We start from the raw sequence: 72,089 nt of genomic DNA, 5'->3' as shown, positions 1-72,089 counted from the left end.
AACTCACGAATTAAAAATATCGCAGACTGATTTTTCTAATTCAAAAGAATGCCTAGATCCCTGAAACTATGGCAAAGGGCAGAACTGCAAAATTGCTGGGACGTAATAAGATTACCTAAATTAAGCAAATAATACATTTGAGCATTTGAAGCTTATAGGTTTTCTTCGGAATTCAAGGATTGTTGGAGAACGTATATATTTAAATGATTTAATCTACTAATGGAAACTTCCCGAATTCAATCAACTAAAGGAAACTCATTCGTTATCGAGCACTCAGTCGAGATAGAAGTCTTTTGTTGTCGGTCCGTACACTCTATAGCGACAAATAGTGTTAATCCGCGTTCAAGGTTGTTCGCACACTCTACGCCTAGTCGAGGTTTCAGTATTTTTCCCTTCTTTTGTGTTTCTGTTTCTGAATACCGTTAACCAGTTAGTGACCAGTGAAGCAGCGTTCTTCTAGTAAGCCGTCTGGATACCGTTACATACACAAGCTAAGTATTAGTTTACGTTTCCCCTTCTTGGTTCTCTTACCAACGTGCACCGGGCAATAGGCCCGTGCAAAAATGACTTCCCCTGACGACGGTTCATCTCAAGGTGAGATGGACGTCGAAACAAAATCGGCTCCCCGGCTCAAAGTATATCCAAGCTCGGCCACCGGGCCATTCGTGATCTTCTTTCGGACCAAAGAAAAAAAGTGCTTGAATCTGTTACAGATTTCTCGAGTTCTGACGGATCGGTATTCGGCCGTGACAGAAATATCGAAAATTCGCCCTGATAAGCTTCGGGTGGTTGTTAACAGTTCAACTCAGGCAAACGATATTGCTGGCTACGAGCCCTTTACGAAGGAGTACAGGGTGTATATTCCAGCTAGCAGGGTTGAAGTCAGTGGGGTCATTTTCGATTCGAGTCTGAATTGCGAGGACCTGCTAAAATATGGGACTGGCTGTTTCAAAGACCCCATGCTTAAGCCAGTGAAGATCCTGGAGTGCAAACGTTTGCATTTAGCATCAGTCGCAGGTGACGGCAAGAAAATATACGTCAACTCAGACTCTTATCGGGTGACCTTCGCCGGCTCTGCCCTACCCAACTACCTTCTCTTTGACAATGTTCGTCTACCTGTTCGCCTGTTTGTGCTGCGGGTCATGAACTGTACTAATTGCAAACAATTGGGACACACAGCCTCCCATTGTAGTAATAAAGCCCGCTGTGGGAAATGCGGTGGGAATCATGCGGATGATTCCTGTGGTAGAGATGTCGAAAAGTGTCTCTACTGTGGGGGAAACCCACATGATCTCCCTTCATGTCCCGCGTACAAACAGCGCGAGGAAAATCTTAAGCGTTCCCTTCAGGGACGCTCTAAGCAATCTTTTGCAGAAATGCTTAAGATAGCTACGCCACCTGTCTCTACGAACATCTTTACCAACTTGTCTACTGACGAAGGCGACTGTGATGAACCCCAGGAGGGAACATCTTCTGCTGTGCCTAGAAGTAGTAGAAAAAGGAAGAACATTTCCTCTTCCAAGCTTCGTCGTAAAGGCCAGAAGGTGTCTCTTCATGGTCCCCCTAAAATAACTACTCAAGGAAGTACTGGTGCAATACCGAAGCAAGTCGCTCCCGGTCTCAGTAACCTGAGCTCAGAAAAGGAGTTCCCAGCACTTCCAGGAACATCAAAAACCCCAAGTGTTCCCATATCTCAGCCAGAGAAAGAAAACAGTGCTGGCTTAATATATTTCTCTGACATTGTGGACCGTATTCTTACAGCGTTAAACATTTCTGACCCCCTTAAAAGTATCTTGATAAGCTTTCTCCCCGCAGTAAAAACATTCTTGATGCAGTTCACTACGAAACGGCCCCTCCTTTCAGTGATTGTATCCTTCGATGGCTAATTCATCGAACGAGGTCAAGGATTTAATCACTGTTCTGCAGTGGAATTGCAGAAGCATTATCCCGAAAATCGATTCGTTTAAAATCTTACTAAATAATTTGAAATGCGATGCATTTGCCCTATGCGAGACATGGCTCACTTCAGAAATAACCCTACACTTCCACGATTTTAATATTATTCGCTTGGATCGAGATGACTCTTACGGAGGAGTACTTTTGGGGATCAAAAAGTGCTATTCTTTCAATCGGATCGACCTCCCCTCGACACCAGGCATTGAAGTTGTCGCTTGCCAAACCAGAATTAAAGGCAAAGACCTTTGCATTGCTTCCACCTACATCCCCCCTAGTTAGCCACCGACGGCTTTGCGATATTGCGGAACTCCTCCCCGCACCGAGGCTAGTTTTAGGTGACTTCAACTCCCACGGCACGTCATGGGGTTGCCTTCATGACGATAATCGATCTAGCCTACTCCATGAGCTTTGCGACAACTTCAATATAATTGAATACGGGTGAAATGACACGGATTCCTGCCCCTCCAGCGCGACCGAGCGCCTTAGATCTGTCCCTCTGGTCGACATCGCTGCGGTTAGATTGCATGTGGAAGGTAATCTCTGATCCCCACGGCAGGGACCATCTGCCAATCGTAATTAATATTGCTAACGGTTCAGGGCCACCGAATACAATCAATGTTTCGTATGACCTCACACGAAATATGGATTGGATGAGCTACGCGTCCCCGATATCCGAAAAAGAAGAATCGACACAAGAGCTTCCTCCGGAGGAAGAGTACGGGTTCCTGGCTGGCTTGATTCTCGATACCTCAGACTAAACGCGTACCAGACGCGAACTCACGCGGGCGTCCTCCCAATCCATGGTGGGACAAAGAGTGCTCAGACGTGTACGCGGAGAAGGCCGCTGAGTGTAAGACCTTCCGGGACGACGGGTTGCCAGCTAGCTTCCGACAGTATGCGATGGCGGAAACGCGCATGAAGAGTTTGATAAAAGCCAAAAAACGTAGCTACTAGCGCCGGTTCGTCGACGGACTAACGAGAGAAACATCGATTAGCACTCTTTGGAGTACGGCCCGGCGCTTACGAAACCGAAACAGTACTAATGAGAGCGTGGAATATTCACACCGTTGGATATTCGATTTTGCCAAGAAGGTTTGTCCGGATTCCGCCCCGGCACAGAAGATCTACCGCGCCGCGTCCTCTCACAATAACGCGAACGAAACACCGTTTTCGATGGTGGAGTTCTCACTTGCTCTCTTATCATGTAACAATAAAGCCCCAGGGCCAGACAGAATCAAATTTAACTTGTTAAAGAATCTGCCAGACTCTGCCAAGAGACGCTTTTGAATTTATTTAATAAGTTTCTTGAGGGTAATATTGTCCCTCATGACTGGAGGCAAGTGAAGGTCATCGCCATTCAAAAACCAGGAAAACCAGCCTCCGACCACAATTCGTATCGACCGATTGCGATGCTATCCTGTATCCGAAAGTTGTTCGAGAAAATGATCTTGTTTCGCCTCGACAATTGGGTTGAAGCAAATGGCTTACTGTCAGATACACAATATGGTTTCCGCAAAGGCAAAGGCACGAACGATTGTCTTGCGTTGCTCTCAACAGAAATTCAAATGGCATATGCTAGCAAAGAGCAGATGGCATCAGTGTTCCTAGATATAAAGGGGGTTTCAGTTTCTATCACAATTCTTTCTGAGAAGCTGCACCAGCATGGTCTTTCACCGACTCTAAACAACTTTCCGCTAAACTTGCTGCCCGAAAAACATATGCATTTTTCGCATGGTGATTTATCGACATCAAGAATTACCTACATGGGTCTTCCCCAGGGCTCATATCTAAGCCCCCTTCTCAATAACTTTTACGTGAATGACATTGACGAATGTCTTGTCAATTCCTGCACGCTAAGGCAGCTTGCAGATGACGGCGTGGTCTCTATTACAGGACCCAAAGCCGTCGATCTGCAAGGACCATTGCAAGATACCTTGGACAATTTGTCTGCTTGGGCCCTCCAGCTGGGTATCGAGTTCTCCACGGAGAAAACTGAGCTAGTCGTATTTTCAAGGAAGCGTGAACCAGCGCAATTACAGCTTCAATTAATGGGTCAAACTATTGCTCAGGTTTCAACTTTCAAATATCTCGGGGTCTGGTTCGACTCTAAAGGAACCTGGGGATGTCACATTAGGTATCTGAAACAGAAGTGCCAACAAAGGATCAACTTTCTCCGTACAATAACCGGAACATGGTTGGGTGCCCACCCAGGAGACCTGATCAGGCTGTACCAAACAACAATATTGTCGGTGATGGAGTACGGGAGTTTCTGTTTCCGCTCCGCTGCGAACATACATTTCATCAAACTAGAGCGAATCCAATATTGTTGTTTGCGTATTGCTTTGGGTTGCAGGCACTCGACACATACGATGAGTTTAGAAGTGCTGGCGGGCGTTCTTCCGCTGAAAAATCGATTTTGGGACCTCCCATATCGATTGCTCATCCGATGCGATATCTTGAACCCGTTAGAAATTGCAAATTTCGAAAGGCTTGTCGAGCTCAATTCTTAAACCCGTTTTATGTCCTTGTACTTCGATTACATGGCACAAAATATCAATCCTTCTTCATATTATCCCAACCGTGTCAATCTCTTTCATGCTTCTGATTCAACTGTATTCTTCGACACATCCACGAAAGACGAGATTCGTGGAATCCCGGATCACATACGTCCGCAAGTGATCCCACGCATCTTTCATAGTAAATTTCGAGAAGTCGACTGCAACAAGATGTTTTACACCGACGGGTCAAACCTCGACGGCTCCACTGGCTTCGGTATATTCAATCAAAACCTCACCGCCTCATTCAAACTCAATGATCCTGCTTCAGTTTACGTCGCAGAACTTGCTGCTATTCAGTATACCCTTGGGATCATTGATACTTTGCCCACCGATCATTACTTTATTGTCTCGGATAGCCTCAGCTCAATCGAGGCTCTCCGTTCAATGAAACCGAAAAAGCACATTCCATATTTTCTGGGGAAAATCTGGGAGCGCCTGCGTGCTTTGTCTGTAAGATCGTACAAGATTACCTTAGTTTGGGTTCCCTCGCATTGCTCCATTCCAGGTAATGAAGAAGCGGACTCTTTAGCTAAGGCGGGCGCTTTACAAGGTGACATATATGAAAGACCAATTAGCTTCAGCGAATTTTTCAGTATTACTCATCAGAGAACCCTCGAAAGTTGGCAAACTTCATGGATCAATGATGAACTGGGAAGGTGGCTACTTTCGATAATCCCTAAGGTATCGACGAAACCTTGGTTCAGGGGGATGGATGTTGGTTGGGATTTCGTTCGCGTGATGTCTCGGCTCATGTCCAATCACTACACGCTGGACGCACATCTCCGGCGTATTGGGCTCGTGGATAGCGGTATCTGCGCTTGTGGCAACGGTTATCACGAAATCGAACATGTTTTCTGGGCATGCGCCGAGTACTGTTCTGCCAGATCTCATTTATTCGATTCCCTTCGGGCCCGTGGAAGATCTCCCAATGTCCCGGTTCGAGATGTACTAGCAAGCCGCGATATTCTCTACATGTCCCTTATATACACGTTCCTCAAAGCCATCAATATCCAAATTTAACTGCTCCTATCTTTTCTCTTATCATTCCCAGAAGTGCCCTCTTCCGCCTACCGTCCCCAATGATGGTTTGATACGACTCCAAGACGAGACAAAACATCTGTCGAATGAACCAACAACACGAGATCTACAGTACAACATCACACGCGCAACGCGGTGTGTTTCCGATCCGTATCTGAGCCGTACTACGAAATCGTCTGGAGGAACCCCTTCCGGCTTTAGGAAGACCGCCCGGTGTCCCAATACATGATGCATCCGTCCGAATCTGTAATCCTGGCGGTTGATTTAAGATGCCGGAAACTGAAAGTTTATATCTCCCCCCCCCCCGTTCAGCCTTGTCCACCGTCTCTCCCATGTCTCTGATACACAGATGTATGACTTCACCCCCTTCTCCGCTTGAATATCTTCCCAACACTTATGTGCCCCCCTATCTTCTAGTTTTAGTTGATCAATATTTAATCTCGTTAAAAATGCCCAACAGTACCACTACTTTAAAATAGCCCTAATTAATTCCCCCTAACCTTGAACCACTCTCTCTAGTTATTTCTAATTAATAAGCTTGTAGCACTGATTATTGATATCCCCTAATTTACGTTAAATGTATTAAATGTAACATTGATGATACCACCAAAATAACTAGAAACTATAAATATTGGTGAGTTCAATAATTTCAGCATCACTTGCTTCCGACGCATGGAAGAGAACACACGCGCTTCCTTTCTCCTTTACCGAAGAGGCTTTGTTTTAAAATTATCTCTTTTAAACTTACTGCAATTTATCCGTCTCATGTGAAAATTTTGCAAAACTTTTGTCAGCGGCAATGTAGATCATACTGTCTAGTTCCTTGGGATTTGCTATGATGCTTGCAGTTACACGTTGTAAGTCAATTCTTCAATCCGTTAAAAAATATGTTGACATTAATCTACTCAGTAATTGGTTTCTTTTTTAATCAAAATAAATGGGTCTTGATTTTTTACGACCATAATCAGGATTGGAAGAAAAAAAAACACTTTTTGATGATTTTTTCAGAATTTTGGATAAAGCGAATTGATCAAAACATATGTTCATTATAAGGTACTATTTCAGTAATATTCTGTAATTCTTCTATTCAAAAATATCTACAAGCGACTCGAAGATGAAGCTTTTTGTAGAACGTCTCTGGAAAAACACGATTTTCGATGGTGGAAAGGGGTATTGTATATCTACAGAAAGTGCTAGAAATCTGATCATCATTGAATAAATGATGGATCAGTTTATTTGTTATCTGTTTATTTGAATATATCCTAGAAACAATTAAAACGATGTTCCAGAAAAATTGTCTTTATTAAATGGTGGATATTAAAGTTGCCGTCAGTAGAATAACCGAAAGTAACAGAATTTTAATCAAACAACAAACACACACAAATTAGTTTACCGCACACGAAACCGATTGAAAACTGTAACTGTCTATAAAGCATAAAACTAAAATAAAATATAAAAGTTGTCACACTAAGTATTTTATAAAGAAATTTCATTCGATTTTAAGAATATGCGAATTGTGATATTTGGCTTTTGAGCCCTAATCAAATGTTTGTCGAGATATTTGGCTATCTTCGGAATTGTGTCATTTTTGAGAAAATTAACATTTGTAGTACAACGATGATGATTGTAGCTTCCGGAAAGATAAGTATTTTCTAGATAGTATACGGAAGATTCTTTCCTATGCTGCCTATAAACATTTTCCCACATAAGTAAAATATCTCGAAAACGACAAAAACTTATTTTTAAATTTCTTGCAAAAGAAATGTATTGGATTCGCTCAAACTTTGAAAACTTTTTCCGAAGCCTAGAGGGCCGGGTCCCATGTACCAATCGACTCAGCTCGACAAATTGTGACAATATCTGTGTTTTTATAGTAACCACTAAAAACACTCCCTACTCTTATTCCGCTCTTCTTCCTCATGGAACCACATCTCGGGGACGGGGGGAGTTCGTTGTGCTTTCGTCGCATTTCTTTCATCTGCTCTATCTCGGAGCCTCAATTTGTTCATGAAGTGGCTAGACCTTTGAGCTTTGATTTAACTCTCGACTCTTCTCATGCTTCCCCAAGCAACCAGAGGTTCAGATAAAACTTAAAAAGCACACTTTAAAGTGCACATAAAGTTCTTAGCGAACTTTCAAGCTGCTTAAGCTTTACTGGAACTTCAAAGCTGCTTAAGCCTCTATTAGAACATAAAACGTATTGCAAAATTACTTAAAACGGGAAGCTTATGCAGCTCCCTTATACGAACTTTTGGTTGCTTGGGTCGTATCTCCAGCTATTACGTCACCATTTGGTCGGTATTAAGTCAGACCGGACTAAGTGACAAAATCTTGATTTCGAGAAAAACGAGTTTAAAGTTTGAATCGCAGCATCCTTTACATTATAATTGGAAATAATTTTTTGCCATAATTCTTGTTTATTGTTACATGTTTAAAATCTGACAAAAGTCGGATGTAGCTGACGAAATGCTTTATCCATTGTTATCATTTTCTCATTTTTTGATGTTTTGCGACTTAGTCCGGTCTGACTTAACACCGACCATTTAGCTCTCGTCCCCGTGGACCGGTTAGATGCTGATTCCATGAACCATTTAGCTTCTGTTTCCGGGAGTCATTCAGGTCCCGGCCTTATCACGATTTACTCAGACAGTCCCCTAAGGCGAACTCACCCCACTCCGACCGATAGTTCCCCTACGGAGGAATTTCTCCCGACACCGATATCCGCTTCCTTGAGCCATTTAGCTCCCAGCTTTATTGAGATCTGCTTGGATATTATCCGGCGGTAAACTACCTTACTCCGACTGAGAGTTCCCCGGCAGCGGAATTACTCTCGGTATCGTTACTTCGTGAGCCAATTAGCTCCCATTTTCGTCACGATATAGTCGTATAGTCCACGGCGGTGAATCTACCCTACTATGAATTCTCCGGCGGTAGATTCCTACCGATCGATATCGTTTCCGTGAGCCATTTAGCTCCCCGCTTCGTCCCGATCTACTCGATCTAGTCCCCGGCGGTGGACCTAGCCTACTAAACGGGCATGTCAGTATATGCTGAGGTCCATCCAGCGCTTCCGGGTGGAGCGTAGCTACCGGTTCACTAGTGCCTCAACGACCCACTGCTAGCTATTCGACGCGGTCTACTCGCTCCCCAGATGTGGATCTAGCCTACCCACGAGCTATACGGTAGGGTGTCGAGGTCGCTCAGGCGATTCCGGTGAAATCTGACGTCCGGTTCGCTGGCGCCCCGAGGACCCCGAACCCGGTGCTACGCCGCGTATCACTCAATCGGTTCCCGGCGGTGGACCCAGTCTACACCATCGGAGAGTTCCCCGGCGACGGAATTTCTCCCGAAACCCGATTTGTGGTTGTTCGGAGGCATTTTCGCGTTTGATGGTCCCTTCGCCACTCCCTCTCCAGCTCGGAGAGTATAGTCGCTACCACTCTGTTGACAGCGTCCCAGATATGCTCGCGGTGGCATATCTCTTCGATGATATTGTCCGCTGTTATACCAGGCATACCCCATCGGATTTCTTAGAACCTTCGAAGACCACGTATTCCGGTGTCTCTTGCACATTCACACACTACGGGCAAAGGGGTGACGAAACGTGTCCAAACAAATGCAGGTACTTTTGGAAGCATCCATGCCCTGACAAAAACTGTTTCAAATGGAAGTTCACCTCTCCATGCTTCATATGTACCCAAGCAGACACATTTGGGATGTGTCGATGGGTCCACTTTGCTTTCTTCGCATTGTCTCCTTCTGTCTGCCACTTAACCAACGAGTCCGCTCGGACCAGTCTCCTCATATTTCGTGCATTTCTCCGTTGGTAGTATTCTACTTCCTCATTCAGAGTGATGCAGATGGGAATCGTACCGGCAATTACGTATACTGCTTCCGACGATATCGTTCTGTACCCACTCGTGACACGAACATGCATTAGGCGAAACATGCTTGTCAATTCGGTTCTGCTTTGAGTTTAGCGGAGCAGCCCAGGCCGGTACACCATACCTCAGTATTGGGGATGAAACGCGCTCCAGGAGACGACTCATGCTGGGTCTTGCTCCTCCGTTATTCGGCATGATCCTTGCCAATACGCTAGTTGTCCTCGCGGCTTTCTCGCATACATAGTCGACATGGCTGTTGTAATTTAACCGATCGTCGACAATCACACCCAGGCGCTTCAGCGCACGCATCGATTGGATGGCTGATCTCGACACGCTGATTTGTTTACGGTTGTTGACCAGCACTACCTCAGTCTTGTGGTGAGCTAGCTGCAACTTGACATCGGCCATCCAAGTTTCCATGAAGCCTATTTTCTCTGCCGTAAACATCTCCAGTTCCTCGTGGGTCTCGCCGGTTATCATCAGGATAATGTCATCTGCAAAACCGACGTTCTCGATTCCCCTGAGCAGTTCTAGTGTTGACACTCCGTTGTACATTATATTCCAGAGCGTTGGGCCGAGTATGGAGCCCTGAGGTACTCTCGTCGTAACCCAAATCGACCTCTGCTCCATGTTCGTTTCGTAGACCAGTATTCAGTTCTGAAAGTAACGTATCAGAACCTTACACAAATAGTCCGGATCCCGCATTTTGTGCAGCTCTACGGCTATAGCCACCTAGCTGGTGCTATTAAACGCGTTCTTCACGTCGATCGTAAGCACGGCGCGGTAGCAATTACCCCTTCTCTTTTGCTTCTATGCTTTCTCCGCGCTCGCGATGACTGTGTGGTTAACGTCCACAGTGGAGATAGTCCGTTTCAGCGTAGTTCGTCAGACTGTTGACACCCTTTCCAGAAGTTTGCCAAGAGTATCCTGAGCTGACATATAGGCCGATAGGATGCTGAATCTCCTGGTTACTTCCCTAGTTTTGGCTACAACGCCAGCTTATGGATCTTCCATCTGTCCGAGAAGTAGGTTTCGTTCAGGCATTTCTATAGAACTATCCTGAACATGTCCGAAAGTGCCACGGGGATACCGTTCGGACCGGAAGATTTCTTCGGTTCTATCCCTTTTGCCACTTTTGCCAACCACCCTTATGGAACTCGTCGTTGGAGACTCGATTATCACCAGCATTTTCACCGTCTGCATCAACGTACGGTGTATGCGGGCATGCGGTTGAGTTGTGCTCCAGGAAAAAACCCTCCACTCCCAGGTATCTGAAACACCTCTCCGTTTGTTTAGTAGCTCTAGCGATCAATCGTAATGAGCACACCGACCATTCGGCTTTGATATTACCGGTCGACATAAACTGGTTGGCTGCGGTTAGCGATAAGCGTATCACTGCTGCCTGTGTGCCACTGTACGCCTAATTGACATCTGATCTTTCAATAGGTTACATTGCTCTATTAACGCGCTCCTCACTTCATCTTCCGTTGTGATCTCGTCCAGATTCCAGCACTTGACCACTGCTTCCTGAACTGAAGCTCTCAAGTTCACTTCTCCTCCCACCCCTTCTGCTACCAGTTCCCGGTAGGTCGAACTCTTGATCAATGCTTCTTTCTTCAGCTCGAACAGCATCTCGCCTTTCTGAGTGCGCTTGGTTTTTACTACGTTATCCCCCAGCTCCTTCCGCTTGGGATGCTCTCTCAGCTTTTTGAGGATAGCAGCGTACGTCACGCCGTCGTTTGCTTTGACGACTTGATGTTTACTTTCGTATTGATTTACATGTCGTTTAAATTTCATTATTTTTTTGGTGTATTTTTATGCAATGTTTAGGAAAAGTGTTTCCTTTATACAGGGAAATATAATTATTCATTCGTCTAATCGTTAAGGTATGAAGAATATTGCTACACTAATGAAGTTTTTGACTTTATGGAGTTTTAGTTGATGGACATACCACCGCAAGCCACCTAATTAAAAGGCGGGGGGGGGGGTCTGGGAAAAGACCATAACTACACAAACTATTAATGCTTTTTATAAGCTAATATTTGTTATTTTCACTCAAAAATGTATTATCAAAAAACTATAACTTGGATGTATTAAAATCATTGTTACATACCTTCAAAAAATTCAAGCTTTCCTCAATTTGTTCTTGCAAAAAGATATGTAATCCCTTAACAAAATTTCCTTCCAGTACAAGTCAATTGAAATTTATTAAATATGCAATATTTTATGAGTTCTTTTAATCTCCGTGTTCACCACGGAGATTAAAAGAACTCATAACGAAAAATGTATGTATTTTGCTAGCATCTGTTTCGTAACCCATTCCCTGTACAGACAATTCTCGATAAACATATGATAAGAGCTTATAAACCAACTGTCAAAATGCACTTTGAGTGAAAATTCCAGATAAACGGTTACTCATCAAACACAGATTATGGAAGTAAACAAAAGAGAATTTTTTTTCCATTCGTAAGTGGTGTGAACTGTGTTCGGTAAGTAACGGTTTGTCCGCAATTTCCTTTCAAAGAGAATTTTGACAGTTGGTTTTTACACCGAAATCATATGTTTGTCGAGAATCTATGTGCCTAGTGTAGTTTTCATAGTCCATCCAACGGTTTCGTAAACCCTGCCGTCTCTAAATAAATTCTAATATGAATGCATCTAATTGTTTTATATCAGGGTCTGACCTGCTTCTATTTCGTTAGCATTTTCTTCTGCTTCTTAAATTTTATTCGACATCAAAGAAAAGATAAAAACAAAATAGAACGTCAACCCCTAACTTTTTCGGTGATCCTAAAGCAGGTACCGACCTAAAAATGGAATTTTGGTTCGCTCACGTTCAGCGCACTGCACTCTGATACTGGTTGGATTATGCTCACGTATGTAGGTACATAGAACTGGCGATGCATTCGAAAGGCGCCAAAATGCACGATTAAGCTCTTTAAAAGCGGTGGGATTTTAATACAGAAAATGTGTATCTCGACTATTTGAGACTGAGTGGCATTGGAAAATGTGGAGATCAGTTCGCGTAACAGTACATAATTTTAAGCGATTATCCAGGATAATTCACATCTGTGCCCTAATGGCGGCCTACAGCAATGTGATTGTAATACGTTAATAGCCCTTATTTTGACAATAGTTGTTTATACGGCGATTTGACTGAAACGCTCCGTTAGGAATGTAGGGCGTTTATCAGATGTCCGATTACTTCCGAATGGCGTAAACAACTATTGCACTATTGACATATTACGAACAGAACAGTGTTGACCGCCATTATAGTACGTAAAAAGCTGGGTAGTGTTATCAATTCTAGACAAAAATGTCAAAAGATCTTAAGTGCAAATGATAACCTCTTTGTTTACGACCCCGATCAGAAAGAATTTTCAGTGTCAGTAGAAATGCTTCTACATTAACTTCCAAAAGGGCTAATGGGATTTGTGAGAAAACTTTTGTTTTGCTGATGTGACTAAATTTGTTATAAATTGAACATATGAAAAACATATGAAATTACTTCTTCAAAAGGTGAAGTGGTGGAGTATCGTGTATTTTTTATGGAATTCCATTCTACAGTGGAATAATGTGCGAAAATGATTTGTTTACAAAAATTTCTTTAGCCATATCAGAGTGGTTCGATCTCACTGTTAGGTGAATAAAATTGTGTTTGAACATCCCAACTACACTGATGTGTTGACAGCGCCTGTTTTTGTGAGCGTGACCGCTTCGCTCTGTAGTGGGTTCAAGGCCAGCCGAGGTGATTGAGATTTTCTGACGTGTGTCCATTTGTTGATTTGTTGATCGTATAAATTTGTACAATACGAACGGTAAAACCTACAGACACTTTATATAACAGACTAGCGAAGAGAAAAACAGTAAAACTAGCCACCATGAATGTAAACTGACATCACGGAAGCTCCCATAAGCTTTGCATGGGCTTCCTCTTGTACTTCCACTCTCAAAACTATCATGCTCGATTGGCTGCAATTTTTGACACTTCGCTAGTCTGTGTATAAAGTGTCTGTAGTTAAACCTATCTCTGAATATGGTAAAAAAATAATCAGCGGACATTTGGATTTTGAAAATTTCTAAACAGTCTGTGGCTAGTACATATTGTAATTCTTTGTACTTTGTCAGAGAGTGCTGCAACCCGGACGTTGATACAGTATTATCACCCACGCTACAACAATAGAACGTCCCATAAAGACGAAACAATAAATCAGTCATATTGAGTAGCCGTAAAAACGGTACCTACCAAAGGTGAAAATATCGACACTTTAAACGAGATGAGCCTCGTTTCGCTTCCCAGTCATAATCGATCTCATCCAAATCAGAAATATCGAGGAACCAAATTGCACCGTTTTCATCGACAAGAAAAGGATTTATAGCTCCGCGTGGTGCAGCTTGTTATTAAACCAATGGTGAACTCACAAAAGAAACCCTAATTCAGTACTAATTGGTATCCCGCGAACCAGTAGACTGGTACACTGCGTTTATAAACTATACATTGTTGCTGCCAGTGGCCACCGAATTCTACGAAACGAAGCCAGCCAAGCAAATCAGACATTCGTTCCCGCTGGACAGACATCAATCAAAGCCGCCGGATTCACCTGACTGCCGGGCGAGAGAAGAAGGATTCCAGGATCTGATCAGCGAGCAATTGTCCATTAATCATAAACGCGATGTGTACGCAGCAAGGGATGCGCTTTCACGATTTGATTAGCATGAAGGATTCAGCGATTTTCAACGCGGGGTGCTTTGATCCTAGTTGACCTGATTAGGCTAAAATGATGTCTTGATTACACTATCGGGCGTGGATCAAAGCCTCGAATGTGCGTCTGAAGAAGCGCTTAGGAAGCCGCCTTATATCAATCAAAGAATACCTGACGGAAGGTGGTCGATCATTTAGCCGCAAGGTAACCTTGCTGAATGCCACAATCAAGGGCAAGATTTTTTTTACGACTTGAGGTTTGCGCGTGTGTCCGACTTGTGGTTTACTGCGCAAAAATCCTGTCTCGAGAAAAACGTGGCTGACATGAAATCGTCTCCTTGGTACCTCTTCAGCAAAATCACAAATCATCAGGACCCATTGTTACTTTGTTGACAAAGACTATCCTTACGGTAGATCTATACACATTTGATATGCATTCAAAGTGGGACAAACCAGCAAAGGCGGTAAAATTTCTTGATTCACGCTTGATTTGCGTTTTTCGTTCCATCATTTCACTTTCGGTATTGTCGTCTCGTACTCGGACCACACTCATCAGTACACGATCGGTCATATGTCCATTCTGATCCAGATGTCCACCAGCTCACTCTCATCGTCACGGTGATCATCACTGGTCCTCGGTGGGTGGCTAAAGCTTCTTGCCGAAAAAAAACCAGAGGAAGCGTGAAAACAACATTAGCAAAACAATCGTCTCGGACAATGGTCACAAAAGTAATTAGCAGGATCTTTCTCTGGATTTCGGGGCTCTGTACATTTCTTTGATGGTGCTGCTTGTGGTCCTAAGGTGATCATACGATCAAGAATTTTGCGACCTGTTTCGCTTTCTTTAGGACAAGGGAGTGAGGGTCAGTAAATTAGTTCAAACAATAGCGCTACAAGCAAATTCCCATTTTGTGAGGTGTCTTAAGAAGCAATGGATCCTTTTGTTAGTGTTGAACCGACGTCTTACAAACCAGTATCAACGAGCGGATCGAAGAAATTAGCCTGGATTAAGACATTTCTTTCGAGCAAAAAAAAACAGAAACGGGACGGTACAATGCATTCCGTAGGCCGCAATTCGACGGTATGCAAAAATGTTCTTACATCTGTGATAGGAGTACGTAGCACGATAAAGAGGATGCCGCTCCACTGACCAGAACGAGCTGACGCATGGAAGTAATTGAAATTTGTGTAATCCGGCTCAGCACAGAAAAGGTCTAAATTGGCTGACCGCACTTTGGAGTATGTTTGTAAGAGATCAAATCCCGTAGCATATAATGATGCAACCCGGGCGGATGGTTCAAAGCTGCAGAAGGTGGAACAACATGCGTTGTTCTGAGGATTGACCGCTGATTGTGGTTAATTGATAGGCTGTTGTGGTCTGGTCGAACCGAAGCTCTCGGAAAGATGTGCAACGTCTTTATCGGTTGGAATAATTTTGCTATCTTTGGACGCTAAATCGTAGTAGCTGAACATTTCGATTTTCATTCCAAAGGTTGTTACATGCAAATGTAATGTTCGCGTGTCTACCAATTACATACACGAATATCTGGCTCTTACCAATTTGTTATTGCAAATACTAGATTTTATTATATGGCCAAGCCCTCTAATTGACAATAGTTGAAGTCAATCTACAGAAAGAAGTAGAGCAACAATGAATTTATTCCACTTCTTGCAGGAAGATTCATAATGAAAATGAAATGTCATATTTCGTGGATAAACTGTATGTCTCCTTTGGCGAGCCTGGTCTTCCTCATCACAATCCTCAATATGGAGCTACTCGTTTTGAATATATTTTCTAGGTAGACCAGCATATTTTTGCTAGATGGATCAGCTAAATATTGTCAATCAGCTATCGAAACAATTAATGAATTGAAATAAAAGATTGGTTTTATGAGTATAGCAGAGAACTTGGTGTTGTACTTGGTTTTAGAATTTTGTTACTGCTAAATAATTTTCAATAAATTTTGTTTTAATGGGTAGGGTGTATAATAAATTATTACATATAGAACAAGAAGAGTAAGCTAGATCATGAGTAGCTAGTTGTGATAGATTAAAGCTCATTCGCGAATTATAATGCACTCTCCTGAAACAAGCAGCATTTTTAGTGTCACTGTGGCCGTGTCCTGTACACAACCCTTAATTTTTTCAGTATTTCTTATCAGAAGACGTTCGAAAGTTGGCTAATTTCCGTGGAACAATGAATGTTTAGGAATCCCAAAGGTATCAGAAAACCTTGGTTCAAGGGGATGGATGAAAGTCGTGAATTTATTCGGGTGATATCTCGGTTCATGTCCAATCTTTATACGTTGATTGCGTATCTCCGGCGTATTGAGGTCATGGAGAGTGGTCTCTGAGCTTGTGGTGACGATTATCGCGACATTAAACATGTTGTCTGGTCATGCGCCTAGTGTTCTAGCGCCAGATCTCCGTTAAACCAATATTTTTGATATCGTTCCAGCTGGCTATCATCGATCTCCCCTATATGACTATCATATACATATTTTTAAACACGATCAATATCCAAATTTAGTTATCTCTTCTCTTTTGGTTGATATGCTAAAAGCTAGAATAGCTAGAAGTTTAATTTCTTCTACTCTGATGGAATGAATCCTTCTTATCTATGTCTTTTGTGCACGAGACACATACGTGGTTAAACTAAGATTTGTATGATTTGTTCGTGTTTTGAGTTTTGAGTGGGTAATTCGCCCCTCAATTATTTTTGAGTGAGTAGCACTACTCACGTGATTCACCGGCCCTGCGTATGAGCCATACAGGCAAGGTTCCATTCGTTTCATAGGCAACTCGACCCGAATCACAAGACATATCCAGCAGCAAACCGTCCCTAATGGAAAAAAGAGCTGAATTAGAAAAATCCTGCCATTAACCTGTTTCATCTTTTCACTTGTTAATGATTGATTCTGTGCCTTTACCAGCGAATAACATTAAATGCAAATATTCTATAAATTACTCAAATTCGCGAAAGTCTGGAACAAATTCCGAAAATGTCGAAGAAAATCAGTGGTTTTGGCAACCATGTAACTAAACGAAAGCCACACAAAAACGAATCAAAAAAATATTATCGTTTATTGTACCAAAGGTATCTGTAAAGTTGACAAAAGAGTTTGACGTGTTTCAAAACGTCCCCTTTTGACATAAACTTTGTTGACACGCTTGTCGATTCGTGCGGAGAGTATTTCATCGCTCCTAGGCCCAAGCGACGATAGCATAACGGACAGCGCTACGCCGAATGGTTGGTTTATGCCATGCCGTTTAAGCAGGGTTTCATAATGAAAAAATACGCTTTTTTGTGATTTTTTTTTACAAATTTCGGTGAAGCGAATTGAATTAATTTTTTGTGCATCATAATGTATCATTTCAGTAACATTCTGTAATTTTTTCAAGCAAAAATATCGACAAGCGAGTCGGCGACGAAGCTTTTTGTAGAACATCTCTAGAAAAAACACGATTTGCGATGTTAACTGCCATTCAAAAACGACTTAGCCTATTTATCTCAAGTTTTGCGTACACATTCTATGTAAAAAATACCAAATCCCTACGTTGAGTTTTCGAGATAATTTTTCGATCTTGGAATGAACCGCAAGGTGTCTGCCATTCTGAAATGGGTCATTGAAAAATCGGCAGAGCTAACACCTTCTACATCCTGAAATCAAGTTGTTTGCATGAGAAGCCAGACTATATGCAGAAAACTTTTTTTTTATAATACCGCTATCGGCCTGTAGGATTATCAAAGGTAACACACACATCATTTGCAAACCCCTTAAGTACATTTTTGATAAAAAAAAAATTCAGTTTTCAAAAAATTCTAGCCCCTAATGATGAAAAATGGATAGAAATCTTCTTGAACTAGGAGCCTTTCATAGGTCTAAGTTGATTGAAGAAAGAATCAATAAAAACTATGGATATCTCGGAAACGTTCAAAGGTGAATCAGATGTCAAATGTCGCATCTGTCGGGTTCCTGGCACTCCAGGATAGGCCTAAATTTTAAACTGTTCGTGTTATATTGTCATATAATAAATTTGAATTTAATGACTTTGTTTTGACTTTTATCGACAACCTGTTGAAAAAATGAAAGCAGAATGTGTAGAGAAAATCATAGTCAAATAACAGTAATTTTATCACATACGAATGAATTCTCTGTTTTTGAAATATAGTTGGTAAGGTGCTTGTCTCATAAAACGTTATATGTTCGAGTTTTGCCTAGGAAATATTTTAACTCTCAGAGAGCTCGAAGTACTACTTCAGCAGCTATCGCTACGAATAGCAACCAAATTTGTTGCAGCAGAAAGTTAAAATTAAACAAAAATTCGCGGTGCCAAGGCTATACTTTGCTTGAAATTGTTGTACAAATAATTCCAAAGTATGTGTCATCTATTAGTCAGAGAAAAAGAAAATTACTGTTATCAATCAGAGACATAGAACTCAAATCAGATGTCGCTACTTTATTAGAAAGCCTTTCTCATTTCCTCATCAATGTGTACCGCATTTTCTACCTAACTGGGAGACCTAAGCAAAATAGTACCTAGATAGGAATAGGACACAATCCTTTCACCATTCACATTCACAATCGATTGTTTCATTTGTCGCATTGTCCTGCCCGAGGATCACCCCCCGCTATTATCCGTCCATTGTTCGGATCGGATTGATTGCTTTTGTGTTCGTTGTGCACTGCCTGCCCGGATTGGTCGACAATGGCGAACGAACGGGGTGAAACTGAATTTTGTTTTCTCATATCTATCTAGAATTAAAATTAATAACATTTCTCCCCACGCGCATTGAAAGAGCTCTGAGTGTGGGTTAGAGAAAGTAAGATTTTAATTTCTTTACCTTTACCTTTATCAATTGATATTCGAACCGATGAATAATATTTCCAGGAATGGTTGTAAGCTGGATGCGGTATTATTTCGATGCAAATTAAGGAGGATCGCCATTTTTCAAATTAGTGAGATGCAGGCTAAAGTAGGATTGATTATATTCCAACTCCAAAATCAAACCTCATCGGATCCTCGCTGGGATAGCTCTATATTTTTAAGGCAACTTCGATATTGCAACTTCTGACCACCACAAAAGAGTCGATCAGCCTACTGTCTAGAGAATCGGGCAGGATATATCTTAAATTTCGACACAAATAAAATCTGCGGAGGATTCTGGAATTACTTCAAATTTTCTGTCCTGCGTAATGAGGCTTTCCTTTAATTACGACCAATATCATTTAAAGGGCTCAATCAAAAAATTTAGCGTGCATGAATATTATTATATACAGAAATCAGGCTATTAAGTACAATGGAGTGTTCAATCTTAGAGGTCGACGGGGTTATAACCGAGGCGAGTTTGACATGCGAGGACGTGCTGAAGTATGGGGCTGGCTGTTTTAAAACCCCCTACTAAAGCCGGTGAAAATATTAGACTACAAGAAATTGCACACGCTCGCTGGAGATAGAGAATCCTATATACCATCAGCCTCGCTTCGGGTGACTTTCGCCGGATCGTCTTTTCCAAATTACGTTCTTCTGGATAGGGTTCGCCTGCCTGTACGCCTATTTGTACCGCGAGTAATGAACTGCAGCAACTGCAAACAGTTGGGCCACACAGCCACCTATTGTGGCAAATGGGGTGGAGAGCATGAGGATGACTCTTGTGACAAAGACACTGAAAAGTGTGTTTACTGCGGGGGCCCTTCGTATGCTCTTAAATCATGCCCTGTATACGCGGGGATAAAATTAAGCGCTCCCTCAAGGAACGCTCGAAGCGCTCTTATATATAAATGTTAAAGAATGCATCGCCATCTGTCCTTTCCGAAAACTCCTTTGCTCTTTTGGCTCCTGTTGAGCAAGAATCTGATAATCCACAAGAGGGAACATCTTTTGTTAACCCGGGGGAGTCCAGGAAGCGGAGAAATCTTGCCTCCCCTAGACTACCTCGTAAGGGTCCCAAGGTGTCCTCCTCTGAGAGTGCGCCAACCACATCTAATAAATCGCATGGAAGTGATACCTTAAAGCCGAAGCAATTTGCTCCCGGACTTAGAAATTTGAATTCTAAGAAGGAGTACCCTCCACTTCCAGGGACACCAAAAACCCCAAGTGTCCCCTTTCTCCAAACAGACACTCAGTCCTGTAACGGACTAATGAAATTTTCTGACCTTGTGGACTTAATTTTAACAGCTTTCAAAATTACTGATCCACTTAAAAGTCTTCTGGTACGTTTCCTTCCGATAGTGCAAACATTTTTGAAGCAGTTGACTGTCAAATGGCCCCTCCTTACAGCGATCGAATACTTCGATGGCTAATTCATCGAACGTGGTCACCGATTCGATCATTGTTCTACAGTGGAACGGCAGAAGTATCCTCCCGAAAATCGATTCCTTTAAATTTTTACTAAATAGTTTAAAATGTGATGCTTTCGCATTGTGTGAAACTTGGTTAACTTCCGATTTAAATCTCAACTTCCACGACTTAAATATAATCCGTCTGGATCGAGAAAACCCCTACGGAGGAGTACTTTTGGGGATCAAAAAGTGCTATTCTTTCAACCGAATTAACCTCCCTTCGACACCCTTCCATCTACATTCCTCCTAGAGCCTCGGTAGGGCACCGAACGCTTTGTAATATCACGGAATCCTTATCGGAACCGCGGCTAGTTCTAGGAGACTTTAACTCGCACGGTACGGTATGGGGTTGTCTTCACGATGATAATAGATCAACATTAATCCAAGATCTTTGCGACAATTTCAACATGACCGTCTTAAACACGGGAGAAATGACGCGGATTCCTGCACCACCAGTACGCGCAAGCGCGTTGGATTTATCTCTATGCTCGACTTCGCTACAGTTAGATTGCACGTGGAAGGTGATCCCTGATCCCCACGGTAGCGACCATTTGCCTATAGTAATTTCAATTGCCAACGGTTCAAGGCCATCAGAAACAATCAATGTCTCATATGACCTCACACGGAACATTGATTGAAAGAGTTACGCGACCGCGATATCCGCTAAAATCGAATCCATTCAAGAATTTCCTCCGGAGGAAGAGTACAGGTTGTTGGCTGGCTTGATTCTCGACAGTGTGAATTAAGCTCAGACTAAACCAGTACCGGGCGCGAACACCCACGGACGATCTCCCACTCCGTGGTGGGACAAAGAGTGCTCAGAACTGTACGCAGAAAAGTCCACTGCGTATAAAGCCTTCCGGGACGACGGGTTACCCGATAGCTATCGACAACACGCGTCGCTAGAAAAGCGAATGAAGTGTTTGATGAAAGCCAAGAAACGCAGCCGGTTCGTCCACGGGTTAACGAGAGAAACAGCGATGAGCACTCTTTGGGGTACGGCTCGACGTATGCGTAACCGAAACAGTATCAACGAGAACGTGGAATATTCAAACCGATGGATATTCGCCTTCGCCAAGAAGATCTGTCCGGACTCTGTCCCGGTACAGAAAACATATCACGCCGCGTCTTCTCACGATACCGCGAACGAAACACCGTTTTCGATGGTAGAGTTCTCACTTGCCCTCTTATCATGCAACAATAACGCCCTGGGGTTAGACAGAATCAAATTCAACTTGTTGAAGAATCTGCCTGATTCTGCTAAAAGGCATTTGCTGAATTTATTTAACAAGTTCCTTGAGGGTAACATTGTTCCTCATGATCGGAGGCAAGTGAAGGTCATCGCCATCGCAAAACCTGGAAAACCAGCCTCCGACCACAACTCGTACCGACCGATTGCAATTGGGTCGAAGCAAATAGCTTACTGTCAGATACACAATTAGGCTTCCGCAAAGTCAAAGGGACGAACGATTGCTTTGCGTTGCTCTCAACAGAAATTCAAATGGCCTATGCTAGTAAAGAGCAGATGGCATCAGTTTTCCTGGATATTAAGGGGGCTTTTGACTCAGTGTCTATCAATGTTCTTTCAGAGAAACTGCATCAGCATGGTCTTTTGCCGATTTTCAATAACTTTTTGCTAACCTGTTGTCTGAGAAGCATATGCATTTTTCGCATGGTGACTTAACAACATCGCGATTTAGCTACATGGGTCTTCCCCAGGGCTCATGTCTAAGTCCCCTACTATACAATTTTTACGTGAATGTCATTGACGATTGTCTTGCCAATTCATGCACGCTAAGGCAACTTGCAGACGACGGGGTGGTCTCTGTTACAGGACCCAAAGCTGCCGATTTGCAAGGACCATTACAAGATACTTTGGACAATTTGTCTGCTTGGGCTCTTCAGCTGGGTATCGAGTTCTCCACGGAGAAAACTGACCTGGTCGTCTTTTCTAGGAAGCGTGAGCCGGCGCAACTCCAGCTTCTGCTCATGGGTGTAACGATCAATCAGGTCTTCACATTTAAATATCTCGGGGTCTGGCTCGACTCTAAAGGTACGTGGGGATGTCACATTAGGTATCTGAAACAAAAATGCCAACAAAGGATCAATTTTCTCCGGACAATAATTGGAAAACTTCGAAAGGCTCGTCGAGCTTAATTCTCAAACCCGTTTTATGTCCTTGTACTTCGACTACATGGCACAGGGCATCAATCCTTCTTCGTATAGCCCCAACCATGTCCGTTTTCTAGATACTTCTGATTCTACTGTATTCTTCGACACAACCAAGAAGGAAGAGATTCGTGGAATACCGGATCACATACTCCCACAAGTGATCCCCAATATATTTTATAATAAATTCCGAGAAGTCGACTGTGACAAAATATTCTACACTGACGGATCAAATCTCGATGGGTCCACTGGCTTCGGTATCTTCAATAATACTATTATCGCTTCATTCAAGCTCAATGATCCCCCTTCAGTTTACGTCGCAGAAATAGCTGCTATTGAGTACACCCTTGGGATCATCGACACTCTGCCCACAGATCACTACTTCATCATCTCGGACAGCCTCAGCTCTATCGAGGCTCATCGTGCGATGAAGCCCAAAAAACAATTCCCTACTATGTATTCCCTAAACTATGTAACCGCCGTCGCCCTTACCACTACGCCTGCATAGAAGGAAACTGAAGCGAGAGCGACTCGATGTCCGATGACTTTTGAAGGATTCCACGCGGGTCTGAAGAATACCATCCGCCAATTCGGTACTTGACGACTTACTAGACTGAGGCGCAAATTTGTTTCGCCGATCTCCCGTTTGAGCGAAAGTTGCAAGTTTTGCTCTTCTTCTCTGTCACCATACGCCTTCTCTCTCCTGTCCTTGATACAACTGCTGATACGCTACGCTGATGTGGAAATAAGCCCCCCTCTGAATATCTTGACCAAGCATAAGTCTTCGTTAAAAAATCAAATTTGAAATTTTTACTCTTTATTGTATCTCTTTTGCTCCATCTTGTAAATAGAATTGTATCCCTAGTTTTAAGATATCTGTGAAATTTCTCATAAATATTTGTTCCCCCTTTTGTGTACTGAACTATATAGTTAGTTTTAAGATAACTGTAAAATATTTCGTAAAATACTATTACTCCCCCTCTTGTTTATCAAACTGAATCCGTTGTTTTAAAATTTTTCATAAAAAAAAATCTTTTGGCCCTCTCTTGTATATTGAATCTTATTTCTAGTCTGAAGATAGCTGTAAACTTTTTTTCTTGCGTAAAAAAATATTTCAGCATTGTAAACTCCTAGTTTTAAGATATCCAAAATGTAAAAACAAAAGAATTTGGCACCGCCAAGCTAACGCATTTGTGCCTCTCAGATAAACGAAATGAATAAAAAAATACCTGAAGAATAATTAAATTAAAAGTTTTACTATTAATTGCTGCGGAAGAACGTTTTTGTATGTATAACGTATGCGGAATGAAATTCGGACAACGCGTCCAGCATTAAAACAAAAATGCAATCGGTTGCAAGGCATCATACTAAACGTCATATTCTAGGCACACTTATTTTAAACATCCAGTATTAATTTCGACCCGCTAGGAGATACCATGTGAACGAAATGGCAGCGAAAGCCCAATCTGGCACCTAGCTATAATGCAAAAAAAAGTTTTGGCGCATTGGAGGATTACGGCATACCTTTTGTACCAAAGGCTGATAAACCTCCAAATGTATCACAACTTCGCCCAAATGAGGATTTCTGGAATAATTTGAAGCAGAGAGTTTATGCCAATAATTTTCGACCTAAAACAAACAAACGTGATAATCAAAATTAAGAAAGAAATTAAGAATATGCCAACATCAATTTTTTTGACTCCTTTGCAAAAAGTTCCTGTAAACTATCATAAAGCTTCTCGAATGGGCTCAATTTTTTTTCTACATTAAGTTAATAGGCTGACAAATGTTTTCATACAGAGAGAACATTTAATAAATGGTTTTCTACAAAAAAATTGCCTTTTGAATTTTGTCCAAATTTTATTCCGCATACGTTAATAATGAAATACAGCTACATTTCATAAGACTTCAATGCTATACTAATATTTAGAGGAATGACAATGTTTTACCTTGTTTCGAAAGTATTTGTCTAAAAATGTACGGCATTTTCTTAATAAAACTTACAAGGTTTAATTTTTTCATAAATGTTACATTCTGAGAAGTCCGTCAAAATTTTCGTGTAAATAAGAATAAGATTTTATTATATATGGTTATACAAAATAAACGAATAATTTTTCAACACAATTTTTAAGAATACATTAATTTTACCGCATTTACCGCGCGGTGCGGTGCGGTTGCGGTAAGTGGAGCGGTTTTATTATTTTTTGCGGTTGTGGTGCGGACTATCCATTTACAGCCCACATCCGCACCGCGACGAACCCTAACATTCGAGCACAAGTGTCAATTGACCGTTTCCGTTGTTTCTTTTTCTTCTGGGAAATGCAAATCCAGTGCACGACACAATTGATCTTGAGCTTGAGTTTGTGCGACCATCCCTGGCTGCAGCTCCGTTATCGATCAGGGAATAAGTAGATAATTATGCTTGGAAGTAGTGAAATATCTTTCAATGTGCAACTCGTGGTAATCCTAAAGTGTTTATTGTTCAAAATCCACGCCGGCCAAGCTCCAACGTAGATCGCCGAAGGAAAGGGAAGGAAGGAATGGTTAGTCCGATACTTGCTTTTGTTAGAGGCCGTATTACACTAGGGTGGATGTAACAATAGTCGCATACCTAAGGAAAACTTTTGCTAAAAAATCGATGAATAGACCTGTGGGCAATGATAATACATTAAACGAAAGCTTTCAATCCCTACTTCATAGGAAAAATATAAATAAGGTTTAATAACGAATGTATGTATTCGAAACCGCTTGTACCACTATAGGCACACATGTACCAATAGTGGTGCAATCGCTAATTTCGGTTCCTATTGTTGCAAATCCCATTGATTTCTTATGGGACTTGCAACTATAGGTACACTATATCAACTATAGGTGCAAGGGAGCTCAAAATTCAAAGAAAATCATTTTTTTCAATAGTTATTTGAGCAAATTTCAAGGATAACAGTTTTATTGTCGCATAATTTCAGTGCGATGAATCGATCAAAAAATATTTGTTGATGGTTGGTACCTTAGTTAGGCGTATAAACCCACTACTGCAACTATTGGTACACCTCAGCTATAGCAGAACCCACCCTACTACGCCACTCCCACAAGTATCACGGGAGGAGGATATTTGTGTTAGTAAGTATAGAAGTTAGATTCTACTTCTTCTTTACTGACGCCAGAGAGGTGACTCCACTATCTGGACTAGATATCGATCCATCAAACTCATGGGAAGACGTGACGACCATTGATTTTTTCACCTCAGAAAAATCTCAACACGACCTCGGCTGGAATTTAACCCAGGCCAACTGGAATGAGTTGCGGTCACGCTCACCACCAAATCCAGTGCACTACACCATTGTAACATAAACCATTTATTGACACTCCTTGCTGTATCGATAACTGAACGAGCGAAAATTTTATAGCATTTCGCTACGTGAGAAAGTACGTATTCTTGTAAACAAGTGTAATGTATACCTCCATATAGTGTGTTTAAAACTGAGTTGTTTGAAGACAAAATAGCGTCACTGTGTGTGGAAACAGAAGTTCGTAGATACAAACACCAATGAAGTATTATTGTGTACTGTGCGCTTTGTTGGGCAAATGAATAGCAAACAAAATTAACTAATACTTTTATAATACTTTTATAATTCTAATTCAATTTGTTTCGTTGTGGATTAAGTTTTGTTAGTATAATGGATTCACCAAATTTGGTCTATGATGCAGTAATGATTCTAATTAGGAATATGAAGCAATGTGTTGTTTGCATTAGGAACATGTATTGGATGTATATTTGCAATCCAACGAATTGTATCCTAGCTATTGTTTCTTCAAATTTCGTTTCAAATATTTGAAATTTTGCTGCATTTTGCAGCATAAAAATATGTCACTAAAGAGATTGATTCGGGATTGATCTTGATTTTCTGCTGCATGCTTCAAAGATATATACAGATAAAATCAAAACATTGCTGAAATAATCAACGAGCTACCAATTTCGTTTTTCAGAAACAACTCTTATTACTTTTTGTACAACAATAGTTGCAAACCTCAAAAAGTAGTTCTAAAGGTTTCTTTTCTCGTCTTTTGTTATTTTTCAATCATGAATCATCGCCCAGAGCTGTCACATAAGATCTTGTTGGTTTCTTTCATAAAAGTTGCTCGCAAACTTGCGATCCAAGTGCTGGGATACGATCAATTGTTTCTTTTTCTTTTTCCCACGTCTTTGTTGCACAATTCGAACCGAACCTTGCGAAGATTTTCGGCATTCGGAAAAAGCAGAAGAATCCAAAAACTTGCGTACTCTTCTACAATTTCAGGTACCATTTCCCATTCTCTAGGACCCTCCTAGCACTGCCTGCTATCTTACTAGGTAATCGTCAAAGACCTGACCTTACCGAACTGGGCGAAGAGAAAGAATGAAACGATCGACGATCGGGCGAACAAGAGGATTACGCGACAGATCATACTTCTTTGCCGTTTCGCACCACTGGACAGTGACAATGCAAAAAGCAAATACTTTTTTGACACCTTCGAATTTGGCGCGAATCGAATGGGAAATTGTCACGCTCTCAGCGCGAGGTCCTACTTGTATTTGCCATAAGTTTGATGGTTGTAAAGAAAAGTCCGCACTCTGTGGTAGGTATCGAAGCGGAACTGGTAGGGATGCAGGAAGCAATTTTCTTAGGAGGCAAACTTCCGGAACGATTTAGTTCCATTTGCAGTTAGATGTTCGGACATTTAACTTGGCTGCATTGTCCAGTAGTTTAAGAAACAATTTTCCGGTGATCGAAAAGCACTATTTATTGGTATTTCGATCCAGTGATTAGTTGTGGGGTAGATTATAATGAAGATGATAATTAGTGTGCCGGTGATTGAATGGCTAAAACTGATGTTAAAAAATAGTTCGCTATAGTCAAATGCTCATACACGGATTATACGCATATTTGAAAGTAAATTTTGAAGGGCTCGTCGATTCATATTGATAAAACGTACTGCAAGCCGGTTGGATGAGCCAGCAACTAACGGACGGAAATACTTCATTTGGAAATCGCTTAGTTCTCCTAATCCAAAACAGTTGGAATCAATCAACCCGTCGCATATATCATCTAAGGAGAAGAACCAGCCCAGCCTATTATGCAATATTTGGAACGTGCCCATTAAGAATGACATTTAACACTTATGCGTCCAAACCGAATGTGAAGATTATCTCGCAACTTAGCTCATCTTATGGGGAACAATCCGAGAGAAAGGTTCAATGTACATTTTCGAGACACATGATCCTGCTAGAGCCCCGAATCCAAACTTTCTTCTACCGTGCGGCCTGCTACCAGGATAATGAAATGCGATATCTCAGTCCTTTGTGACTTCACACCCTTGGATTAGTGAAGGATTTCAACCAAGCTGTTTCGTGGAATTGAAAGGAGTCTGCTGATGACCATCGCTTCCATATAATAGTAGAATCAGCCAAAAATTTATTTCAGGCGTTGGAAGTAATTCATCAATATTGGGTCCGTGCTAATCAATTTAAATAAACTAATTTAGGATTTTTGGTTTTTGGATCGCGCCACTGATGGTGCCAAAAGTAACCGGACCAATTTGATATGCAAAACCAACTAATCAAATTTTTCATTATTATGCAAACTAAACTCATCGTATACTGTGCGTGTGCAAGGTTTGTCTGAAACTTTGTTGCAGGAAACGCCCGTCTGATGTGATGATTAGTCATTTGATAATTTTTCTACACTGCTGTTGTTCTTCGCTTCGCTGATTCGCCTGCGTTTTCTCATGTGTCTTTAACTTCTAAAAAATATAAGAATTTAGTGACGGGTGCCAAAATGGAACGACTAAGGTGTAGAGCGACACATGTAAGATTTATGAATTATTAATTTTAGGTGCCACGCATCTTTATTAGATTGGAACAAAAACGTCAACTGGAACCACTATAGATTATTTTTACTGTCCTGGTCAGAGTGATGAGCGACAGCTATTGGAAATGTTAATCAATTTAATGAACATTTGTACTGACAACAAGTTTAGGTTATGTTAGGAATGACTAGAAAAGTTCATCAATCGCATCTAATAATTTCTGTGAAAGTGTTCATATGTGTTACATATATTGCTTCTTCAGAGGGACGGGCATAGCGTAGTTGGTAAATCGATTACCTTGTACGCAGCTCGCCTGGGTTCGATTCCCTACCCCTCACATAGGGTTAGAGAATTTTCCAAAAGATAGTTCTCTAACCCGAAAAAGAGGCGAATAACTCTAAGGTTAAAACATCTGTAATTAAAAAAAATTGCATCTACAGTTCAATCGGACATGATAAAGCAACAAAGCAGTGAAAGTTCATATATTTTCAGTCGTGAAAACCCACGTACGTCCGCCTGAACCACTAAGATAATTTCGTTTAAATATCAAAATGCTGTGTAATTAGTGCACTACGAAACATCCGGAGAGTATATTGTTTCATTGGCATAAATATAACATTATATCCGGATGCGCTATACGTAGATCGGAACAAGTGTACCTACAAATCCGGATGCAATATTTCTAAAAATTCCGCAGAAACTACGTTCAACGTTAAACTCATTCTCGTTCGGTTATAAAGTTTTGCACCGAAATTATGATGACGGAAGAATCGGAATTGCAATAAACGCACATAACTCATGTCTCGCTCAATACAGCAGATGAACCCTTTCTTCCGGATGCGGAAAGCTGGAGTTTGTTGTGCAATTATCGCGTACCTACTTTGACTCGCCCTCAGATCTAGAGCAGCCAGCCGAAAAGGTGCACCTTGAGCAGCAATCGTCTGGGTTGGTAGCGAAAAACCGATTGGTTGATCCCGATTTTTGTTTTCGGGATCGAGACACACACGCATCTGGACTTCCCGTTTCCCGTTTTCCTTTTTCCCGGTGCGGTTCGCGAAGTCTGCACAGGCATAGTAGAATAAGGACAGGGAAAAAAAACTGTTGTTTGTGTATTCTTCCTGCAACTGGCGGCGCGTAGGCAATGCAATGGGTGCGCGCGTGCGTTCCAACTCCGGAATAGGGAGACGAAAGGATCAGGTTGCGGACTGTGTGTGTGCAAAGCTGCCGGTGCATATTCTGACGCAGGCGAGAAAGATTTCAGCAAAAAGGACCTTCCTACTATAGCGTAAGGGCATCAATGCCAATTCTTCCATTCTTTCAAGTTTTCTTGTGGGTTCGCGAAGCAAATTTTCGTTCATTTTGGATATTTTTGTTTTTTTGTTGTTGCTTTCGTTTCTGATGCTAATGTACCTACAGTGCTGGTGGTGCTGCCAGGTGTAGACATTTTCGATAGGCCTTTTGGCAGTCGACCGACAGTACGATATACGATTTCTGCTCGTGCTGTAGCCAGCCAGTTCCAGCTGGCAGAAGCTTTCCAATTTGAATCCAGAATGAGAATAGTTTTAAATCGCATTGGATCTATCCCGGCTTTGGAAAGAGTGACAAAATTGCTTTTTTCAGTTTCGTGTTCGGTTTTTCCAACTTGAATAAATGATAGATATTCAAATGTCTTGGTATTCAAAATTTAGGCCGTAAAAGCCACACATTGGTACTACAAACTTTTCATAAGAGATAGAGAAGATGCTCCTGTTTTTGTCACCTCATAAGACAATAATCAAGCCATAATATTATTATCCATTTGATAAACACAGCAATTAATAATATACAAATTGCTATGTTGCTTAGCATATGAGATAACAATGAAATCCAATAATATGTATATTGAATGTGGTTTAAAAGTAAACAATTTGATATGACAATAAAACATATGATCTTGGTGTTGATATTACTGTCGTAAAATGTATACGATACTTCTCGTGAATTATCAATTCATGATTCAACATCCGCCATTCGACTTAGACAAAACCATGCGTACTTCGAACGCACACTAAGTACCCTATGGATTAGTACCCTAATACATTGTTATATATAGCGAATTAGTGTTTTTTGCACGTTGTACTAAAATCTGCATAGCTGAAATCTCGCATTTTTTTCCTGTAATCTCGGTAAAAGTGACGTTTGATTGCTGTAGACTGGAAAACAGTTTGCTGAGAGTCACTTAAAATCGACTCACTGAGATATGATTTTCTAAAGTTACTGATAGCAATAATGTGCGGGCAATTGTCGAACAGAACTAAACGGATAGCTCGCTAAATATACACGAAATAAGCAAAGAAATCAGCTTATTCAAACCAAATAAAATGGCGTCCCACGATTGAAGAGTATTCCCTTAGGTGGCTATCAAATTAACAAACATTTTGAATTACAAATCACAAAAATGTGCAATTTGCAATGTAATAAAATGTTGGTTATCAATAAAATAGGATCGATAAAAAATTAGTCATATAACCAAGGTCATTACTGTTTGAGGTTGTTATTATTAGCTATTCTGAAGTACCAAATAAGCTGTTACCACACAATTTTAATAGATTTGGAGCTAGACGGAATCTTAATGTCAATAGCATGGAATCGACTGCAAAGTTTGTCGAAGCAGAAGGACAATATTCCGACTAGTTAAAAAAGTACAGGTTGGAGGTTCACGTGTGATCGCACTCGTCAATTCGTATCGTTGGAATCAGAACATCGATCTGCACTTGTGAGTTTCTGTGCCTTATGGTGTTTATGATTGTGTGATTTTTACAGATCTTCTTCCCGTTGGAATCGAAGATAGTTATTCCCAGAATTTGTTTCCTGTACAGCGATGTTTGCAAAATAATCGCGAGAAATCGAAGGTTGTGAAGGTTTGTGATATTCTTTACACCATCGCGACCTGTGTATAATTCCCCACAAACAATTTACGCACTCATTCGTCATTAATGACGTTGCGATCCTTCCGATACTAGTACGGAATCGACACTTATGTTTCGGATACTCGATTTTTTGATATCGATACCACAAGTACGATACTTTACGAAATTTTTTAACTTCTTGAGAAATTTTAAAATAGTTTCTATTTAAAATACGTTCTAAACTAAAAATCAGTCCAAACCAGATACGACCACCAAAACTGATTTTAATTATTACATATCACATTATATAACGTATTGTATAATGAATATTTCAAAATCTAAATTTCGGCCCCCCTCCGCATTTTTTTCTGGATCCGCTCCTGCCGATATCGATACAATGTTCATGACATCGAAATGAATCGAAGCAACCAATAGGTTCAAGAATTTGATTCGGAGCTCTGAACGATTTTGGAATGATTTCCGAGTCAAATACAATCACCGATTCAGACTCAACCATTTCGGATTCGGTTGTTGCATTTGAGTTGGTGAAATATTTGGAGCACCAATCGCATTTGATGAAAAAATCGAGTATATGATGGATGATCAATCGTTTGCACATATTCCTCATTATTAGGTAATCCATGAGACTTTCTGATCAGCTGATTGTTGATCTTTATTTTCGCAAGAGCAAAGCAAAACATTTGCATACAAAACCTACTGCAGAATATAAATACTGTAACAGTGTGGAATCGAACGGCGATACCTCCAAGTACCACGACTACGATGATATCGAATGTATCAGTACTTGCCTTCGATACCAGTATTGATTCTAAGTATCGATGTATTTTAATACAGTAATGTTTCGATTATATCACTATGCGTTTATATCAATACTTGTTTATATCACCCTCGATTATATCACGCTTTTTGAAAATCAGACAAAGCGCACTCCGTTTTGATCGACATAAGCCACATGTGGTGTTAATGTAGGATAATGAGCCTATTAGTGGGTTTCGTACTATTTCGTTAAGGGTTTATATATGATGAGGTCGGTTAAAAGTTGAACTTTTTATTCTTTTATTTTAACCCTCCGGAAGTCGCGCATATGTCCCACCGGACGAGCAGCCGCTGATGCCCGAAGACGATTTTGCTAGATGTTCAGAGCACCGTGCACTCAGTTCACTAGCGCGACTTCCGGCAGGTTAACGCACAGACAAACAGACGTAACAGCTCGAAGAAAATTCTAAAAAAACACCGCCCATGGCATACAAGCGACATCTGTGATTCTGACAACCATGGGACAATTTTTTTTTGAATGGAAGTACTGGCAACAATGCCCACACCGCTTATCAATTGCAAGATAGTAGATGAAAGGTAGGAGCATTGTTGCAGTTGTTATATTTGAAGAGCGAAATAGAAAAATCGCCTATGTCACGTACTTCAATTTTCCATGGCATAATCATTGCAATTGACAAATTTAAAGAATGCAGAGCTACGACTGCATTTTAAAACCCAACACAACCATTTATTGTTACGGGAAATTAGGCAACAACAAAATTGTTTTTCTTTTCGTGTGAAGAAAACAATTTTTGTCGTCAATTGGTCGTATGATTGATTTTTGTCTCTATTTACTCCTCCTTGCCGTCGCTCATTTGGATTCCCGGAGATATCTTGTACTCTTTATTTTATTTTCCAGGCTGTCGTTTACTTTTACTATAAGCACAAGGCTATGTAGCCTGTTTTTAAAGAGTCGGCTGTGCTATCGAGGTCATCATTGGATCTAGATCACGGAGACACAACCCCTAACATTTCCTTGCCAATATCAGGATCGATTCGCATCAACGATTTCATTTTTAACGCTTTCTGTAAGTAAAAACTCAGTATGTAGGCTATGGGAGAATTTAATTTTGTTACAACTTGGGGAACGTTCCGGTTGGTAGAAAGCTCAATCGCTTGAAAATTGGCTGGGTCTCCAATTGTCCAGTGGATGCTTCGTCCTGGATGGTAATGAGCAATCGCCGCAGGAAAATATAATTTAATTCTTTTGGTCCTGAAAATGACCCTTTTGGCGATGCTGTTGGGTTGCGACGGATCATTAAATATATCTAGATTGAATATGGCCTAAGCGTATCTTCAGTTTTCGTAAATCCTGCACCATGCCAAAGTTGAATTTTTCCGTCAGTTCCGCGGATCGAAAAATTCGAATCCATTGCATACATACGGTTAGATTCGTTACGCCGGACCAGTTAAATTGGCAACATCCTACAATGTATCTGCTCACCGATCAGCGTCGTGCAGGAAACTACGAAATGATTTTGAACAATTCTTGCCTTGGACACTTCGAAAGGAATGCATTTCACATTTCTGGACCATTTCGTTTGTTTTGGTTTGCATAAAATGAAAATGGCGGTTATGTTTTCGGGCAAGACGGTGCAGGATGTCAGATTGTTCCAAGTATAAGTACTGTTGCCATCTTTCTTCGATAAAACCGATAAAACAAACGGATATGAAGAAAAAAAACCTGTTTTAATCCACCTAGAGGTGCAATTGTGCCTTTCTCATTTCTCCAAACTATGATTTAATAGCTGGTTCGTACAATGAAACATTATGGAAATGTCTTTCATTCTTATTACACTTGGTAAATATATATAAGAGCACCTTTTTGCATTCATCGCGGTATCGGTTTGAATCGGAGTTTTCTATGTGATCGCACTCCACAACCCGTAACTCCGGAGCCGGAAGTCGGATGAAGATGGAATTTAATATCAGTTTCCGGGGACGCAACACCTTTCATTTGAGACTAAGTTGATCAAATCGATCTATCCATTTTCGAGAAACCAATATAACCGTTATTCTGAATTTGGATGCTTCCGGATCCGTCAATGGTGGCCAGTGTGACTGTTGGTGACCTAGATCTACAAATTCAACAGTTGTGTTTACATTTTGGAAAAAAAATTCACCTTTTTACATTCATCGCAGAATTCGTTAGAATCGGGATTTGCTGCGTGATCGTACGTATCACCCTGTAATTCAGGAACCAGAACTCGGATCCACACAAAATTCAACAGCACCTCACGGACCGAGCGAGCTTCATTTAAAATCAAGTTTGCCAAATCGGTTCAGAAAATTCCGAGAAACCGATGTGGACAAATCAACAAATTTTGTTTTGTAACCATACTCTTCAACTCGTAATCCGCAACAAGATGTCGGTTGAAAATGAAATTCAATAGCAACCTATGGGAATATTATACCTTTCATCTGAATCTTAGTTTGTAAAAATCCGTTCAGCCATTTCCGAGAAACCGATGTGGACATTTTGTTAACAAATCTGCACATACACACATGCATGCATACATACATACACACATACATACACACAGATATTTTGCGATCTCGGCGAACTGAGTCGAATGTTATATGAGACTCGGCCCTCCGGGCCTCGGTTAGAAAGTCGGTTTTTGGAGCAATTGCATAAACTTTCTATATGAGAAAGGCAAAAGAATAATATTTAATTAGCTTAATCAGCATAAGTTCAATGTTATCTTCATGTGATTATATTTTGAAATGTTGGTGGAATGGGTTTGAAAGTGAAGGGAATGGGTAGAGTGGGAGTGGAGGATGCGTCAGAAATCCTTCATCTTATTTCGGTATACAGGGTGGATGAAGGAAATGCTGGCGTGATGGTGGTCCAATAGGAGGGGAGTGATGAAGGAGGGAGGTGCCCGGGCAAGGCGGGTGGTGGGGAGGGGCGGCGACGCAATACTCAGCTGCATATTTTGCCTTCCATTTGAGACTTGGTTTGAGAAAATCGGTTCAGTCATCACCGAAGAACCGATGTGACTATAATTGTAGAATATGCCCGGAATTCCGGACTTCCGGAATCGTCGATAGTGGACAATATAGTCAAAGAATGTTTGATTGGCAATCAGTTATCTAGATCTGCGATTAGAAGTAATTTGGAGACCATTTCACTAGTTTTTAGCCTCTGAGGTATTACGATTGTACCGATTTATATGGGAAATTCCAGTGTATCCTTACTAATACCCCTGTAACTCCGGAAGCAAGAGTCAGAACCGAATGAAATTCAGCAGCAGTCAATGGTATTACTGTATCTTTCATTTGAAATCAAGTTTGTAAAAATCGGTAGAGAATTCGTTGGGGAATGGGTGTGATATTAGCTTAGGAACTTGGCGGGTTCCCCGGGGGCGTCATGAACCGTCATAGGTGGCCAATGTGGTCAAAGCTGCTTTGATTGATTATTAGTGATCCAGACCCGCAAACTAGAGTAATGTTACATCAATTTTAATATGTTTTACATCATTTGAACATCATGGTGGTACCAGTTTATATGGGAATTTGCTGTGTGATCGCACTCTTCAACCCGTAACTCCGCAACCGGAAGTCGGATCAACTAAAAATTGAATAGCAGCTTATGGGAGCGTTATACCTTTCAGATGAAACTAAGTTTGCGAAAATCGGTTCAGCCATCTCTGAGAAAACTGTGTGAGTTTAAATGACACACACACATACACACACACACATACATACACACACAGACATTTGCCGATCTCGACGAACTGAATCGAATGGTGTATGACACTCGGCCCTCCGGGCCTCGGTTGAAAAGTCGATTTTTACAGTGATTGCATAGCCTTTCTTTATATGAGAAAGGCCAAAAGGTGCGAAATCGGCAGTCCCAAAAAGTCGATTTTCATAAAAAAAAATTTCGAGATAACATAAAATCTCGACGTTTCATGCATTTTAAGGATGTTTGGCATCAAAAACGAATTTGATTTCTGAAATTTCATGGGGTCCCCCCTTTGAAAAAATATTTAGTTCCGGCTTATATGGGAATTTCATATGTGACCGGGGTGATTTTGTGTTCCTCCCATAGTTTACAACATTTTGCAGTGAAATATAGTATATTTAATAGTAAATCGAAGTTAATCGCTCGGTAGGTCGTTTCTCCTGTTGTGTTATGTGTTGGTAGGCAAAAATATCGTTGGAATAGTGTAATTTGACGTAGTGATTTTATCGTCACATCTCATTTATTTTACTATGTATGTGCGCGACTCGAGCGAGCTACCAAAAAAATGTTCCCACTTAGCATCGACAGCGCCATCTGAACTTGACTAGTTGATGCAACGATTCCTCTGATTCCCAGTTAAACTCATTCCGGAACCGGTTCGGATATCTGAATGGAGTCAGTACCCGGTCAAAAAAAAAATGCGGACGAAGATCGTCAGACGATTTAAATAGTTTGACGTTTGACTCAACTCGCCTGTGCTAATTGCCCCTAGGAACAAATGCTATTTGCGAATGTGCTTTAAAGGCGGCTGCAATGGACTTGGTTGTTTTTGCATTTTTCAAACATGGCGGTTAGTGTTATCCACATTATTCATATTATTTATCTTATTAATTCAATAATTTTTTTTTATTGTTTTATTCATGTTATTTGTTTCAATTGTTTTAATCATTTTATTAAATTGTTAGTTTTTCCCAGTTCATATATTGTTCAGTTTCTTCATTTTAATAATTCGGTTTAGTCAGTTCTTCCCAGTAAAGTTCAGCCGGAAATGAGCTGGAGTTCTGGCTGGCTCCAGTTCGTACACGGGTTCCAGTGACACAACCGATTCTAGTTAGAATCGGTTGTTGCACTGGAGCCGGAATACGAACTGGAACCGGCCAGAATTCCAGTTCATTTCCGGCTGAACTTTACTGGGTTTTAGTTATTGGATGACAGTTAGTTAGCTTGAAACAATTTAGTTTACTCTCTTAATTTCATAACTTTTTTTAATATTGTCTGATTTTCATTTGAGCTAATTTGATTTGTTTTATTAATTTGATTTATATGGATCATTCTATCCATTTTATAAATAACTTTTTTTTTTCTTCATCATTGTTTTGATTTTTGGTTTGTTTTGTTATTGTTTTTTTTAATTTATTCAGTTTATTATACGTGTTATACGTGCAGGACTCGAGGCTGTGCTTGTCTCACATATAGTTGCTTGCCAGCTTTGCGTGCGTTTGGCAATTTAATGAATAATACAACAGTTATATGTATGAGAGGTGTCTCATCCCACTGATGGGTGGATTAAATCGGTTTTATGTATACATGTGTGTTTATATGTGTATGTGTTTATGTGTGTATATGTACATATAAATGTTCAAAAAATGGTTACATTATACACGGGATTGTTTTGTAATGTCACATATAATCTATTAATGTGAAAAACTGATACTTCTGGATAGAAGTCAGATCTTCCTCCAATTATAGCTCCTTGGAGATCTCCAATGGAACAACTTACACAAGTCCAACAGGCAGTGACACCAGACTAGGAGAAACGGAAGCGCTGAGGAAAACACGGAGTCTATCGGTTCTTTTTAATTATTTCCACCTTTTCTTTCTTAAATAAGCAGGAATTCAAGAAATGTGGATGAGAGTTAAAGGAGACATAAATGGGAGATAGGAATGAAGGTAGAAAACTGAAAATTGGTAAGTTCTAGTACACATGTGTTATGTTATATATACAAATTGAACCATTATAATAAATACGCGTCGATTTCCTGCTTAAATGGAATCGAAAGTTTTACTGTAATGTTACAATCCAATTGATACATACATTACAGTAAGGCGGGGCTAGTTGATGGAACGATGACCTCGGAACATGTCTGGCACTGTACACGAAATGGGTCATCGGAAAGTCAATTGAGCTAACACCTTCCTAAATCCGTGAACCAAGTTATTTGTATGAATGTTTAAATACATGCAAACATCTTTTTTCTGTAATCACTACCAGCTAGTGGGAGATAGGAAGGTTAACACACACACACACACACATATGGGAATTTCATATGTGACCGGATGGATTAGTCTATATTTCCGGACGCATCCAAGCGATCCGTACGAAATTTTATAGACATCTGTAGGGATACTATAGCTATCATTTGGGACAGTGTTTGTGAAAATCGGCCCAACCATTTCCGGGAAACTGATGTGAGTACGTCAATTTTGAAAGTTGGCCGCTTTTCCCGGGCACTTCCGGAACCGTCTATGGTGGTCAATGTAGTCAACGAAAGTTTGGTTGGCCGTCGGTGACCTAGAACAGCAAATTTAAGTTGTTTGAGAGACATTTTAGCGAAATTTTTACCTTTTTTGCTTTCATCGGAGTATCGGTTTGAATCGCAATTTGCTATGCGATCGCACGCCTCAACCTGTAACTCCGGAACCGGAAGTCAGATCGGGATGAAATTAAATAACCATTTACGAAGGCGCAACACCTTTCATTTGAGACTAAGTTTGGTTGAATCGGTCTAGCCATCTCCGAGAAACCGATGTGACTGTTATTCTGAATTTAGATACTTCCGCCGGGGCTTCCAGAACCGATGATGGTGGCCAATGTGGCCAAAAAGACTTTGAATGGATGTTAGTGACCTAATACTACAAATCGAAGCAGTTGTGGTCATATTTTGGAAAAAAAATTCACCTTTATACATTCATTGCAGAATTTATTAAAATCGACATTTGCTGCGTGATCGTGCTCACCACCCTGTAATTCCGGAACCGGAAGTCGGATCCATCAGAAATTCAATAGCAGCCTATGGGAACGTTGTATCTTTCATTTGAGACTAAGTTTGTCAAAATCGGTTCAGCCAGCTCTGAGAAAAATGAGTGACATTTTTGGTCACATACACACACACAGACACACATACACACACATACATACATACATACACACATACATACACACGCTCAGACATTTGCCGAACTCGACGAACTGAATCGAATGGTATATGCCACTCGGCCCTCCGGGCCTCCGTTAAAAAGTCGGTTTTCAGAGCAATTGCAATACCTTTCTATTGAGAAAGGCAAAAATTTTACCTTTTTACATTCATCGCAGAATTCGTTAGAATCGAGATTTGTTGCGTGATCGTACGTATCACCCTGTAATTCAGGAACCAGAACTCGGATCCACACAAAATTCAACAGCAGCTGATGGACCTTCCATTTAAAATCAAGTTTGTCAAAATCGGTTCAGAAAATTCCGAGAAACCGATGTGGACAAATCAACAAATTTTGTTTTGTAACCATACTCTTCAACTCGTAATCTGCAACAAGATGTCGGTTGAAAATGAAATTCAATAGCAACCTATGAGAATAGTATACCTTTCATTTGAATCTTAGTTTCTAAAAATCGGTTCAACCATCTCCGAGAAACCGATGTGGACATTTTGTTAACAAATCCGCACATACACACACATACATACATACATACATACATACATACATACATACATACATACATACATACATACATGCACACATGCACACATACATACGCACATACAAACACACATACATACACACAGATATTTTGCGATCTCGGCGAACTGAGTCGAATGTTATATGAGACTCGGCCCTCCTGGCTTCGGTTAGGAAGTCGGTTTTTGGAGCAATTGCATAACCTTTCTATATGAGAAAGGCAAAAGAATAGTATTTAATTACCTTAATCAGCATGAGTTCAATGTTATCTTCATGTGATTATATTTTGAAATGTTGGTGGAATGGGTTTGAAAGTGGAGGGAATGGGGGGTTAGTAGAGTGAGAGTGGAGGATGCGTCAGAAATCCTTCATCTTATTTCGGTATACGGGGTGGATGAAGGAAATGCGGGCGTGAGGGTGGTCCAAGGGGAGGGGAGTGATGAAAGAGGGAGGTGTACGGGCAAGGCGGGGGGAGGAGGGGCGGCGACGTAATACTCAACTGCATATTTTGCCTTCCATTTGAGACTTGGTTTGAGAAAATCGGTTCAGTCATCACCGAAGAACCGATGTGACTTTAATTGTGGAATATGCCCGGAATTCCGGACTTCCGGAATCGTCGATAGTGGACAATATATTCAAAGAATGTTTGATTGGCAATCAGTTATCTAGATCTGCGATTAGAAGTAATTTGGTGACCATTTCAATAGTTTTTAGCCTCTGAGGTATTACGATTGTACCGATTTATATGGGAAATTCCAGTGTATCCTTACTAACACCCCTGTAACTCCGGAAGCAAGAGTCAGAACCGAATGAAATTCAGCAGCAGTCAATGGCATTACTGTATCTTTCATTTGAAATCAAGTTTGTAAAAACCGGTAGAGAATTCGTTGGGGAATGGGTGTGATATTAGCTTAGGAACTTGGCGGGTTCCCCGGGGGCGTCATGAACCGTCATAGGTGGCCAATGTGGTCAAAGCTGCTTTGATTGATCATTAGTGATCCAGACCCGCAAACTAGAGTAATGTTACATCAATTTTAATATGTTTTACATCATTTGAACATCATGGTGGTACCAGTTTATATGGGAATTTGCTGTGTGACCGCACTCTTCAACCCGTAACTCCGGAACCGGAAGTCGGATCAACTAAAAATTGAATAGCAGCTTATGGGAGCGTTATACCTTTCAGATGAAACTAAGTTTGCGAAAATCGGTTCAGCCATCTCTGAGAAAATTGTGTGAGTTTAAATGACACACACATACACACACACATACACACACATACATACACACACAGACATTTGCCGATCTCGACGAACTGAATCGAATGGTGTATGACACTCGGCCCTCCGGGCCTCGGTTAAACAGTCGATTTTTACAGTGATTGCATAGCCTTTCTTTATATGAGAAAGGCAAAACATAAACAAACGGTAGTGGGCTCTTCTGTTGCCAGAGGTTTTGATTCGGTTCAGTCATAATTATTTTTATCGATAGTTCCGAGATAAAAAAGTGTCCCTAAATGTTCGAAGCAGCAGTAAGCAGTAGAAGCCAAGTTATAGCGCTGTTCAACAACCCAAAACTTAACTTGAAGGAATCTGACACAATTTTTTGGGCAAATATCTTGACTATTAAAATCAATGTATTCGACGAGACTACGATTTCAACGTTGATTCAACATCCATGGAAATAGTACCATCTCCAATTGTTGATGTTGTCCTTCCAAAATAAAAGCATTCACATCAATTCAAGAGAAAATGCATATCTTGGCATACGTACCATATCTTGCGCATTTTGTTTTTCTTATTATTTTATTAGATTTTCCTGCGGATAACTAACAATTAAACGAATAAAAAAGAACTCCATGTTTTCACCCGCTACACCAGATAGCGTTTGGTTTGAATTTTGAGCTTGAAACTAATATAAAATTCAAACTAATTTAAAATTTCTCACCAAGTTGAAAATTTTCGGGAGGTGTCCAGACTCCCAGGACCCTTCCCCTGGATCCGCCACTGGTGCTTATTGAAATGATTGAACTTCTAACGACGAAAAAATGTGTCTCATCGCAGATTTAAGGTAAGAAATAGGAAAAAATAGCGAGTGGTTTATTTTTTATTGTATGGTTCATTCTGTAAAGTCGGGCTGTCAAAAACTCGCGTCGATTGCGGCCAATGTGATAACAGCAGTACATAGGGTGATGAGCATATTTTCGCCATGTTTCTAATATCACCGTACCCAAGACGGATACAGGTGTGCACATTTTTTTCTGTGTGTGAGTGAGGTTATCATTTTTCTTTGATGAAGCCGAAAAAACAAGACGATATGAAGAAGAAAAGCACAAACAAGTGACGTAGTGGGCCTTTCTGTTGGCATTAGTTTCGTTTCGGTTCGTTAAACGTTAATTTAATCGTTTTTAGGTAAAAAGTGTCCTTAAGTGTTCTTATCGATAGATCCGAGGTGAAGCTCGGCCTTTTTTCACTTTTCATCGTGCGCCAAAGAATCCGGATGCTTGATCGGATGTTTATGTTTACTTCAAGAGCCCCGGCCGCCATGCTTAATTTTGCAAGCATGAAACTAATACACTCAAAAGTGTCAAATGTTCCCACCTTTCTCTCCATCTTGCACCGTACCCATTTGAAGCTGTTGGTTAGAGTAGCGTCTGCCATCTTTGTTCAACGCATTGAGTCAAATGGTACCGCAACAATTGGGGGACTCGATTCGAGTTTTAGTTGCGCTCAAAGGAGTCGAACAAAATTGTACATTCCTGGCGGCTCCCATGCTGAATCCGAGCACTACCTGTTTGCTACCGGTTCTGATAACAGCACACAAATTCTATTCAAAGCTAATTTTGCTAACTAAGTAGAAAATCCTACATATATTGTTTATTTTCCCTATCAAAATACTAGAAATCTTGGCGTTTTTAATGAACTTGAAACAAAATATCGTAGGTTCACGAATTGTTAAGCTTGGTGATTTACTTTCATTGGCCAAAATGTTTTTCATTTATATTTTTGAAGAAAAAAGCACCAATGGTTTACCGAGTACAAAACTTCACACAACAAGAAAACCAAAACATTTTAGGAAGGACAACGACTTCCAGCTATATTTATAATACGATTTATGTAACTTTGCTGACAGTTTCCAGGAATAAATTATTGCTTGTGGCACTAAAAACTGGATTCTAACCGCACTGCGCACTTACCATTCTTCCATTTAATTCTTCTCATAGACTGGTTAGTTCGACTGGTCTGTCTATGAAAGAACTTCTCTATCACTTAAATGTTTTTTGACAGCTCGCAGTTTTGAGATCACTCGCACTTTAAAAGTGCGGAGTCCAGGTTGGTGGGAAGTGCGCAATAATTCTCTAATAATAGTTTTCTTTATCCACATTTTAGAATACGCTTTTTCTAAATGTTGTTCTAGCTACATTGACGGCGTTCATAACACACGTAACGAATCACACTTTTCTCTTGAAAAATCGGTGGTACATGTATGAAACAAGCACTATCTGTAAAGTTGTTCCTGGGTTGCAAGAATCCGACGTGGAGGAACCATAGTGCAAAGTTGGGTATAATATTTCCGCTGATTTGCTGGACGCTTCAAGGTTAAAATTTCGAAATATCTACAAAAAATGACACATTTTTGTCATTAAAAAGTAAAAAGTGTACGAATTTCATAAAACAAACCGCATCTTCTTCGTAATCAATCTAAAAATACGCTGGTAATGCAGGTTCAAAAGTAGAAAACTTTATTATTAATATTATCTCTGATATTGTTTTAGTTGTGCGGTTTTCCAAAAACAATTTCATGCATCTTCGAGACGATGTCAAATATGTCAGGAAAGCTAGTGTAACCAATAGCCTTTATATTCAAAAATCTGTAAATATCTGCAACCAAACTAAAAAATCTGCAAATATCTGCAACGAAACTAAAAAATCTGCAAATATCTGCGTCATCGAAAAAATGTGCAGCTTAAATTGAAAGTCTGCGAATTTGCAGACTTGTCTGCAAATCTGGCATCTCTGGTTTGATCGAAAATGTCATAGTCATGTGAAAATTGTAAACATTGGATCTGAGTTAGTGAAATTTTCGCTCAAAACCGTAATTTTTAAAGATTTTGTCAACTTTGTAGTGAACCAACACTGGGCGAAATCAGCATAAATGTGTGAAAGTGTACCAATTCATTAATATTGATTTTTTGAGAATCCATATAAAAATAAGCTTTTCAGTTTTCAATTCTCTTTGACTCTTGAATTTTGACTACAACCCAACAGCACAACAGATCAACTAAATACAATTGAATCATTATGGCCCTGAATTCGCAGTATAAAAGGTAATATAATCGGACACAAAAGCACAGACTAACAGACATGACACTCAACAACAAAGCTTCGCCCGCTGTAACGGTCATTTTAAATATATTTGTAGTTGGGAATGTGACCACATTTGAAATTATGGTGCCACTGACATATGAACAAGCATATGGGGGGTATTCCACTAGTGAAAAATTGTTCCATCGGTACACACAGTAAATGAGTGTTTGGGACCGTGAATAAAAGGTGGATCTAGTGTTCTGCAAAAATTGTCTGAGGGAATTCCCTCATAGTGTTATGTCTGCTAGTCTGTAACAAAGCGTTCATATAATCGGAGATGCATAAAAACGGGTCATTTTCTGCTCTTTCTTTACCCTTTATAAGGCCGTGAAAATTGAACAAGGAATCAATGCATACTTGAATAGAAATCAAAGTTTACGTCATTTCATACACGTACGTATGTTTTTCTTTCAAAAATAATAGTTAATCTTGGCGGCAATATAGTTGCCACTGCCCGCTAAGCTGGTGGCAAAACATTTACCTTTGTTTTAGACAAACATTTTATATACTATTTTTGCCTCTGTTGTAGTACATTGTTATGCATAATTGTCCCGTATCAGATTCGAGAATGTCCATTATTATGACATTAAAAAATTTGCCCTTTTAAGTGCATTCTCATCTATGAGATTTTGTGATATTTAAAATTTAGTATGTATTTTGAAAAAATGGACTACATAAAGCGTTCAATTTGGCATCTGCCACTGCGATCAGTTTGACAAAGTTGTATAGTATCTGCTGTTTTCTCAATGCAAAGAAATGTCTAGAAAAATTTATGAAATGGTTAATTTTATTTTTCACAAATATTAACCTAGAAGTGTTGTATGAATAAGACCAGTACGAGTAAAATTCATCGGTAACCAAAATAATTTGATATATTTGTGAGTAATCCATAGGGTTTTTCTTTTATAGATTACATGTAAACCCATGATCCTAGCAATCATATCTATCTTAAAATATTTGGTGACTTGTAAGTTTTACAGAAAGATTTAGCTTATATTTTGAAAACTGGTCAACATTGGCCATCTTAAGAGATACAAACTGTTCTCAAATCGTCATTTTGGGTTTGTTAAGGTCCAAAAAATTATGAAGTCCTTCCAATAAGTATATGATTGTAGTGGAGGAAAAATAAATTGTTGTCGCGTAGTTATTGAGAAAAAATATGAAATGTTGGTGGCAATATAGTTGCCACTGCCTTATAAAGGGTTAACTAGAGAGGATTCCAACGTAATGGCAATTAATCTGCAGGGTAGTGCTTCGATAAACAATAGATTATGCTGCCCAAGACTCAGAATGTTAGAAATTTTAAATTTCATTTAAACTAACTAAACACGAACGGTAACTGATCAGCGCAGTCAATGACTCAACATCGATCGCTAATAAACATCGCACCACTAGCCCAAACTGCAGACAGAGCAACCTGTCTCACATCTGCATCTGTCGAATGCGATGCAGCCTCCGCCAAGGTGCACCGGCAACTGTCGATATGAGATCCTGACCTACACATTGGCACCCACCAAGCGGCAACAGGATCGTCGCGATTCTCTCGACGCACACACAGATCACCGTGAGTCGAAACGGCAGCCTCATGCTATCAAATTTCTTCGTTTCTTCTCCCTCGAGCTGAGCTAAATAAAAATAACAAAAAAAACCCAGCCGAAAAAAAAACGCAGCTTTTGCGTCGCACGACTCAAAAGTGATCGGCGCGCGCGACTTGGCCCTGTCTGTACACTAAGCACATCTGCCCCGCACACTACCAGCCGAAGGCTCCGTAACCTATTCCATCGGTCGTGCAAGAAGGATGGAAGTATCCCCTTCACCCGTTCACCCACTGGCTGGGATAACTGGAAGAGATACCGCATCGAGCCCGCTGCACATGTGTGTGCAGTACACTAGTCGAGATAAAGTGAGATAGCCAAAGCTGTTGCCGGGGCAGGTGAGTGAATGCGAGGGCAGCTGAATGGGCCATGCGACTTGCCGGGCGAGTGGCACGCGTGCCGCCGTCTTCGGCTCACGATCGGTTTTACTTCGGGTTCGATGGAACATAAAACTTAAGCCACTACGAGTAGTGGTGTTGTGATGCGGGAGAGAATTTCTTTATTCTCTCCCGTATGTTGCTTATGCTGAGTGAGGGTGGTAGAGGGATCCTGGCTATGCTGCTGCACATGTGTTTTCCATTGGGCAGACAGGCGCAAAGGACTTCGGGACCTGTGCGTGAGTGTGTGAATAAGTGTTGGTGGCGAGGTTGTTCGGAGCAGGTACCTGAGCGAGAGTGTACAAAATGCAAGGGCTTAGGACGAAAAGGTATCATTTCGGGAGTAGCTTCCGCCGTTGAAACATCGATAAACTTTTGAAACAAGTAGTGCAAGTGTGGGCTTTAGCCATAGCAACGTGTAAAAAGAAACAGCAACTTGCTTTTTTGGACTTTGTGTTGAGATCAGTTCGAAGCAGACAGTGATCGAAGGAGGATCTAGTGAAGGAGAGCAATTCGCTTGGAATTTAGAACATTATTACGCGCAATCATAGTGCGATAGTGACTTTATGGCAGCAGCGGTGAGAAGCATGGCGCTTGGACAAAACATTCATAATATTCTGCCGAATAATTGTATTCTGATGCAGCAGAAGCCGACCAATAATCATGGAAAACGACCGATTGCTCCAGCTCCAATGTTGGTGACCAGTCTTCCGCAGAATATCGGTCTTAAAACTAATATTAGTGCATCGAAAAAGTATGCCTATTGTGGACTTCCGTACCCTCAAACTCCCCAGCAAACCGTGTCGGTTCAACGTCGCAATGCTCGGGAGCGAAATCGTGTCAAGCAGGTCAATAACGGATTCGCCAATCTGCGCCAGCACATTCCTGGTACCGTCGTTACGGCCTTAACTAATGGAGGACGTGGCGCTAGCAAAAAGTTGAGCAAAGTGGATACACTTCGCATCGCAGTCGAGTATATTAGAAACCTTCAGCGCATGTTGGATGAAAATAGTGAAAATACCAGTCAGAAGAGTTTAAGTCAGGTATCTTCGTCTAGTTCCTATTACGGTACAATGTCGGAACCTTCGACCGCTTCATCACCAGCCCCGTCACATTTATCGGAAAGTTCGTCTTCTGGAACGATCATCTATAGTCAGATGGGCGGAACTACCTTCAAGCATGAACCCTATGATATTTATGTTGACCCATCTGCCTCGCCGACTCCTTCCTACACCTCGGAAACCTCGATTCAACAACATCACTTACAACCCCAGCAGCACCATCAAATAATTATACCAGGAATGACCAGCTTAAGCCCCAGCGGGAACAACAATTATATCCACGCAGTTCACAACCACCCGGTGTACAAGACAGAGCTGTATCAGAGTCCTTACGATGAGGAGATGAGTCCGCAGAACCCTGAAGACGAAGAACTTCTTGATGCTATAACCTGGTGGCAGCAGCAGTAATTTTATCTTATTTGTGCGACAATCGCCTTGAGGTTAGTATCGACTGTTTGCTTTACTCCGTCCTTTTTCAGGTTTCTTTTCTCGTGTCTTGGATCCTTCCAAACGAGAAAAAAAATCAAATCTTTTCAAACTTACACAATAGCCTTTGGAAAATCGATTTTAAAAAAGGTACCTAACGTTTTTCGTTTTCTTATCTACTTACAGAAAAGCCAAAAAATCTTCATTCGAACCGTGCTTCGGATGAAAATTCCGGATGACCGAACCGAAAGCGTACGACAGCAATCACCGCCGTGACCTTAGGGAGCTTCAGCCTGGACAGCTAAGTCTCGATTGCGCAAGTTCAAAATCCCGCCGAACGCCGCTGGCCACTTGCCGGCATCCGGAAAACGAACAGACTGTACTAAATCTAGCTATCTAGTAAGGGGGCTATTGTTAGCGAGTTATACTGCTGCAAACGGCCAGTTTTTAGTTCTTTTTGCGTACGGAACCACACACATGAAATCTAGTCAAACCCCCAGCGGTATTAGGACGATGAGTCAGAGGGATAATTTTAGTATAGATTTGTAGTCGGTCATTTTTTGCTTGTTTCCAACAATAATGATTAATCACTTTGTGCCTTAGGAAACTTTGTTAATAGTAGATAGTTGTTTGTTAGAGGAGCGATTTGCGAAAATCTGTTAGGCGACAACACAACCAGTGACTTCTATATACGTTAAGTTTCAAGCTAGTTTAGAACAAATTAAATCTAAGAAATATTTAAGCTGTACTCAATTTTCGAGGAGTTCCTTGCCAGGAAAAATCAATAAACTTAAACGAAAAGTTGAAAATGAACCTTGACTTTATTTTATTCTACAACGTTACGTTTAAAGAAATATCCTCCCCGTTGTGATCCTTCTCGAAACACCCGCAAGGGAATGGGTCAATAAAACAAAGTTAATTACTTCGCACCTCCTTCGAAAAGCTTTGCGGAGTTCACCAGATGTGATTTGCATTTTATGGAACCTGTTTGCATTCCAGGGCAGTTAGTTCCACTGAGAAACCATGCTGATCGTGATTCTAGGTACTCCCATAAGGATCCGAATTCCGCCCGCCCGGGGTAAACAGGCAGTCTCAAGTGGCTCTTCCTTTCTGGTGCTAAGGTTAATTGTTGGGTAAGGGAATTGATGGACGGACGGTGCAGAGAAATTTCCTTTTCTTGAACTTGAGCAGAGAGGCGAATGAAAAGGAAATCTCAGTGCATTCAACTACTGCACTGCGAAAGGAAGAAGGAGGCAACCAGGACGAAGGATCGGAGGAGGATTTTGAAAAAAAAGCAGAAACGAAATTCAATTTTCCAGAAAGAAGGTTTCGGCTTTCAAAGGAAATGAATGATGGAATATCTGCGTCGTTGGAGAATTGTTTTTATGTCGTTTGCTTCATTGAAAAGGAAAATATAAATCGCTAGCACATAAAGAGAGAATTTTACTGTAAGAAAAAAATGATAATGTTCAAAATAATTACTTTTCCATACAAACAGATTGTGCTAGTCAACTGGCACTCATTGTTTATTTTTCTAAATGACTAGTAAAAATCCTTTTTAGTCTACCTCTGTAACTGTGCTTCTCTCATATTTATAAATTACATTTATCATAGCCATTATATTCTATATAAAATGCGAAATGTATCTTTATAACATTTGGCACAAACAGAAATGCGTCTATATTATTGCGAATCTGTTCTAAAATTTACCTTGCGACTTTTCAGGCACGTGACGAATGACGTGCCTGTATAGTTCGTGTCAGTGCGAGTGTTCTGGCATTTTGGCGTTTATTTTTGTTTCGTTTATTTTCGAGTGTTTCCCATATAGTAAGAATTCGACGAAACGCTAGATTAACTCGAGATAGATATAATTCTTAATTTGAGCAATAATATCCATGATTTGGTACAAAATAAATTATCAACTAGGGTAATGTATTTATTATGGCAGTAGGGCTTATTGTGACCCTACATTGCACCAATAGATTTCGAACCAAGCACATGGGTTGATGACAATATCTATTTGGCTAGAACAGGTGTGCAAAAATAATATTAAGCTGTGTTCTTTATTTGTTGTGCATATATTTATTTAGAACTGTCCTCTAAATCTAACTTTTAATTAAAATAAAATCACCTTCTTGAAATATTTGCTAATTTGCCCCATTCATATAGTAAAACGAAACTGAACGCAACGGCGCTTAGCAAAAGTACTCGTTAAACGCTAGGATAAGCCTAGTGTTAAAATAGGTTTTTCATAGATATCGCAATCAAAATACACTTTTTGCATCCAGCACACAGCGAAGAATCAGCAGTGCGGCCAAACTAAAACATAAACTTGAAAATGCAGTTGTGCAGTTTCATGTATAAATAGTCAATTATTTCAAGTTTTTCAACTAATTGCTGATTGCAGAGATTTTAGGTTCATCTGGATATAAAATTCGGGTCGGGACAATGCGTTTATTAAGAAACTAGTCATTATTACTTGTTAGCCTTCGCATGATTTTTTTCCTGCGAGTGCAATACTGAGCGCTCAAACAGCTAATGTTTCTTTCACGTGCGTGATGTTTACGTTCGTTTTGATTGGCTGAGAATATTAGAATGATTCGTTTTACAAATCTTGCGCTGACGTCCCTGATCTGGATACCTTCTAGTTAGAATCGTGGCAAATGAATTATAAGGCATTGCATTCCAACTAGATTATTTTTGGATGAGGTAAAATTTGGCCCGCCGAGGAGGCGATAATTGGATCGTTGAGGTGAGAACAGATGCATAGAAAAGAACATTCATTTTCATTTGTGCTGAAAATAGAGACATTTCTGTTAAACATGCATCATGTGGATGTTTAAGAAACAGTACACTGATGTTTTATTCTGAGAAAGGTTAATATATAATATAGTTTCATTATTGATCAAAAAAATAGTGCGGCCCTCTCCCTAACAGTGCCAAAATAGGCTCATTATCCTAATTAGGGTCCACCAATAAAGTAGAAAAAGCAGATAATCTAAAACAACGCCGTCAAGAAAAGAAGAACGAAGATGAAAAGGTGAAAACAAAAATTAATTAAAACCTTAGAAAACATATTGAATATTAATTAGCCATTCAAATAGTGGATTTTTCGCAAATATTATAATATTGTTTTGCGTGCAATCGTTATAATATTGTTTTTTTTTCAGAACATTCTGAAGCAATGGTTATCATATTCGTACAATTCCTTTTGAGCTTGAGTTTGTGCCCTTGGCTGTTCTGGACTAGCAAAAGTTGCACAGGGAATCAGTAGATAATTATGGTTGGGAGTAGCGGAACATCTTTCAAGGTGCAACTCCTGGTAATCCCAATGTGTTTATTGACCGGCACCGGCCAGGTCTGAACGTAGATCGCGGAAGGAAAGGGAAGGAATGTTAGTCCGATGCTTGTTGTTACTAGAGGCCGTATTTCGATTATTCTCCTATGATCTAAAAAAAATTCCAAAGAGTTGCACCGAGATTGGAGCCCTGTTGTGACTCGAATTGAATTCTGCCCTGTTCCTTTCGTACAACAGCACTCTGCTCTGGAAGTAACTCTTCTGAATCTGGCATAGATAGTAGAGCTTCCATCCCGGGAATTTATTTCCCGGGAATCCCGGGATTTTTGGATTTCCCGAGAGTCCCGATTCCCGGGAAATTGTGTTTTCTCAAAAAAGTTTTTTAATTTATTCCATAAGACTTAGATTCTCCAAATGAAATTCTGTAGGAAATATCTTTACCGGCAAACATTTGGAGTGAGTAGTGAATGCAGATTGTGCTTTTCCAACTGATTTGCAGATCAATGGACTATATATCTTTAGGCTCACTGATGTTTTTGTGATTTTTTTAGGTATATAGTCCACGCCATACTCAAAACACTGCTAAAGAATGTTGCATTCATTCAAATTTTCATTCAAAAATGGATTACCCAACAAACAATTATGTTGGATAACGGCTTGTCCAGTTCTTGTTCAGCTTATTCCCTCGTAATAAAGGCTTGTTCAGCTTTCGTTGTTTGTTGGGTAATTTGCCGGCCTTTATACCGAACAATTTCCTTACAGTAGCGTTAGTGATGCGCACGATATCTCTGCCACCGATGAACCGATTGATCAGATTTTTAACAATTCTTTTAATAGTTTATTTTAATAGTTAGATCTTGAATGAAAGGGCTTGCAATCAAATTAGTAATGGAAATTGCGTTACTTTCTTAAAAAATCGATGTGTGTTTGTTTCAAAACTTGGGATGGTTTGTAGTGATATCATGCTTAACGCAAACGCTATTTAAAATAAGGAATGTTTCTAGAACGTCTGCAGAAATATTTGGTCGGTTCTTCGAATGCATATTTCGTCTTATTTGTTATACTGTAACTGTAATATCTGTAAATTTTTGGATGTATGAAAAGGGATACATAACGTTGTATCTGTCCAATATCCTGCGCATCCGAACACTTTGAATGCTTTCAAGGATGCAGGCAGGATTTTTGAAGGGATACGATCAAGCAATCCAGATACTTGCCCGTAACAGGAAATCGATATGTAATAGGCTTCATCCATCGCTGCACAGTTCGTTCATTGTCTGCTTGATTTTGATTCACACTTAATTCGAAATGATGCTGACGGAAATTGATTCCATGTATAAACTTTCCTCTTTTGATCGGAAGTAACTGCACACTACCCAGAAGCAGCTCAATCTTTTGATTCAAAATTACCAAAGAAGGTGCTTTGCATTAAATTGATCACATTCCATCGTATCAGAACAACGAATTCCAATTTTGGACAGTAACTCCAGCAGCTGCGTTTAGTATATCGTCTCAATCGTAATCGTTATTACCAAAATTTAGGCTATAGCCAAGTAATAGTTTTGCGTAAACTTATTGACGAGTTATCAAATGATTGAATGATGTGTAGGCCACCAAATCGCCATCTTCTGACAACCGCTTTAGGGCAGATATACATGCAATCAAACGGGTTTGAAATCTTTTCAATTTATTCTTTTGTTTTCAAGAGAAACATTCACCTTTTTATTTTTCTTCTGTATTCCCGGGATCCCGGGATTTCCCGGGAAATTTATTATTTATTTCCCGAATCCCGGGAAGCTGAAAACCGTCGGGAAATGGAAGCTTTAAAGATAGTCGGGGGCCCACATTCTGTGTAGCGTTGCGGCGATGGCTTCATATCTGGCGTGTTTGCGTCAAAAATGTCACTGATTCGTCGTTTGGCTCTCATGCCAAAAGACAGTTCGTTTCCGTCAGCAACCCAGAGCTTGGCTAACCGGACCATCACTCGGTACCAGCCAGTTGCTCTAGGCGATCACACATGTTGTATGAACTGTTTGGTTTTAGTGTCTAACTGATGCCAATTTGGTGTTAGTTTTGATACATCGTCTAACTGATAGCAAGTTGGTGTCAGTTACTGACGAGTGGACCATGAAACATTAAAATCAAACTTTTCAAAGACAGGTCTTGTGCCCTTATGTGCAAATTAGTGCAACCGTTTGTTACAAAGTCCTCTACTTATATTGAATATGTGCCCTAATGTTGATATGTACTGTCACGTTTCTTGAAGACAAGGGATTAATTGTTAGTAGGGTTAGTATAATATAAGTATAAATAATTTGTTAATTGTCAATTATTAGAAATAGGATGAGTATGAATAGGAACACAAATAATTGTCAACACACTAAAACAAAACAGTGGGTACAAGCGGGTAGCAAAACCAACGAACACCAAACCGTATAACAGATAATGAAAGGGGGAGGAAAGCAAGTGAAAAATGGTAGCGCGACAAACCCAAAGTTCGCGCTCAGAAAGCAAAAGAAAACCGCCAAATTGTTATGATAGGTTATGCTTAAAAGGTTCTTCTGAACCCCCACCAAAGATCATAAGTGATTTGGCATCCGTGTGCTTAACACCTTAAAAGTGAAGTGAGTCTTTAAACAGAGTTAAGGTTAAACAGAGAATGGGACAGAAATCGAAAACCGAAAAAAGCAGTTTTTTCAGCACCGTGTGTTAGATCTTCATAAAAATCAATCAGCAGTACTGTAACAACATTCTACATAAGCTGATTGATTTTTATGAAGATCAAACACACGGTTTGATCTTCATAAAAAGGTTCATAAAGTTTCTCGGTTCAACCTTAAAAGATCAGTGAGGTGTAATTTGAACCGTTTATTCAGGTAATAGCCTTTAATTCAAATTATACTACGGCTGGGAAGTAGAAATTAAAGCTAGACTAGAGCTAATCTCTCTTACAGGACTTTTTGGTTTTTATACAATTTTCCTTGCCTTGGGTGACCCGATCATCCATACCAGGTAGCACACGATTCGGCATAGCGAGCCTTGGATGCTTGCTACGTCTAACCCGTCAAAGACCAACGATCGTTATCTAGCCTTGGGCCATACAAATAAACAAATAACCGCTAAGGAAGACTTACCCCTCTCGGCACGGGCACTCCGGTATCGCCCTGGGCCTGTCGATGCAAGTCAATGAGGGAAGACGCCAGCAGCCGCCATTAGACTACCAACGTTATCAAGAACCCATCAAACCCACCAGCGAAATAGAGCAGTCACCATCGTCGCTAGTTTCCTTACCCCATCGTTGTCAGCAGCAGCCACGCGAGCGCTCGCAGGTCGGCCCTGAACCACCAGCCTCTTCCAGTAACAGCAGCGGTACGTACCGGTCAAATCACAAAGAATATACATACACTCACATACACACAAGCAATAGTGAATATAGATCTGTAATGAAACAATAGTTTCATTTAATAAATTATCTAGTCTCCTATATTTTAATTATTCAAATTAATAATTCCATAGCCCACGTTCAGTTAGGTGATAGTACCCTGCACAGTTGTCCGCAAAACTCCTCCGATTACCCAGTAGTATGCCGACCCTGAGATCCAGCTCGAGGGGGCTCTTGCTACTGAGCTTTACCGGGATACACAGTAGAAAAGTTACATTAGGTAATCCAATTGAATTTCTTTTGGGAAAGAGCCAGATAGCATACTAATGACAAATCAAAGTCGCTTTGACCACATTGGCCACCTACGACGTACGACGTGGCTAGAGGTGTACGGAGAGGGGTTACTCCCCCTTTAAACCCACTTTAGATTACACCAATTACTTTCCCCTCAGAGAACCACCTCATACATCCATTATAACGCACCCCCGATCCTCTCAACCCCTATCATCTTCATCCTCCACTACACAACCAGGCATACCAAATTAAATTGGAGAGTGGTTCGCTTGTGAGTATTTCATCATCCTTAAATACCCACCCTCGCACAACAAAATTAGCATGAAGAAAGCATTGAACTAATGCTGATTAGGCTAATTAAATAAGGTGTTGAGCATTTATAGCAGTAGAGCCAATTGCTACCATACTTTCCACTGTTTGGTTTTAAAACGAAGCCTTGAGCTAACGTAATATAGCAAAAACTTTGGTGGTGTTAGAAGATCAGGTTTTTTTTCTATTAGAACGGTGAACATATATGTTGATAACAGCCGATAAACATCAACTTTGAGGTATATAAAACTTCATTTTTAAATACTAGTTGCAAGTTCACCTTTAGCATAATGAATCTAAGCAAAACGATTTGTGTGCTAAGCGAAAGTCATTTATATCTAGCGGATCATTTTCGTCAAATGTCTGCTTACAACACCAGAATCATAAAACATATTTCGTCGAAACATACCTTTAGTTTAACTGGGGAATACTTTTATCAACAATTCACCTTAAAATTCATCAAACAATTCTAGATTAAGCGTATGTTAAAAATAAGCACAAAATAAATCCCGGGTACATTATAATACGTTTGCTTCAAGCGCACTGCGACCATCAAAGCAAATCTCGACAAACATATGATTACGGCCTAAAAGCCAACTGTCACAATCCACTTTGAATGGAAATTCCGGACAAACCGTTACACGCCAATCACAGATGAAAGAGAAAAGTTTTCACTTTCATAAACTGTTGTGAACTGTGTTCGACTAGTAACGGTTTGTCTGGAATTTCCATTCAAAGTGGATTTTGACAGGTGGCTTTTAGGCCGTAATCATATGTTTGTCGAGAAATATTTTAATTCCAACATACGGTAAGCAATCACCCGTGCTGTCAGACTACACTATAGAATTTGAATATTTTTCGTGGAATGAAAATGGAATTTCATTATACTATTTTCATCACAGAAAGCATCCTACTAACGCTTCAATCAATTGACATTTTGTAGGGACTGAGATGGGGAGAAAGAGTATTAAATGAAATTGTCGGAGCGAAGAGAGAAATAGGAATAAATTGAACAAGCATGATTAGACAACTTTTTAGTTGAAGTTATTTTTGATATTATTCAGATACGCAAATAACAAAACGTTTAGCAGAATGCAGGAAAGCTAAAAAGTTTATAGTTAATTAACAATATATCAACGATTTACAATTGTATTTTTCATCGATGCTCTAAGGGACGATCCATAAATGACGTAGTAATTTTGAGTGATTTTTAACACCCCCCCCCCCACCTCACCATTCGAAGCATTTCGTCATAAACCTCTAAGTACCCCCCGTGGTAATTACGTAGCTTGACAGAAACTTCCCCCCGCACTTGTGCCCGCGAATTTAAAAAAAAAAAATAATAAATGATGTTAGTTAAATGAAACGGGTAAGATTGTCGAGACATCAAGTCAACCCCTATTCCCCTTTAAAAAAGCTACGCGGCATGACATAACCCCCTACCCCCTGTCATCACACATCATCACAAAATACAAAACTCTCCCTCCCCCATATAATGCTACGTCATTTATGGATGGTCCCTAACGAGCTGTGCGCTAATGAAGCGCCCATCCAGTTCGTATTCGCATTAATGAACAAATACTTCGACAATTGATTCCGATTTGTTTGCCAAATATGCTATCCCATTTTCTGAAGAGAGCATAGTATTCAGCTTTTTGCTGGTGGCTGCGTTTTCATATGCGCATATTGACATGTCGTCTGTACAGTGTCAACTTTGACACATCGTCAGCAGTGTCAATTTTGACAAGCGGTCTCATCAGCTGTTGGAAAAAAGACGAGAGAATTATGCGATTAGAACCTCTGCTCTTACCTAAAACCAATAATAGCCCATGAAACTTGCTTTTTAACCACCTGGAAAAGCATCTTCTAACGATACAGTACCTAAACCTAGACCTAGATAATGTTTATTCACAGCTGATTTTGGATACAAATTTGCAGCAAACTTTACCACCAGCTACAGCTGCTATCTCCGAAGAAATCAGTTGCAATTCACCTGACTTATTTGTTTCGACTAGATAGGAGTGTCGCTGATTGGTTTTACTCAGTATAATAATCGCCCAATTACATTACAAGACTGATTAATTGCCATATTGAACGCTGTAGGTTGACCGATTTCTGTATGCCGATTGCGAATAGCGAATAGTTTCGAAAAGCAGATGTTCTGTATTCACCACGTATATGGCACCCCTATCCCATTTGTATTGAACTGACATAAGTCAACATCTCAGCGGGCACACAAATTATGGGCCCCACTGAGAGTTCAAATTGTTCCGCTCGATTTGCTCTAAGCTCGATCTTCACTACCCAGTAAACCAAATGGCGGCTAGGCGGGTTAAACTAGATGCTGGCGATCGGTTGGCTATTGAAACTTTGTTCTAGGCTACCCGCCGTAACTTGCCGTTTACTGTAAAAGTAGAGTGGGTAGTCAGGCATGGTACGGCATGACTTAATCTTTAGTTGTTTGTTAACCGCTAATTGATGAAAAGTGTTGTTTTGGCATATCGGCGAATAACAAAAACCATGATGCATCAATAAATTAAACGAACTCGACTTCCACAAAGTTGTGTCGAATGTAATCGATTCTGTTCGACCTTAACGTGACGTTTTAGATGTTGGCTTTGAAATCATGGCGGCGTAGCAGATATCTGGTATCCACATTTCGAGTTGAGTTGAGCCGCTGTTGAATGGGACTACAGTTGACTGTGCGAACCCGTGCCGAAATCAGTTTAGTTATTTAACTGAAAAACAATATTTTTATTTGGCGTTCAACTTTTAGTTGAGAGCAGAAGAAAACGCCTACCTCAATCAAAAAATTGAATCTGAAGGACGGTTTGCCAAATTTGACAAGCCTGATGATTTGTCAAAATTGACATTAGACGGATGACTTGTCAAAGTGCGGTGCGCATTTGGGGATGCAGCCACCAACAAAAAGCTGAATAGACAGGATGGATTCACATACCATTTAAATGGAATATGGTATTCAAAAATATTTGAGCTGAGTGTCAATAACGTTACGTAGTTTGTAAAAGTAAAACCCGCATTAGTTTTTCAAATTTCTACTTTAGATCGCGACAAGATTGAACACAAAACAAATTATATGCAACTATCAATATTTGAACTTGATATTTCAAATTTCAGACAAAAAAGTCTATGTTGATGACAAAATCACTAGTTTCGTTAATTAGGACAGTTTATTACATGTATGTGTGTCGTGGTGAATATAATTATTGTTGCTAAGCCTAATTCATTATAAGCCTAAAAAGTAATATATTTCGTTTAACTTTTGTTTATCGATAGTACGTACGTTTCAATAGTGCTAGTGAAAAACGATGGTGTACGCAGGCGTACGAACTAACACGGTATTCCTGTATATTCGCCATTATTACGAAAATAGTTTTGACACTTTATATAAATTACATGGAACATTTTAAAAATTATGCACTTGTTTTTGGTTTTCAATAAAAATAGGAAAATAATCTACGGAAAAAAACTTTTGGTAGCACCTCACCTCGTTGCTGATTTGCAATGTGATTTGTACATGTGGGGCTAAGATGACACTTTGCTATTCGTAAGATGAATCTTACATTAGTGGTGTGAGTGATTTCGGAACAAAAATCGACTTGCTTTCATCATACCGTTCCTTCAACTTTCATTAAATCGTGTGAGCGCTATGACGTCGACCCGTTGTGCTTCTGGATCGTTTATATATTTTTTGTTTCCAACATTAGCAAACCGTGTGTTCTGTCACACCTATTTACACTACATTGGCTGATTTGGTCCATTAAGGTTCAAGTTACCTTTTTTAAGCATGTGTTAGAATTGAACGCTTGGTAGTGTGCGTAGGAAAATTTGTGTTCAGCTTTGCCACCGGATTATCCATTTAAACCTTTTTAAAACTCTAAAAGAAGAATATCAGTCGATTTATTAGATCATCACGATTCAATTCATGCAAAATATCTGCTGGAAAAACCATCGGCTTAGCTAAATGGTGCTTTTGAAAAAGTGGCTGTGGTTTTTTCATTGCGCAGTTGTGTTGCGTACCCCAGCTCGCTGTGGTAGTGTGATAAAAAATCACAGCCACTTTTTCAAAAGCACCATCCAGCTAAGCCGATGGTTTTTCCAGCAGGTATTTTGCATGAATTGAATCGTGATGATCTAATAAATCGACTGATATTCTTCTTTTAGAGTTTTGAAAAGGTTTAAATGGATAATCTGGTGGCAAAGCTGAACACAATTTTTCTTACGCATACTACCAAGCCTTGAGGTAACTTGAGCCTTAAGAGGATTAAGAAAAACTTTATTCTATTGTCATCGTCAGCTGTCATCGTGAATTACATACAGAATCATTTCGAACGAATAAGGTTCAACTCGTTTTTTTTGAAGCTATAGCCTTGTGAAATAACTGTTTCGATCAATCGATGGTTTGATATTAAATGATCAGTTCGTAGTAGTGATCACATCTCTAATTTGGAGCCGCTGGATGTACTGATGCAATTCAGCGATAGTGCCATCGAGAATAATGTTGATAATTAGAACTGTTCACCGGCCATTCTTACATTCGGCCATTCGAAAAAGGTGGGTTAAAATAAATAAAGAGTGCTTCCCTTGAAAAAATGTCCGAATTGAATAAACTTGCTGGCATTGTACAACGACGCAAAACATCGAGAGTAACTGCTAAACATATCGAAGTTATTTGTGGTTTTATTAAAAGAAGTTTTACAACATTTCATCATGTTTTTCGTTTCATTCTTTGACAACAATTTGTCAAAGCTGTTATCGTTCGGTTGTGTCAAAATTGCGACGTTCTGAAAATCCTACACTGAACGAAAAGTCTTCCCACGTCTACGCTTGAATTTGGTAGGAGTTAGTTTTAAAAGTATATTTTGTTATTCGAATTCAGTGTTTTCACCTTGAGAAAGTGCAAAAACATCTAGGCTCTTTGCATTTGTAGATGGAATATTTGTATGTATGTGGTTGTTGAGCTCTGAAAGCAAATGCTGAATGGTTTACTTTGAAAATTATGTGAATGTCTCAATTTTAGGTTAATTAGATATCCTTCAGGGCAATGCGGTACGTAATATGATTTTTTTAAATCATGCTTTCTGCGATATAGGGAAAATATGTACACAGTTGCGGTAGCAATTGGATTCACGAGGAGATAATGGGAATACACAATTGAAAATTAGTATCTCTTTATATGGAATATTGATTTCGATAGTGAAATGCAGATTTTTCCTAAAGGATGGTATTCCACTAAGTCACCAAAAAGTTTTATTTTGAAAATTGTAAAGAGATAAATGTCATTTTCGGTGACAGAGAAGAGGAATGTAGATAAAGTGATTCAATTGGCACAGCGAAATTTCTAACTAAATTGATGGAATTAAAAATGAGCAGTTATATTTTGGTACAGCCAATAATATTAGTTTTTTTTCTCACTTAACCTAATACTTCCAGCAAAAATGTTTATTTCCAATATCTCACAACAAAAGACCATTAAGATATAGTCAATATTGTCGAGGTTAGTTATAACGAATAATCTAATTGGACAAAGTTATGTGTATTTGAATAAAACACGGTAATGTGAGCACTTTTTCTTCTTCCAGTTATGTATATATAATTCAACCTGGGATAACTTAACAGATAGTGCTTGTTTCATATATGTACCACTGATTTGATGGTGGCGCTAGTATACCTTCTCCATACGAGAACCACGAACAACGAAATGAACTAGTTTCAAGGGAAAAGCGTGTTTCGATACGTGTGTTATAAACGCCGTCAATGCAGCAAGAACAACATTTAGAAAAAGCTTATTCCAAAATTAGGATGAAGAAAACTTTTATTAGAGAATTAATTTATCCGTAACTGGAAACCGGCAGCAAAGTTACATAAATCCTATTATAAATTTAGCTGCAAGGTTTTGTTTTTGGTAACCGTCTTTCTTCCTTCCCAAAAATGTTTTGGTATCCTTGTTGTGTGAAGTGTGTAATCGGTAAATCATTGGTGCTTTTTTCTCGAGAAATATGAATGAAAAACATTTTGACCAATGAAAGTAAATCACCAAGCTTAACAATTCGTCGCTGTTGTGCTATCTTATGACAAGCGCCATTTTGCACATTTCGAGAAAAACGATTTTTAAAGTTTGAGATTGAATATCTCGAAACTTATAAATGGTATAAAAAATTCAAGGAAGGCAATTGATGCTTCTGTCTATTCTGTGTTAAACATTCAAATTTTACAAAGATCAGTTGACTATGTTGCGAGCTTTTAGTATAAATGTAAACAAAAGTCGCACTCACACGTGTCATAGATGTGTATTGATGACAAAATTTGTATAGCGTGTCATAATCGTGCATGGAAAATTTTCCATAGAAAAAAAATCATCAACTATCAACTTTTATTCATATCTTTGGCTTCATTTGGTCTATAAACAATCAGTGAGATGCATTTTGAAGGAAATAAGTCAGGGAATCTAGCAAAAATAGTTATTTTTGGTTACAGTGTTGCCAAATATGCTATATTTCCAGTTTAAAACTTAAATTGCATTTTTTCACAATTCGCGCATTTTTGTTTTGAAAATGATTATGCCATTGTGTTTCTGAGATAGTTTTACATATAAAAACATCTTATTCATCAAGATAATTTGAGCCAATCCCACTACACAGTCCTTTGAAGCAAAAAATTAAAAATTTCTCAGCGCATTTCTCGCTATATCTCAGTAACCATGCAGAAAGTCGAAATTCTGTAAACGCCACTTTGTAGAGATTGTTTAAACAAGTAATGTGGCATATCTAACTCAGTTTTCCCCAAAATGGCGTTTGTCATAAGATAGCACAACAGCGACGAATTCGTGAACCTAAGACATCCTAATTAACGTCAAGAATTTTAGTATTGTGGTCGATATGTAGGATTTGCTACACATTTACCAAAATTGGTTTTGGATAGAATTTGTGTGATTTTACCAGCATTCTGGCAGCAAACCGGTAGTGCTCGGTTTTAGCAAGAATGCTGCCAGGAATGTACAATTTTGTTCGACTCCAGCCAGAGTTTTGTTCAACTTTTGCAATAATTCTGTCCGGAAGATATTGCGACGGTTTTGGTACAGATCCCTTCAGAATTCTTCTCGCATGTTACTCAGCTTCAGTCTGACAGAAACCTAATGGAATGGCTTCTACCGGAGGATTTCATTTCTCGGGAGATGTTGGTTCGATCCAGAAGATTTTCGAAAATTCCAATATAAGAGGAAGTGGCTCGATTTTAAAAATTATTTTGTATTTCCGAAAATCGATTTCTTTTATGGTGGATTGTTTAGATTCGAAATGGAATGGAATGTTTCTGTTTAGGTAAAGTGAAACGAGGCCAGTTTTTAATTTGAACGAAATAAATTTGGTGATAGCAATGCTTAAATTGTTTATTTCTTTCAGACTTGGAAAATAAAAAATGGGCTGCTCTATTCGAGCCGCCATGACATCACCAAATCTTCACAAAATCATCTTTTGAGTGCAATATATAGGAGCTGTCAAGTTGTCACCGGGGTGATATAATTAGAATTTACAACACCGTAGAAACACAGAGAACAGACATATAAACTAGAACAAACTTTGCCAAAAACCTGTGTAAACATTTAAATGAAAATACGTTGAAAATCATTATCGTATACAGGTTCGCAAGCGTGAATCACCATTGTATCCAAGTTTGCACACAAGTCCCGTTTTGCGATTGCTGGTCGATCGAAGCGCCGACCAGTGGCAAGTTGCTAGTTGCTGTTGTCATTTCAAAGCGACAGTTTTATTTCTTACACAAGTTGAAAACTTTACTTGTATGTCAGTTCTCAGTGGTAGAAAGCAGGAAATTCCAGCAAATGCACACCAAGCGAGGTGATTACTTTAGTATAGGAGTCGGGTTTAAAGGTGTTCACGCTCGCGCTCAAACTAATCAAAATACAGAATTGTGGTGCTGTGTGGCGAGCGTGCCATAGAGAAGTTTTGTTATGAACAAAACCCCAGGCTAGCTAAAGAGATCGAAATGAAAATATTGCTACATTTTTCTTTTGTCCGTCACCCAACGAAGAATGAATGGGATCAAAAGGGGCTTGATACTTTTGTCCTTTCATGCAACTCTGGGCTGTTTCAATGTAGCTATTTATGGAGAAACACAGAAATGCTGGTGGGCAAATTTTGGTTAGTTTATGTTTTCATTTAATTTCGATTCAACATGTGGACAAAGATCAAATCCTTACCCTCTGTGACAGGCAGATCTGTGAAAAGTGATAAATAGAGACCTCACGCAAAACCACCGGTCCTATTTTGACAGAGTTCGGTGGAAAAATATGATTGAGCATGGATGACAATTCCGCAATCCAGTGGTTTCACCGCCTGCTGCGATTTCATGTTCATTGGCAATCGGCAATAGATCTGCGACTTTTAGTGAGAATTTTTTATTCCTAAAGGTACGACCATTGTCTATCATTCGTTAGCTGCTTTATTGTTGATGCGAAGGAATAAAAGATAGGTCCCGTATGGCAGTAACCCGAGCTTCAGTCAAGGACAATACAGCAGGATCCAGCCCGAAGGCAGGAACAGGATCCATTTCTCAATAATTCACACTTGAGAGCACTTAAGTCGCGCGCGCCTCCTTCGACTGGAGAAGGAAATAAAAGAAAAGCAAGAGCGCGCCTTGGGCGCACTGCCCCGCTCTCCGCATGCATGTCTGGTTGTCCTGGAGTGGAAACACGTGTTCTCACAGATTTTTTAGTTTCTCCGATCGGTTGAATACACATGGTATCACCGGTGAACTTGCTTTTCGAGAGTTCTTCAAATACGTCCCAACAAGTCCCGAGTTCCTACGCAGTCAGCGGCTGCAACGTTGCCACCGAGCGAGAGGCAAAACATGACGACCAACTGTGAGTGGAATCATTCGGTCATAAATTTTCTAAGTATCCGGTCTGGGTTACTAGCTTCTGAAGCTTTAACTGTTAACAGAAATATCATGTTTTCAAGCGGGGGTTTTTCCGATACTATTTTAGCGTAGGGTTCGTCGCGGTTGCGGTATTTACCGCAACCGCGCGGTATTTACCGCACCCGCACCGCAAAAACTGCGGTGCGGTAAGACACTTTTTCTTGCGGATGCGGTGCGGGAAATAAGTATTTACCGCGCGGTATTACCGCAACCGCACTTAAAAAAGTAATTGATAAGTCTGCAGTCTGCATTAAAAAGTGAATTAAAACTTTTACTTTTACCATTTAAGAACGACGAAACCTTACAATAGGGAAACATAATAAACATTTGATTGCTCTAATTTCCATGGACTTGACAATGATTGGAAAATAAATCCGAATATAATCTGTATTCGACCTATCGCTACTTGATTTTTTACATTTTGTTTATTCTAATATGATAAAACAATCTGTTACTAAGAAATAAAATCTATAAGCTGTGTCCAATATAATTTGGCATCAGTATTTTTACGACATATTTTGAACACTTTTTAAAAATTTACAAGCGAACCTTTTCAAATATATAAAATGCACAATACAATCATTGAAAAACAATTGAATTGCACTGTCAAATCCAATTTAAAAATGCATCATTTCTCCCGATTCCTCTTGACAATCGTGGAATTATGAATCGTTTACGATGACATTTTCTCAACTGTGAATTGTGATTAAATTGGAGAACTTTTGATTAATTTGGAGAACTTAAAAGTTTTCCTATTGATTGCTGCGGAAGAACGTTTTTGTATGTGTAATGATGAAGTACATATAGGGTTTGCAGTACCGACCCTTTTTGTCGAGAACCGGTACTACGGTACTGAAGCCCTTTTTTAAATTCGAAAAGAGCTTCAAAATGAAATTGAATGCTGAAACTGATGACCTTATTCTCAGATGATTGATTTGTGCTGATCAAAAAACATGTTTATTGTTTTTAATTGATTCGGAATGGCATGACTCATCTCAGCAGAAAATATTTTTCGTATGCGGTACCTTCTTTTATTTCGAAATCTAGGCCACTATGAAATCAACAACTGCTAAGCGGTGCGTCTTTTATCGACTTTAACAGATGCCACGGTGTTCCTAAAACCGTTATTAACTAAAAAAAATGACCATAAATTTGGCATACGGCATTCGAAAGATACAGTATCCAAGCATCTTCTCAGTGAATTTCAAAATGATCCATCGAGGGATTCGAGATATATGGCGATTTGAAGTTTTATGATACGTTTCATAAGGTTACCAGCAAACACCCACGGGTTTGGTCCAATCTCTATAAACAAAAAAATATTTGTCTACTTATTTAGTGCATGGAATTCAAAAGATAATCAAGTATATCCATTGCAAGTTTGAAAATATTTCATTGACGGAATCGAAAGTTATAACGGTTTGGATGTGGTATGCGGTCATAGATGGGTTTTCTACCAGACTTCAAGCGTGAATCCATGTTTGTCCATTAATTATTTAGATCGTTTATACGTGTCGCGACTTTTAAAGGAAAACCTTACCATTTAATTACATAAATATAATGCACGAAAGGTGTTATTTATATGGTGCACTGAAAAAATATGAAAATAGGGTTGTCTACCAAACGTTAAATATAATGTGTAATTTAAAAAAAAAATAGATGAAAGTTGGAATGTTTACTTCAAAAGACCATATCTCAATGGTATGTTGACTGATTCTAATTAATTTTTCATTATTGAACAGGTAGACGTTTCATCGTTAATTTTCATCAAGAAGAATATAAAATAGAGTTGTCTACATAAATAAATAGACAATACAATTGGTCTCAACTATATGTATTATAATTATTTAGTGATTATTTTTGTATTAAAAATAGCGGCCTATCAATTTTTATATACTAGTTGATTGCAATTGTTGTTTACTACAAATTATGGATATATGAAATGTCAAAACTAACACAGTCGTGATTCGCTGGTCGCTCAATTTTTAACAGGAGCCGCTTTTTAGTTGGACCTCCGCGCTAGTTGGTCCATTGTCGACATCTGAATGTCAAATTCTCATGTTAAATTCAATTCGACAATCAAACTGACAATAGTTAGAGATATGAGCAGATGAACTTGTACTAATAACATGCCCTTTGATCCCCCTACTAATAACATCCCCCAGTTTTAACATCTATCAACCCAACCAACGAATCACGATTGTACAAAATTTCCAACAAAAACCGTATCATAACATAAATTGATCTGAATCAGCAAATACCTTCATATTTTTGAATATATGTATTGAATTTATGGTTTTATTTTTCCATGATTTATAGTTTGCGTTCGTTGCATTCAACTAATGTATAGAAATTGATGGGTCGTCGTTTTGAATATAAAGATATTTACTAAATAGTGATAATACATATAGTTGAGGATAATTAAGTTGTCTATTGTTTGAAGTAGCCAACTCTATTTTATATACTCCGTGATGAAAATTAACGATGAAACGTCTACCTGTTCAATAATGAAAAATTAATTAGAATCAGTCAACATACCATTGAGATATGGTCTTTTGAAGTAAACATTCCAACTTTCATCTATTTTTTTTTTTAAATTACACATTATATTTAACGTTTGGTAGACAACCCTATTTTCATATTTTTTCAGTGCACCATATTAATAACACCATTTGTACATTATATTTATGTAATTAAATGGTAAGGGTTTCCTTTAAAAATCGCGACACGTATAAACGATCTAAATAGTCAATGGACAAATATGACACGCTTGAAGTCTGGTAGAAAACCCATCTATGACCGCATACCACATCCAAACTGTTATAACTTTCGATTCCATCAATGAAATATTTCCAAACTTGCAGGGGATATACTTGATTACTATATCTTTTGAATGCCATATACTAAATAAGTCGACAAATATTTTTTTGTTCATAGAGATTAGACCAAACCCGTGGGTGTTTGCTGGTTGCCTTATGAAACGTATCATAAAACTTCAAATCGCCATATCTCTCGAATCCCTCGATGGATCATTTTGAAATTCACTGAGAAGATGCTTGGATACTGTATCTGTCGAATGCCGTATGCCAAATTTATGGTCATTTTTTTAGTTAATAACGGTTTTAGGAACACCGTGGATGGTAAAAGTAAGAAACACTATTAATAACAGTAAATCAAAGCGAGAATGGCAGTAAATCCGAGCAGGTTGCTCGCTTTTCTTCTCTTGATTTGCTGTAAATTGGCTTCGACCTGCATACCAAGGCTCTTTGCTTTCCTGTAAACTATGGAGTTTTGCTGAATTTTCGTATCACTAATAATCACAAATCGCCCCATTTGGAGTAGCTCACCAAGTCTAAAATTGTTAGCTGCTAAATCGCTGTTTTTTATTTTATAAATAAAGGTTTAAGGCAAACCAAAGACATGATTTAGATCATAGTCTTATTACGTGCCACCCAGTAAAAATGGAAACCAATCAGAATGTCGCTAATAAAAAAATTATAGCAAATTTTTACGTCTCTTACGCTAGATGTGAATATTATGAAATTTAGTACAAGATCGTTAAAATTTAATAATAACAATATAAAGAATTTAAACATTCCGTTCAATACAACGGGAGCTAGTAATGTTTAACTTATAGAAGGTAATTAATATAATTAAAAGTCATCTTGCAGACCGATATTTTGAAACATGTCCCCCTAGAGAATCCACATATTTTTCATAAAAAAATTGTATGGTAACGAAAATACCGGTACTGGCTTTTCTTCAGTACCGGTATTACGGTACCAAAAATGGGTCGGTATTCCCGGGATTTTCGGTACTGGTACAGCTACATTTCATATGACTTCAGTGCTATGCTAAGATTTACCTTGTTTCGAAAGTATTTATCTCAAAATGTACGGAATTTTATTAATAAAACTTGCAAAGTGTCAACTTTTTTAATTTTTTAATAAATGTTACATTCTGAGGAGTCCGTCAAAGTAAATGTACGTGTAAATAAGAGTAATATTTTATTATATTTGGTTATTCAAAAAAATTGATAATTTTTCAACACACTTTTCAAAAATACAGAAATTTACCGCATTTACCGCATTACCGCGCGGTGCGGTGCGGTAAATGCAGTGCGGTTGCGGTAAGCGGTGCGGTTTTATTATTTTTTTGCGGTTGCGGTGCGGACTATCCATTTACCGCCCACATCCGCACCGCGACGAACCCTATTTTAGCGTAACGGTTTAACTATCGAAACTAAATATCAAAACTTACAACCCTATCACATGATTGACAAAGTATGCACAATCCGTCATAGTCGTACGTCCGTACGTCGTCAGCGTCACGTCCCTATCACCAACAATTCAATATTTGCATGCATCTTCGTTTCTGCTACGACACTGTCCTGAGCGATAAACGCGGATTCGGCGAAATTATGATAAGAAATTGATAACAGATTTACTTCCACCCCGGTACAATCAAGATGATTGACTCGATGCTCTCCAGAGTTGAATTGGAATGACGAAAATGTGTTGCTTCGAAAGCATTGATAGCGAAGTCGGAAGTTACTTGTAGTGTCCGAAATTCTGTTTAGCTTTATCTCGATGAATGGAATAGAACATGCAACATTACGTATACTGCCCATGATCGCATATTTGTCCCTTTTTCTATGGGATTTCCTATCTTTATGGACTGATTTGCAATCATAGGGAGTGTAGCAGTGCTTTGTATGCACTGTCGAATCTCAAAATTGAATTTAAAAATTCACGAATAATATCCGAAGGAGCCTAAAAAATTAATTTTTATTACATTAGTAATAAACTGTCCTTATCTAGTAATAAATTTTGGTCGGGTGCTGAGTCAGCCACAGATACTGATGAGACGACGTCGTACGCAATCCATGATTAACTGTCATATAGAATAATTAATAGAGCTTCCAACTGGATTTTAATAGTCTGGTAAACTTACTCGACACAATCTAACTAGGCAACTCCCTTACTTACATGTCGTCGATATACCGTATGTTGCTAATGTTAAGAAAGAATCTCTTTCTAACACCAACAATGCACCAACTGTCACCAGACCCGAAAACCCTTCCGATTAGCTCCATCTGAATCAGGGGGTAAGCAGCCAACCTGACGCCATATGTGAAACCTGTAATTAGCACCAACGAGTACAACATGGTGAGAAAAAAAAACCCCAGCATGCACCCAGCAGCCATCTGAGGCACGAGTCGGTTGCAGTAATTTGATCCGTTGACGACGAAGATGAGGATTGGCGGCGGTGATTATCGTCAGCGTTCCGTCTGGCGCAAATTTATGCACGGCAGCATAGTGTTCCTTTTGAACGACGGCAGCAGAAGCAAGCAAGCAGCAGCAACAGCAGCTCCGAAATTAGCATTAGAATTAATGCCTTATGGTTTGTACCATCCCGAAGGCACACGTGACAAATTCCCGGATCGTCTGAACTGCATCGCATCGGAATGGGCGGAATTAGAATTTAGATTGGAATCAAACTGCAATTTTGCCTTTGATTTCGGCACGTTCCAGACGGCAGAAGGTTGGGTTAATTAAAAATGTTGGCATCATTCTATTATTTCGTTATACATTTTGTTGTTGCCGGATTGTGGGTAACCTTGGGTCGTGCAGTGCCTCTGGAAGAAGTATTGCGAGGAATGATGGTGAAAAAGAATAGGTGCACTAGTTTGAAAGTTTGCAAACTTTGTCACTTTTTCTTAATCGAAAATGGTTTTTTTCCTAGAACCAAGAGTTTATCTCTACGTTCACACCTGGATGCCAGGCCTCAATTAAATTGCTGTCAAATATGAACCACGTGTGTGGGTCCAGAAGACACCAATCAGGGTAAATAGTGTTGTAAACGATTCTTGGTACATCCGCAGGAGGGCGGTCAATGTGGAGTATTTGTTTACCCAAAACATAAACAGCTTCATCCCAACAGCCAGCAGGAATCAAATGAGCAAATAAGGATCAAACACGGTGGTCGTCGATCGTATCCAGCTGTTCAATTATCTTCCAAAGTGATCGATTTGAGGTGTTGTCGGACACACATGCACCTACTCGCATTAGGCTCTGAATTGGTTGTCCGGGACAAACAACACGAGGCGCGATGGTAGGCACGAGCCCCTGCAGCTTGTCTAGACAGTAATGATGATGTCCTGGGGAATGGTGATCGCTAAAGACATTTAAAGGATGCATATCAGCATAGCACACAATCTGACTTCCCGCATCTATGCAGCCATTCCAAAGGTAGATAGAATACCGAAAGAATTTATGTATGAATGATACTGTTTTGCTGATAACAAGGGCACTAACAAAAAATGAGCAAACAAGGAAGTGTGTCTATTAGAAACGGAGCAAACTGTTGTGAAGAGGGTTATCCACAAACGCTGCTGCATGAAAGAGCATTGATAAAAATGATACACAGAAGGAATCCTTCAGGGATGGTACCCTTCAAGTGCAAACTTTGGACGAAGAATAATCCGTAGGTGATATCTTCGATGTTTGCCTCTGCTTTCTTCGCACCTTCTTTGCGCAGTCGGAGCTCGTGGCCACATATCGATAATGTTTACCCTCACTGTAGCCTTTCCAACCGGAATTCAATGAAGAACCCCGTCGAGTTCGTATGTGCACATAAGCCGTGGGTGGTTTGTCATATTATGCAATTTGCAATGACTGTTTGAGCCCAGATTGGGTCTCTTTTTGCTTAGTGTAGGTACACACCAAAAATAATGAAATGTAAACGACATGTAAATCAATACGAATGTAAACATACAAAGCTTGAAACAAAAATTTGATTGAAATTTAAATTAAAATCAGTGCATTACGAATTGGAGCATCAAAAAGCATATGATTTTACACTTTCATTCGTGTGATATTACATGTCATTTATTTTACAGAAATATCGGATTAAAAATACATTAAAGCGCATTGGTTTTTCGTTTAATGAAACTGCAATTTTCAATAAACGTGTAAAATTACAATTAAATTCGTTGAAGAAACCACGACAAGTCGTGTGTATTTGTAGTGGGACTTAATTTTACGTTTATATTCATGCTCCAAATATGTGCATGAAAATAAATTTAAAATTACAAAATATTTTTATCTGTGTATTATACGAGCAAAATGAATTTCGTCAGATTAAATTCGTAAATAGAACAGCGGCGTGCTTCGAGTTCACATTTCAGTGATAAATTTAAAGGAAATTACAAATAAAATTTTATTATTTTTGTTCATTTGTTTATTCCCTACACAGAATACATAGTATTTATTCCTGCCGCAGTCCTAACTTTCGCTTCTCGTATCCGACAATCGGACCTTTGAACCACCACCTCAACTACTTCTCTAGGCCTATTCTTCCGGTCTTTACCATCCACCTTTAACGTTGGACAATATTCCTTGCTCTAACGCTCCCACATCCGGTCTGCTAGGTACTGGGATCGCTTGTACACGTCACGCAGAGCCTCCGCTAGATTCACACCGCAGTCCACCATGAGATCCGTGCCTTTCACCATTCCACGTAGAAAATGATTCGGTGTTAGAGTTTCACTTTCGACTGAGGTATGTTCGTGAGACGTGTGTTTATCATGTACTCTTCCTCCGACAGTGTCGTCACCAGAACCTCGTCTGTCAGATTCCTTCCATCGTCTAAAGCCTTCATTGCCTCCTTCACGGAACGGACTATCCGTTCCCATACACCACCCACGTGCGGAGTGCCCGGCGGAATGAATCACCAGGCCGTTATTGCTGTTGTAATGGCCTCATCGCAGTTACCATATAACGAAGAAAGTGGCGTTGTTTGAAAATATAATATCAGGAGCTAGCCCGCTAACAGGAAAACTGGCGGATCAAGAACGATTGTGTTGTCAGACTGTTCCCCACCTCGAGATGCACCGCTCTGACGACGAGGCAGGCCACCCCTTTCTTCTTTCCACCGATCAACTTGAATCAACTTCTTGGTGATGTGCTGCCGAGCAAGAATGATAGGAATGATTCTAGTCGAACGAGATGTGGTCCGATTTTTAGAGTCCTTCGCCCATTCGTAGCATACCTTTATTGTCCAGTATCGGAGTCAGCTTGACCAGGGTACTCGACCGCTTTTTTTAAAGGCATCTGTCCCGGCTTCAGATTGAGATTCTTGGTCAACGCACTTATTTCGGCCAGCAAACTGTCGAACTGTGCCTGCTTCCACAAGATCGTTTCGGTTTCGGGCGCTCCTCCTGCTGGAGAGGTTTTAGAACCTTTTGGAATACTTCGACTTAATCGATCACTGTTGAGTCTCCGTGGCTTTCGACGTCACAATCGGCTCTCCCATCTTTTTACATTTCTTACAAAAGAAATGTATAGGATTCGCTCAAACTTTGAAAACTTTTTC

At 39.8% G+C, this 72,089-nt stretch overlaps 1 protein-coding gene across 1 annotated transcript; it reads left to right on the top strand.

The window, feature by feature from the left end:
* The first annotated feature begins 46,356 nt into the window (after nt 1–46,356).
* Nucleotides 46,357–48,091, top strand: LOC131676382 (achaete-scute complex protein T3-like). The gene is made up of 2 exons (XM_058955450.1): nt 46,357–47,489; nt 47,662–48,091. Exon 1 carries the CDS (start codon nt 46,555–46,557, stop codon nt 47,455–47,457), a length of 903 nt encoding a protein of 300 aa, XP_058811433.1. The 5' UTR covers nt 46,357–46,554; the 3' UTR covers nt 47,458–47,489; nt 47,662–48,091.
* The last annotated feature ends 23,998 nt before the right edge of the window (nt 48,092–72,089 follow it).

Source organism: Topomyia yanbarensis, chromosome 1 (assembly GCF_030247195.1).
Source record: "Topomyia yanbarensis strain Yona2022 chromosome 1, ASM3024719v1, whole genome shotgun sequence".
Lineage (NCBI taxonomy): Eukaryota > Metazoa > Arthropoda > Insecta > Diptera > Culicidae > Topomyia > Topomyia yanbarensis.
This window is presented reverse-complemented; position numbering and strand designations above follow the sequence as displayed.

Excerpts from the sequence above, each read along its gene's own strand:
- LOC131676382 (XM_058955450.1), top strand. The coding sequence starts at position 46,555 with ATGGCAGCAGCGGTGAGAAGCATGGCGCTTGGACAAAACATTCATAAT.